The sequence below is a fragment of the Hydra vulgaris genome, chromosome 06 (assembly GCF_038396675.1).
Source record: "Hydra vulgaris chromosome 06, alternate assembly HydraT2T_AEP".
Lineage (NCBI taxonomy): Eukaryota > Metazoa > Cnidaria > Hydrozoa > Anthoathecata > Hydridae > Hydra > Hydra vulgaris.
This window is the reverse complement of record NC_088925.1, coordinates 13726935-13787882: the sequence shown is the minus strand read 5'-3', so window position 1 is coordinate 13787882 and position 60948 is coordinate 13726935. Positions and strand designations below refer to the sequence as shown.

General features: G+C 26.7%; 2 protein-coding genes and 1 long non-coding RNA gene across 5 annotated transcripts; all 3 read right to left on the bottom strand.

Annotated features, from left to right (window-relative positions):
* Positions 1–7651: 7651 nt before the first annotated feature.
* Positions 7652–9395, bottom strand: LOC136081220 (52 kDa repressor of the inhibitor of the protein kinase-like). Its single transcript, XM_065798519.1, has 3 exons — positions 9054–9395; positions 7985–8738; positions 7652–7842 (listed from the first exon to the last, which is right to left on the bottom strand). Exons 1-3 carry the CDS (start codon positions 9393–9395, stop codon positions 7652–7654), a joined length of 1287 nt encoding a protein of 428 aa, XP_065654591.1.
* Positions 9396–21436: 12041 nt separating this feature from the next.
* LOC100206138 (guanine nucleotide-binding protein G(I)/G(S)/G(T) subunit beta-1) lies at positions 21437–39449 on the bottom strand. The gene is made up of 10 exons (XM_065799274.1): positions 39103–39449; positions 30881–30919; positions 30506–30612; positions 29316–29379; positions 26748–26910; positions 26590–26656; positions 26325–26457; positions 23616–23687; positions 22559–22636; positions 21437–22381 (listed from the first exon to the last, which is right to left on the bottom strand). Exons 1-10 carry the CDS (start codon positions 39163–39165, stop codon positions 22136–22138), a joined length of 1032 nt encoding a protein of 343 aa, XP_065655346.1. The 5' UTR covers positions 39166–39449; the 3' UTR covers positions 21437–22135.
* Positions 39450–51571: 12122 nt separating this feature from the next.
* Positions 51572–58289, bottom strand: LOC136081656 (uncharacterized). 3 transcript variants are annotated; one of them, XR_010638989.1, is made up of 5 exons: positions 55641–58289; positions 54570–54700; positions 53969–54026; positions 51858–51912; positions 51572–51703 (listed from the first exon to the last, which is right to left on the bottom strand). It is a non-coding gene; the product is annotated as an uncharacterized LOC136081656 (long non-coding RNA). The 3 variants fall into 3 exon arrangements; XR_010638990.1 differs by lacking the exon at positions 55641–58289 and having other exon boundaries at positions 54548–55634; XR_010638988.1 differs by lacking the exon at positions 55641–58289 and having other exon boundaries at positions 54570–55634.
* Positions 58290–60948: the final 2659 nt, after the last annotated feature.

Sequence of the window (60948 nt, the reverse complement as noted above, 5' to 3'; positions counted from 1 at the left end):
ATGCCGTTAGATTATTATCTAATGTTGATCATTTTACACACTCTAAAGAATTATTTATAAAGCTGAATATAATCAATGTCTACCAACTAAACATTTATCATCTTTTAATTTTTATGTTCAAAGTTAATACAAAAGTAATACTTCACCAGATACTCAAACAACACTTAACATTGATAGCAAAGTTACTTAACCAGATACTCAAACAACACTTAAGGTGAATTTCCACTCATTCATTTTTTCACGGAAACAAAAAAGGAAAGGGAAAAATAATCACGTGGGTATGCGTAGTATAACTTTTAATTTGTCCGAAGAAAAACTACGCATGCTCACGTGATTATTTTTCCCCTCCCTATCCCGTTCCCGTAGAAAAATGGATGAGTGGAAACTCGCCTTTATACTCAGCCCAAAAGTATGGAATAAAACTTTATGTAATAAACTTTATGCAATAAACTTAAAAGTCTTTAAACTCTCAACGAATTCAAAGTAAAATTGAAGCAAATGCTTTCGATTAGTGACGGAGCGCGTGACTTTTTCTGAAATTATCTGGGTGGTACAGATAAGCTTTTTCAATTTATTTTAAAGTTTACTTTTGTCAACCTAGTGTCGCTTTCATTTATTCCTATGTACTATTTTTATATCGTGAGATTCAGGTCTTTGTTGATTTTGCTTTTGACTTAGTAATTTTAATTAGTATTTAATCTTACTAACATGTTTTTTAATTTTTATTTTAAAGAGTTTAACCGACATTTTATTTTTATCTTATTTTTTATGTAACTTTTTATTTTATTTTTTCACAAGAAAAGTTATAACGGATAAATTTTATAGCAAGTTGTATGTTGTGCAAATTTAATTTAATTTTTATATATTTATTTATAGAAGTTATAGAAGTAAGAGAAATGACGTTGTAACTCATAAGAGTTGAAACTAAAATTACGTAGAATTTCAGTCCATAACAGCCAAAAAGAGGTTAAAATTTAAAGTATTTATCAATATGGTTCTTAAATTGATTACGTTTGTTGACTTGATGATTTCTTGTGTTATTACATTCCAGTCATTTACAACTCTATTAAGTGAAAAGATTTTTGTCTGATTGTGTTAAACTTATAGTTATTTTGTTTTTATTGACTTCTTATTTTTTCTATGAATTCTTATTTTTCTTAGTTTTTATTGACTTCTTATTCATTTTTAATTTATGACCTCTTGCTTTACCATTAGTATTAAAATATTCAATTCGATTATGCAAATTTAGTTCGTCAATTCGTTTTACTAATTTGAACGTTTGGATTAAATTAGCCTTTTTCTGTTTTTTAATAAAGGCAATTTTAATTTCAAATTTTTTTCTTCATGACCCTAATTAACTAGAAATGATATTTTGGTCGCTCTATTTTGAACTTTTTCAAGTCTATTAATTTCTCTTTTCCAATGGGGGTTCCAAATAAAAAGAAAATAAAAGAAAAAGAAAAAAAGAAAACAAAAGTTATATGATAAATACTTTTAAAAAATAACTATTAAAAACGAAATGACATATAAAAACTACAAAAATATATTCGAAAAAACTAAAAGAAACTCTAAAAAGCTTTATTGTGCAAAGCTATTAGACAAAGCAAGCGGAAACACCAAGAAAAATTGGAATGTAGTTAAAGAAGTAATTGGCAAAAATGATTATGAGAGAAACACTCTGCCAAAAAATAGCAATTGATGAAAAAAATATTAATGATAAATCAATTAAAGCTGAACATTTTTTTTTATTAAAAAAATAAACAGTTTTTTATTAATGCAAATTTGGCATCAAAAATTCCTCTGAATTCAACTTCATTTGAGTCTTATTGAAAAAACTACGATAAAGTTATGGATGAACCTAATCTTAAATTAATTGAATTGCGAACCGCCTTTTATAATCTTAAAACTAACAAAAGTGTTGGGTTTAATAAAATTAACGTTAACGTTGTAAAATCTGTTTATGATATAATCGAACCTTCTTTGATTTACATCTTTAAAATTTTTTTTAAAACAGGTATTGTCCCGGAAAAATTAAAAATGCACGAATCACACCGGTTTTTAAGACTGCGATGACTCTATAAGTTCTAATTATAGACCTATATCAATATTACCGTATTTCTCAAAATTGCTTGAAAGAATAATGTACAACAGGTAGTGATCGACCGAAATTGGAATTTTGCCGAAATTTCGGTTCATTTCGGTTGCGGCATTTCTCAACCGAAACCGAAATTTCGGCAAAACTTTTACCGAAATTCAAATCGAAATTTCTGCACAACCAAAATTTTTTAAAAGTAAGAAATAACGTGTTTAAACAATGCTCTTTTGATATTTGTTTTATTAAGAGTTGATTTGTTGTTATAAATGAAATGATGTAAATTAATAATTAAGAATATAATGTAAAATGTTAACTTGTAATTAATTAAAAAAATAATTTTTGAAATGTCAACAAAATTTTATTAAAACAAATTAAATTTTTTATAAAAACGCTACAATGTTTTCAACAAAATTTGTTACAGAAAAAAAAACGTTTACATTTTATATGAACGCCGTTCATAGAATAAATTATAGAATTAGATTAAAAGCGTTTATAATCATAAAATATGCATAACTTTATATATTAAAAAAATAAATATATTAGATAGGTATATTAATATATTTAATAAATATATTAATATAGAATATATATAAAAAATTAATTAAAAATCTGTCAACAAAGTTAATTATTATTTTAATAATTAAATTGTAATTAATTATTATTATAATAATGCTTTTTGAATTACGGTTTTTGGTTTGAAGTTGAACCGAAATTTCAGTTCAACTTCAAACCGAAATTTCGGTTTGAACCGAAACTTAAAAACTACCGAAACCGAAATTTCGGTTTCGGTTAAAAGCAAAATTTCGGCCGAAACCGAAACCGATTTAATTATTTATCATTTATTATTTATCAGAAAACGATGAATTATTTATCAGAAAACGATGTTGTATTCAAAATAATTTGATTTCAAAAAAAAATGTTCCACTGAATATGCAGTGGTTGAAATAATCAATCAAATAACAAACGCATTATGTACTAAGTACTTTACATTAGGAGTTTTCATTGATCTGTCAAAGGTTTTTGATACTGTAAACCATAACATACTAATAAATAAACTTGAATATTATGGAGCAAAAAATAATGACTTACTCTGGAAAGCAATTTATCCAATAGACCAAAAACAAACAACTCCATACGCTGAAACTTGTAGTGTCCCCAAGGTCTCTATTTTAGGACCCTTATTTAGCAACAGACTTCTTAAATTGTATTCTTTTTGCAGATGACTCCAATCTTTTTTATTCATACAGAGACATTAAAACACTTTTTGAAACAGCTAACGAAGAGTTGGGTAAGGTTAATGAATGGTTTATAAGTAATAAACTGTCTCTAAATGTGGATAAAACCAAATTTATTTTATTTCATAAAGTAAATAAATTAAAAAATATTCCCATTGAACTGCCAAATTTAATAATCAATAACACTAACATTAAAAGAGAAACTTCAGTAAACTTTTTGGGCGTATCATTAGATGAACATTTACGTTGGAGAGATCATATAAAAAGCATTGAGAAAAAAATATCAAAAAATATTGCCATGATATATAGGGCTAAACCATTTCTAAATAATAAATCTTTAAATTTTTTTTCATTTTTTGTTATTTGATTTATTGTAATATTGCATGGATAAGTACAAATCATACAAAATTAAAAAAATTCTACAGTAAACAAAAACATGCGTGCAGAATATTATTTGGAGCTGATAAAATTGTACCATGCGAGCCTCTTCTGCGTTTACTAGGTGCAACAAACGTTTATAAAATCAACTTACACCAAGTTTTAATGTTCATGTATAAAATAAAGATGGGACTATCTCCTAAAATATTTCAGTACTATTTTGAAAAAGTAGTGCATAAATACCCGACAAAATTTTCAGATAATAACTACATTGTCGCTAAATATAATTCGAAACAAATTACATATTCTATTCAATAACGTGCACCTAATTTGTGGAAAAAGTTTCCTAATATTGCAAATACAAAAAAAAGTTAGTATACAACAGTTTAAAAATGAATTGAAACATGTGTTATTACTTATGGATTTTAACATATCCGATTTTAAATGCTTCTTTTAAACTAAAATTCAATAATATAAAATATGTCTCAGAATTCACCAACTTTTTTTTTTCATTAATTCAGTTATGGTGTTTCCTCTAATCTTAAAAGTTATTATCAAAATCTAATCTGATGTCTTGAATATTTTTCTTTTTTTTTAACTATCAATGAATTGTTATTTATTTTACTTTTTTTTTAAATATACATAAATATTACGGTTTTTGTAAATTAAGTACTCTTTTATTTTTAATTTTTCGTTCTTTATTTGAATATTACTTTATTACAAATTGTTGTATATTTCATTTTCAGATTTTTCAATAATTACTTTGTATAATATATATAGTATATAGTATGGCTTTTGTAAATACGTGCTCTTTAATTAATTAATTAATTTTTTTTTTTTTTTTCGATTTTTCTTGTTTACTTGATTATTATTAACATGAATATTGTTATTGAAGAATTTCTTAAACTAATTGTTATTTATTTTTACATTTATAGTTTTCAACAAATAATTCGTAAAGTATAAATATAATATACGGTTATTGTAAATACGTGCGATTTAGGCTCGGTGATAAGACAAAATAATGTCTTCTACTTGCCCCCCCCCCCCCCCAGTGTTTTTATTTATAAGCTTTTAAATTTTAAAAGTTATTAAACGGTGAAACAAACAAACAAACAAATAACTGCTCCATGCTCTAGATGGGGACGAACTTATGATTTTTATAATAAGCTAATAATACTTTCATCTATAAATTCAAATGCATGTTTAATTCTTCCTATTTGTTTATTTGCTTTATTTATCGCATAACATATCTGGTGACTCTAATCAAAATCATTCGAGATAAAAATACAAAGATCTTTTTCAACTTTTACTTCCTCCTGTATAACTGCATCAACTTTATATTTATATTTAGGGTTGTTATTTCCGAACTGCATTACTTTACATTTGTACGAGTTAAACTTTATTTGCCAGTCCTCTGTACATTCTTTTAAAATATTGAAATCGTTTTGTAACCTTATGTTATCTGATGTTATTTGTTTCTAATCCCGAGCCAATCAAGTATTACTAATAACCTTAACAATGAATCAGTCTAATGCTTTTGCAAAATCTAATAATAACACGCCTACATCGTATCCATCTGCAAGTACTTTAGTGATATAATCAATTGATTCAAACAAATTGGTAGTGCAATTTTTTTTATTAACAAAGCCATGTTCTTGTTTTATTACCAAATTATGCACTACTAAATGTTTCGTTATCTCATCACGTATAATACACTCCATTAATTTGCATACAACCGAAGTTAGTGAAATTGGACGATAATTAGATCAAGTTTGCTTCCCTTTTTACTTAGGGGTATAATGTGTGCTTTCCAAAGGTCCGGAACAAGACTTGATTAATAAAACTTGTTAAATAATATTGATAATGGCTTGCAAAGTGGTTTAAAACATATTTTGAGAACTTTCGAGTGAACTTTGTCTACTCCTAAAGTTTTTTGTTCATCAAGTTTGTCGATATGAAATTTAATAATTGCTTTTGTAAAGCTTGGATTTATGCATTCAAAATTAAGCTTATCACTAAGTTTTGGGATGGTAGTCGAATTTTCCTCCGTGAAAGTTGAAAGGAAATACTTGTTCAATGTACTCGCTATTATTATTAGCACCGTCTGTAGTGGTTTGCTTAACTGCCATCGGTGTGCAATCGGTCCAATGTAATGCAATTATTGATTCCTTTGTAGAAGTTTTGCTGTTATTATATGCATATACCGATTTAGGATTTAGTTTAGAATTCAGTGCTAACTTTCTTTCGAAATCCCGGATTTTTCACTTTTTTTTTAATTTCCAAATTCAAATGTTTGTATGCTGTGACCAACACATAATTGCTAAACTTTGTATTGTTGCGCATAAATATTAGTTGCGCATTCTTTTACATATGCGTTTTAGTTCTATGTTCATCCAAAGAGAATCTTTTATTCTCTTTTTGCTACTTATTTTCAACCTAGGAATAAACATATCGCATCCAAAATTATAAATTGATAACCAAATGTTGCAAGAATCATTGCGTTCAAATTCAGAAATTTATCAGACCAACTAACTTCGTTAAAATAATCATTTAATTTTTTGTAATCTCCTTTTAGTTTACTCATTAGTGCTTCATTATCATTCTTATTTTCAGAATACGAATAGTTGAATTTGAATAAGTGGTGACTGTGTTCAATGTATTATCAAATCTAATACATTACTAGTCAAACCGATTTTTACTTGGAATGTTGGATAAGTAACACTTTGAAACAAAAAACAATCACTTAGACAATCTATAAACTCTTTTGCTTGAATATCCTGATCATATTGAAGTAAATTATAACTTTCATACCAACTTATTGACGGATAATTAAAATCTCCACAAAACAGTATACCAAAGCATTTATTTTTTTGATACAGATTGCTTATTTGTTTAATTGAGCGGATTATAGCTAAATTTTCCATTTTACTTCATGAACCTGGACGATAGATGAGGCACACCGGAAAAGCCTAAGGGCAGGTGTGGCAAACCAAAACACAAGGGCACTTGCCAAAATATCAACACAATGTTTTACTATATATAATATCTAATATAAATAAACCTTTTAATTAACCCTACTGTTCTCCGAAAAATACACAAAAAACGTCACTTTGTCTACTATTTTTACTATTACGAATCGTGTGTACAGTGCAATTAACACTAAAGGTTACAACATGCTATTAAACAGTTTACTAAATAAATCAACTGTTTCTTAGCTATTTTCTAGATGTCAATAGTACATTTCATCTTGTGCGATTCTTAGCTTTACAAGGTGTTAGAACGTTTCAAGTGTATTTGCCGAAATAATACATTCTACTGCCAGTCATTTCAACGAACTGTTTGGCAATTTTTTTAATGTTAATTTTGTCGATTTGTTTTTTGTGTATCTGAGCAAATATGTTGTTCAGGTAATTGCCTCCAGTTTGTGACCAAACCCATGTTTTTACTCTCCTTATTACACTAAAGCTTCTTTCATATGATGATGTCGATAGAGGCATGGTGCAGTAAAGCTTTATTAGTTTGTGTGTTAATTTATTGGCGAGTTTTGCAGCTGGCATGGCATCAAAAATACTGCAATTGTTGCCACTCTGAAAACACTCTGTATTTTGATTGATGCAATAGTATTGTACAGGTTAATAATTGTTGGTAGCCCCTTCAACTCAACTTTTAGTTTCAAGAAGTCAACATCATAAAAAATGGTATTCCAAATAAAAACGCTGGGGAATCTTGTTTATTCACCGATGAAATTAAAACTTCTTCTTTATTTTTTACAGCTGTTAATCCATCCTGTTCAAATCTCTCACTCAAACTGTTCTGAATAGTATCAATTGCTTCTAAATAAGATTTCCTTTGTTTTAGCTCTGATTTTACAGGACCAGTCATTGCTCCGCGAATGTAAGCTTTTCAGTAATTACTGAATCCCGTAATGTTTAGGTTCTACTCTTTATCTCTGCGTAATTTCGGTTTCAGACTCATTGTCTTGCTTGTTTCCAAGTATTTTTTTTGTTGCCTTTAAAATTCTATTAAATTCCTTATCTGATCTAAGTTCTGCAAATCTCTGAGACGCATTACGATTGCAGAATACTGCGACATCACTTGTCAGATTAATTTCTTGTAATTGCTTCGATAGATTCTCTAGAATAGCAAAAAATTAAAAAATGCTTTTTAGTTCAAAAAGTGTTTTTACTGATTAAAGCTTGGTAATAAACCTTTAATTTGTGCTCTTGTTTCTGCAGCAATAGTTAATTGTCACTCTAAAGACTGTTCAATATTGTACGGAGTTCTGCAATCTTCTCCAACACCACTTGTACTGCTTTTGTTCGTGTTGTCCAGCTAGTCATTGGTATAGACTTCAGTCGTAATACTCTATATTCATCTGATTCAGTCTCATGCAATATATACTTTTTTATATATTGCATGAGACTGGATTTGTTCGAAAAAGGCAACACGCTTTGGATATGCTCAAAAGAATCTGACAGTAGTGATGATATTGCATATGTATCCTTAACAATCAGCTCGCTGCAGTGTGCCATGCAATGAAAATATTGTGCTTGTTGTCCAAGAATATTTTTCAGATTTGCTGCCAAGCATTTTATAACTAATACTCTATCAAGGCTAATTCCGGCAACTTTTGTATATTCCAAGTTGCACCTCAAAAGGATATTTTCAATATATGCCACCAAGGCATCTGAAGAAAGACCGTTTACGCATTCATATACTCCAATAAAATCTTCATTCACTTCATAGTTGTCACTGGAAGTTCTTATATTAAACGATATCTGTTCCTTCTTAGCAATATCTGAGGATTCATCTACAAGTAACGAATAGAAATGTTTATCTTTGATCAGTTCAACAATATGTCTTCGTGCTTCTAAGGGGAGAAGTTGTTCTAGCTTTTGCAAGATGTCATGAGGTAAAACATAATGGTTTTCAATCATTAACATTTCTAATGCCTTGTCATCTTTATTCTTATCGAAATTAAACTGGTAAATGTTAAATTCTTCATCATTATCACCTCTTATGGCTACACCCTGTTAAAAGCAATGTTTTTAATGTTCCGAAATAAGCTAGCAAGGCTTTTCTTCAAACTGCTTGCTTCTCCATGTACATTTAATCAATTTGAGCATTAGTTGTTGTAAATTTTATACTTTCTTTCTCAATCTTTAGAGTTCTTGTAGCCTTATGAACACTGGAGTCCTCGTGATCTTTTAGTGCTTCTGCAGATTTGCTCCATGTTCTAAATCCTTTCCCGACTCCATGCTTGAACACTCCGCTAGAACATGAATCATATTTTGTACAGGTTTCACAAAAGACAGCTTTCAGTGATCGATCATAAAATAACAAACTATACTCATTAAACCAAGCCTTAATACAAGTTCTTCCATTTCTGTCACTGTTTTTTTATCAATTTCACTGAAATCCTCCACTTTTCTAACAAGATTTTCCGTTAGAATTTCACTATCTTTTGCATCGGACTTCTGTTTTTCTGTATTGTCTTTTCTTTGTCTGCCTATTCCAACTTTATCCTGATTCTGTAGTTCACCGTGAGAGTTCTCTGGCTCCACCAATTCAGTTGTTGTTTTTTTCAATAAAGTAGTAACTTCGATCTGATAAGGTGATGCTGCTGCTTTTGATAATTCCTTAGTTTTTTTTTTTGAAGTCTTTCGGCCTTCGGCATGACTGTTCATTGGTTAAAACCGTTAAGATTAAGTTAAGATTACGATTAATAAAGTACTAAGAGATATAAACTTGTACGCAAATAATCGTCGAAAATAATCACCACTCGAACTAATCATCGAAAATAAAAATACTAACTGAAAAAACTATTGCTATATTTGTTTTATAACTGTATATTTTCTTTACAATGTGTTCCTTTTTTTTTCTCTTTTTCTCGAAAATAAAAATAATTCAAAAAACTATTTTGCATCTACTAAAAAACATTTGAAATATATATATAAAGAGTTAAAGCAAAAATAACAAAATTTTAATAACAAAAAGTTGTAATGTCGATAACAAGAAGAATAAAATTTGATATAACATACTTTATTTAATTTCAAATTGATTTTTGGAAACATATTAGTTCTAGATGTGATTGCAATTTACAAATAATTCTTTAACATCGGTTTATTTATCTGAGTTGTTTCTGAGTTGCGCCACTGATGCTTATTGATTCTTTTTTATCTCTTCAATAAAATATTTTTTAAAGTTTCGTTTAAATTAATTTTTAACTGTTTTCTCTTTAAAAACTTTTAAAAAAATATTAATCTATTACCACCTATGCCACCTCTTATCAGTTCTAATTGGTAGACATTGATAATAAAATATTGATAATGAAATGTTAAAATATGTTTAACTTTTGCGAAATCAGCTTCATCCTTTTCTATTTCAGTTCCGGTTGATTCAGAAACACCAGAAATAATAATATTCTTTTTCTTTTTTTTCTTGAGTTCTTCTTCAACAAAAATTGCATTTATGATACTTATTTGCTGAAGCATTAGCTTACTTCTTAGACCAGCAGTTACAACATTACTCCATGTTTTATGATTAGAGTTTTTTTCATTTTTTAAATTATTAATTTCTTCACTTTGTTTTCGTACAATCTTTTTCAAATTTTCAACTTTGATTTGTAATTCTAACAAAACTTCTTCCGAAATTGCTGTTGTTAATTTTCCATTTTTACCTGGAAGTTTTTGTGTTCGTCATTGTTTAATCTGAAAATGTGTATGTAGAACCGCTAATTCGATTATGATAATTGTATTTTAGTACGGTCTCGTTATCTTTCAAGTTTTTTTTTTAAGTTTTCTTTTTAAAATGTTTATTACTAGTTATTTTAATAAATTTTTTGTTTTTAATGTTAATTATTTTCCGGTTTACGTTCTTAAATTTCGATGATTGGTTGGGAATTGATAATAACGTAGGCTATACGGTAGTGAACGGAAACTTTCGGCTTCGGCCGAAATCGAAACCGAAATTTCTGCTTCAACAATTTTTTTACTTTTCCTGTTTCGGCCGAAATTTCGGTTCAAACCCCAACCGAAATGAACCGAAACTTTTATAAGATTTTTTTTAAGTTTTAATATAAGTGGGGTCATGACGGTTTCCTAATTGTAATCGTTTGTTAGTAAATCAATTTTTAATTATAACAATTGTAAAAATTTTAATTGAAATCACGTTACATAATAGTTTTAAGTTACTATTCTCAAATCATTCTTAAAATGAATTAACATTTAAGTAAAGCAACCCAAAGCAATAGTTTCATCAAAAGTTTTTCAGTGCTAAATTTTACAACGGAATATAATCGATAAAAAACTGGTTTATGGAATCATTTTACCGTGACAGTTAGTGATTTCAAATACGGAACTTGCAATTTGAAAATATCTCATGGATCGTGCAGTCCAAAACTTCAATCACCTAGTGGACTTTTATCACATTTAAGAAGTGGTTTACTCTAAAAAATCTCTTAACTGAAAAAGCAATACAACTACCGGCAGTCCTATAAATCTCAAAAATTGATTCACACTTTAAAGAAGGTCTGAAGTTTCTTGTGCGACCGTGGCGCAGTGGTTAGAGCGCTTGACTTGGAAGCAGGAGATCCAGGCTCAAAACGAGCTTAGGATACATTTTTGCGTCACGGTAATGAAGGAGGCGTAAACTTCCTGGTTAAATGCACTTTCGCGGTGCTCTGTTATAAGACCTATAGGTCTTCTATATTTCTGTATTTCGTCGAGAAAATACTTCAGTTATTACCTTTAATTATTGAAATGTCTTGACATATTATAGTTTTTATCAAACTATGTTACATGGTGATTGCTTAGATATATGTAAAATAGTTTTTTTTTGATTTAATTTGGTGATCATAAAAGGTTCAGGGATTTTAAACATTCATTTTCAAATTTCGGCCGAAATTTCGGTTTCGGTTTCGGCTACGGCTTAACTGAACCGAAATTTCGGTACTTTCGGTTTCGGCTCAAATTTCGGTTTCGGTCGATCACTACTATACGGTCTATTGCGGAGTAATTTTAAAATATGTTTACAAATAAACTTATTAACACAAATACTATGAAAAGTTTAGATAAGCTTTTTTTCGTATTTATCACTATATCATTGTGTTCATCACTTTTTTTCTACGGACCTGTTATTTAAACTTTTTTTAAACAAATATGATAAATATTGTTTGCTATATTTAAAAATGGATCAATTAAATAAGTGTTTAAAGTTTTTGATATTTTCAGTCTTAAAATCAATTTTTTTTTTCTTTTTCTCCTTTATTCTCTTGTAACTTTTTGTTTTATCTTTTCAAAAAGAAAGTTTTATTTTGTGTATGTTGGTAAAAATATATATGCTGTACGTAATTATTTATCTTTTTCCTAAATCAATTCTTGGGGCACGGTAATAAGATAAATTGTCTTTTTCTTGCCCCGACCATCTGTATTTATATTAAAATATTACTTATATCTAAATATATAAATACAAGTAATATTTATTAAGTCCATTAAAGAAGTTTTCATGTAATTATATTTTATTAAACTCTTTAAGGATGTTCCCAAAAAAAAATTACTATTCGGACAGAATAGATGTCAATGAATCAAATTTTAAAAACAACTGCTCTGGCTCTGATTGGATGAAATTCTTTATTGTTTTGCTTACAAAGTAAAACCAGCAAGAGCTGAAACTGATAGAGAGTAAGTTTTCTCATATTACAATGAGTTATCTGTTACTATACAAAACATTCCTAATGTTGATTACTATAAATGTGAACAATAACTCAGGCTCTAAAACAGTAACTTGTAAAGTCTTAAACGTGTAGCAAGAAAAATTTAGCATTCCAAACGAGCTGTTTGTATTATGTACTGCAGGAGTGCGCCTGATCAGTTTCTTTCCCTTGTGGTAGTTTATAAAGCTGCAAACTGCTACACAGAGTTAGCATTAATATCCATTTTAAGTTCCCAAAATATTTAATATGAGGTTTTTAAAGAAGGTTGAAGGATTCAAAAATCTGTTTAAATATCCAGATTTATCGTTGTTGCTGTTTAAATATCTAAATTCAGAAATTAATACCTTTCTTATTTTTATTGCAACATTTTCAACCACCGAAGAAAGATAATATAGTTTGCAAATGTAGCAAATATTGATACAATCCATAATCCATTAAGTGTGTATCAGATATGGTAAACAGATATCAAAAACATTCAGTAAATAATTAAACTTAGAGGATTTGGTTTAGAAATATTACCATCTAGTCTTTCAAACATTTTTTCATAACTAACACTATGCAGCAGTTAAGATATAATGCATAGTATAACTTAAGTACTCGTCAAGTTTTGACACTATTTGTTAGGTTATTTTTACTTTGTAACGTCTTTCACAAAATGTGATTTTTTAGTTTTTTTATATCTTTTTTTGTTTTTTAAATCTAGGTAAACAAATAAAAGAAATTACTAGTAGTGTTAGTATTACAACTAGCTTAATAGGCTAAAGACCCACTGGCTATTGTAGCTAGCGTCATATTGTAATAAAAACGCTGTCTAAAAAATTTTGATGTGTAGCCATCGGCTAAAGATTTGTAGATATTTTCTAGCTAACTACAAAGCTACGATATGTAGCTAGCGACACATTGCTACAAAATCGCATTGTTTAAAGTTCAATTATTGTCATAATTATAATAGACTCTACACTAAAAATCGAATTTTTAAAGATGTTAAAGATATTAGAAAAATTCAAATAAGAAAAAACATCGCTATAAAGTTAGTTAATTTTTTTGTCCATTCTGAGGATATATTTGAAAACCCAATTTGTGTTTAGCCATTATAAAACTATTAGGTTATCAACGAAGAGGTGAGATTGATAACGTTGCGCATAGATGAAAAATATATAGCAGGACAAAAAAATTCAGTGAAAAAATTTTCAAATACCTAAAAGACTACTAGTTAGCTCTTTTTAGTTTTACGGTACCTATGAAGGTGGCATTTAATAGTACTAGCCCAAAAAATGTTAAAAATTGAAAAATAGAATTATTGTAGTTCAAAAATGTATACTTTTACTACGTTTATGAATAATTTAGTGATATAAAATGTTAATTTATAAATACAATCTCAAAAGGAAGACGTTAGCAATTGCTTAGCAACAAGAAACAATGCTTACTTTTGAGCTAATTTTTTATAAATTCCATGTAACACTTGCTAATTATGATTTTTTATTTAAACCTTCTTTGCTTTATATCAACTTTGCAAATAAGTAAACTCCATTGTTGGTGTTAAAAACGAAATAGATCGTTAGGAAGTAGAGAATTTTATTAGTGTTTTTGTGATATTTTATTGAACCGTTTAATTAATTTTTCATATTTAAATGTTATATTCTTAGAAAAAAAATAAAAATAAAATAACAAGAGATTAAAAAGAAAGTATTTTCATACAAGCGAACATCAAAATTCAGAGTAAAAAAAATTTCCTTTAAAAGTGCATCTAAATCAGACATTTTTAGTTCAAGTACTAAAAAGTTACACATAGAAATCAAATATATTTAAATCAAAAACAGTTCAAATGAAAACAAAATTACATATAAGGACTTCAATTTTTTATATTCATGCATTTTGGGGTTATGAAAGATTTATTTGAGGAGTTCTTGCGTTGTTCTGACTGTAACTCACCTGTTAAGCTTACATACAGTATTGGACAAAACATTTGCAACCAACATCGAACAATGCTAAAAAGTGTTCCTAATTTTACATGTCTTAAAAACGAAACTAACTATACTACCACAACAAACAGTTCAGGAGTCTTGAGTCATAGCATGCCATGACATGAGCAATCAGCTGACAGTTGACAGCACACAGGCAGAATTTCGTTGACAAGTGCCATTTTGCAGCGGACAAAACAAGTGCAACTTTTTTGGTTTGTTTCATTTTCTTAAGTCTGGCCCGTGTCAATGTCACGGAAGTTTTTTAATAATTAAAGGAAGTATCCAGAAGTTTCCAGAAGCATGCAGAAGCTTTCAGAAGTTTCCAAAAGAAGCATCTGGAAGCATCCAGTAGCATCCAGAAATATCCAAAAACATTCAGAAGCATCCAGAAACATCCAGAAGCTTCCACAAGCATCGAAAAGAAGCATCTAGAATCTTCCAGAACAGGTTCACACAGGTTCATTTTACTATATAAGAGACATGTAAATCGACATGTAGTTCAGTCAGTATATGGAAGTCAATCAGTCAGTATTATCAAGACAGTTTATCGAAGTGAGTTTTATCAAAGTGTTGAAGAACATCAATACAAGAAGTGAAATACAAAAAGTGTTTCATTACATCAATGCAGTCCACATCCAACCAAGACGTTGTGTTCTATAGAGCATTATTGTATCATCACAAGGTAAATGTAACACGGTAAGCCTTGAGAAGCGTGATTATTTATTTTTATCATTTTTATGGTTTCAAGTGCAAAAATGGCTCCCGACAGTCTTGGATTGGAACTAAGAAAGAAAATTATTGGCGATTACGTAAGTGGAATGTCACAAAAAAGTATTTGTGATAAATATCGCGTGAAAAAATGAACCGTATCAAGACTATGTTCAAAATATCGTTCTACGGGGAAGTTGGCAGCAGATAACAAGGGCGGAAGACCGCGTTCCACCACTTCTTGAGAGGATTCTATGATCGTCAGATCCGTCAAGAAAGATCCCTGGATATCATCAGTCGAGATACAAAAGCAATTAGAGCTGTATCGGACCGAACAATCAGACGACGTGCTGTTGAAGCCGGATTGTTTTCTCGACGCCCTGCAAAGAAACCGCTGATTTCACTAAAAAACCAGAAGAAAAGACTCCTGTTTACCTCATCTCATATTGACTGGAACTGTCGAGTTCAGTGATGAATCGAACATCATAGTCTAGGTCCAATACATCGAAACGATGGAATAACGGACCGTTTCATGTATAAAAATATCCTGAAAGATGTTATGTTACCTCATGCTGAATGGAATATGACAATAAAATGGGTTTTTCAGCAAGACAACGATCCGAAACACACTGCAAAAGTAGTCAAACAGTGGTTTCAAGACAACCATCTATCGGTGATGGATTGGCCGCCTCAATCTCCGGATTTCAACCCTATCGAGAACCTGTGGGAGATCGTCAACCGCAGAATTAATCGTGAAGGTGTTCGTAATAAGATCAACTGATAAACTGTTTGAACAAATCCAAAAGGCCTGGGTAGCGATTCCACAAAATTTCATTGATCACCTGATCGAATCTATGCCTCGAAGATGCAAGGCTGTGATCGACAACAAAGGATTCGCCACGAAATATTGATAGTGAAATACAGCTTGGTCAACATTTTGTCGAGTTGCACTTGTTTTGTCCAGAAGGAAATCAACTTTTTTTAAATACTTTTGATTAATTTATTAATTTTCGTGTACAAATAATGAACTTTGTAATGAATAAAACTTGAAGAACTTTGTCTCTAAACAGTTACATAGTTATTTTTCTAAATTGAAAAAATGCAGCACTTTTATATAAAGAAACTAAATTAGCATTATTTGGTTGCACTCGTTTTGTCCGATACTGTATGTTGGAAATGAACACCATGGATTTTCACTTAAGTTATGTATAGAATGTAGTTTTTATTCAGCATTCAAGTTTTCTTATACCTCTCCTCAATTTATACCTCCTCAAAATTGTAAGCTTGTAAAACAGTTAACACATGAAATTAACTATTGCACAGCTTTGTCATATAAGTGAGATTGGTAAAGGTAATGCAGATATTCAAACATTTATAATCATGATGAATATGCCATTTACTATAGCCGTTACTTTGTATAAAAATTTTATTAAAGGGATAGAATTACTGGAGAACACACCTATAAAAATAAATTGAATTTGCCTGGTTCTATCAAAAATTATTGGATCCAATATTCATGGAACTCAGTTCTGAGGAACTTTTATCAATATGTTTACACAACCATACACAAAATCCTAATATGTCCTTTAATCAATAGCTTGGGGAAAATGTTCGAAAGCACATTTTGTTACAAAAATTATTTTAGAATTAGCTATTTTCTTAGTAGTTATTTCATTTAATGGGGATTACACTTCACATAAACGAGCATTTCAACGTGTTTGATTTTGTCGGGGAAAATATTTTCTTCTTGGGAAAAGTACAAAAATTGCATCAGTCATATAGAAAAAAAGAAAAAGAAGTAACAAAACTGAGAAGGAATAAGCTGAGAGGTATAAGAAAAGGATTTTGTAAGGATGACTCGTATGTATTTAGAAAATTTTGAAGATATTTATTGTTCATATTTGTTTTAATTTGTTTTTTTGTCTTTTCTCTGTGAACGTTTTTTTTAACTTTGAACAAGAATATCTTTTTATCTACTAGAGGATTTCGGCTAAAATTTTCACCAATTATTATCTTATAATTGTGAAGCGATTTGATCGAAACGAGATTTTCATAGTTTGCTGTTGTTGAGATATTGATGTTGGAAGCACACAATTTTTACATAAAAACTAAAAACTTTAATTTAAAATGCCGCCATTTTAATACTATAAATGTTATGATGGTGATACTGGTCAAATCCCTTAATCAACATATTGTTAACCTTGGTGCAAAATTCTAGACTCAAATTCTGACTAGTTAAATTCTGACCATAAACTACATAACGCAAACTTTCGCAATAAGCAAAACTAAAAAGATCAACAGTTTTCTCTCGCAGAGTCTCAATTTAAATAAAAAATCAAAATCGCCGCGTTAAAGAACTTAAGGTGGCTACCCACTATTAAAATCTGAAAAAATAAAATAAAAGTGAAATTTTTTTTTCTTATTTGTGGAAGGTTTAACCTTTATAAACAATAAATAACGTACAACAATGGTATAAAAGTTTTATAACTTACCCTAATTTTGTTTTTTAAAAAGGGGCAAACTTCTAAAATTTTAAAAGATTCCATAGCAACGGCCTTAGCGACAGTTGAAACCTTTTTTCTCCATAACTATTGAACAGTTTTTCTCACAAATTTTACTGCATCTTAACCAGGTTGTTATCTACATTGTTAATTTAATTCCGAGCTAAATGTCATTTGCCAAAAGTACTAAAATCATACCACATATTTGTCTGAGTAATATTTGTTTTTAAAAATATCTTGTTGAGTTCACCAGTGTTATTAAGAATTTATGTTGATAATATTATTATAATATGGGATCTAAAAACAGATATGAGAAGGTAAGAGCAAAAAAAAGACGTTTTTACGAAAGAAAATCTGTTGAGGTTGACATAACTCCAGATGAAACACCAACAGTTGTATTAAATAAAGTAACTGTAAGTCCTGTTATCGACAGTTCACATGCATCAACTTCGTTTAACAAAATTGATTTATCTTTTTTAAAAGTAACAAATAACATTCAAAAGGAAGCTAGTAATGATGATTGTAACTTGTTTGTTAATTCAGACTTGCTAATTAATTTACTTAGTTTGATTGGTCGGTGCCCAAACTACACAGCTGAAATCAAAGTTTTTCACGACATGGAAAATAAAAAAGGATTTGCTCACAGTTTCCTTCTCTCTTGCAATGAATGTGATTGGAGTATAAACTTTTTAACTTCTAAACCAATCATAGAGGATCATGGAAAAAATGGTCAAAAATCTTACGAAGTAAACTACAGATTAATAATGGCTTTTCGTGAGATAGGTTGTAGTTTTACTGCAATGAAAAGATTTTGCTCTTTTATGAATATGCCACCACCCATGAATTCAAAACCATTTGAGACTGCAAACAAGAACTTGCATGATTCACATGTTGATGTAGCAGAGAAATCAATGAGAAATGCTGCATTTGAAATCAGACAAAATGTACTCAATGATAACTACCATGAAGATACAGTTGTTAATGTATCTGCAAGTACAGATGGATCACGGCAACGTCGTGGATACACATCTTTAAATGGTGTAGTCACCCAAATATCTAATGGAAAGTGTGTTGACATTGAAGTTCTTTCAAAAATCTGTAGGTCTTGCAGTTTATGGGAAAAGAAACGAGGGTCAGGTGACTACAATTTGCGGAAATTCGGACACAACTGCAAAATCAACCATGTGGGCAGCTCTGGTGCAATGGAAGTAGAAGGTGCAATAAAGATCTTTAGTCTTTCAGTAAATAATCGAAAACTTCGATACACTACCTACATTGGTGATGGAGATACCAAGTCATACCAAAGTGTTGTTACATCAAATCCTTATCCAGGCTTTTAAATTAGAAAAGCAGAATGTGTAGGGCATGTGCAAAAACGATGTGGTGCACGGCTAAGAACTTTGCGAATAAACTATCGTGGTAAACTGTTAACAGATGGTAAACCTTTGGCAGGTAAAGGACGCCTTACCGACAAAGTAATTAATAGACTACAGAATTATTATGGCTTAGCAATACGCCAAAATACAGATAATCTTTACAAAATGAAAAAAGCAATTGGTGCTATCATTTTTCATTGCTGTGAAAATGATGACTCAAACAAACGTCATGAACTTTGTCCAAAAGGAGCCAAATCTTGGTGCAAATATAACTCAGACCTAGCTACAGGCAAAAACACTTATAAGTCTAACATAACTATTCCTCAAGCAGTTGCAAATATCCTTAAACCAATCTTTTCATATCAGGATCTTGCAAACAAAAAGCTCCTGGAAAAATATTTGCATGGTAAAACACAAAATGCAAATGAATCTCTAAATGGTATGATATGGACCAAATGTTCAAAAAGAGTTCTCACAGGAAAAGATTCATTAGAGATGGCTGCAGCATCTGTTGTTATTTGCTTTAATGAAGGTTCCCAGGGACTACTCCCTATATTTTTAAAGATCGGTATTGTACCTGGAAAGTATACTTTAAAAGGACTGCAAAATATTGATGTTAAACGCGTTAGAGAGATGAACAAAAAGTCAGCAGAGCCAGCCAAAAAACGAAGAAGAAAGCTAAGATCAATTAAAAAAGGTTACAGTGATAAAACAAATGAAAATGAGGATGAATTTTATGCCTCTGGTTCTTTTACTTAAATTGTATGCTATTTTTTGACTTTCATGCTATTTTTTGATTTAAAAATTTTCTATCTTCTAGCAAAGATATCTTTAGTTTGGTTTAATATTTTTCTTTGAAATTTTTTACAGAGATAAAACGTAGTTAGGTGAATGTGCTGAGTTAAAAAATATTTACACTATGGTATCCTATTCAAATAAAAATTTGGGTAACTTGGGCTATTTTGGTATTTAATTTAAGCATTACACTAAATTGCAAATTCCAGAGCATTAAAAAAAATATATAATTTTTTTTTTGACTCAGCACATAGTTCATACAATAAACAATTTTTTTGAAAAGTTTGACTTAATTTGAAAAATTTGGCAGTTAGTTATCCTTGTTGAAAAATATGCTGTTTATAAGTTAACTATGCACATAATTAATGACGTAATGTTGAAAATATGAAAAATTTGTATTTTTTAATCTGTTTTGATTCCAATGCTACTAAAATGTTTAAGTATAAGATAAAAAAGCGATTCTATCAATATTTTTTTTAAATAGTGGGTAGCCACCTTAATATCTCCAACTTCTTTATTTCGCATAGCGTAATTTATAGACGATCCATTACGCGACAAAATATACTTCGATAGATTTTATCTATGGTTTTGTTCCTATTAATAATAAATTAAAAAAATCATTTCATAAATTGATACAGCGACAGGTTTCTTTGAATGTTTTGCCTTGAAACGTTCGCATCTTCGCTACTCCAAAAAGTAGCTTGGAAAAACAAATCTATTGAACGACTAACGTGCATTAATTCACCTAACAATGAAAATTACTTTGCAAATTTGTTCAAAAAAAAAATACGGTGAAATATTTTATGTTAATTGACTATAATTTTAACAATGATATAACTGTCCAACTTCGATCCGAAAATTGAAGCCGCATTTTGCCCTTTTAACAAAAACGGCGGGATTAAACTTGTAAACAAATATTTTAAACTTTTATTTTCTTAAATACCTTTTATGTAAAAGTGTTAAGCAGAACACTTGTAAAATAATAATTTGATTCTATAATTTATTTTCCATTAAAAAGAGATTAAAGTTTTGAGTAGAAAAGTAAAACGACAGACGCTTTTGAAGCATTTTAATGAATTAAAATACTTCTTAATAAACGTAAGCTAATAATAAAAAAACTTTTATAAGTGTTTTACAGTTAAAACTTATTTTTGAATTATCTTTAATTTATTGGGAACTTTTGACTTGTATTTTAAAATTTTATTCCACACTTCAGTTTTTGTCCTTTTTACAAATGGCGGACTATTGTTTTGAACAAAAAAAAAGCGGCATCATTTTTTGTCCAATAAAATACCGCAAGTTGGACATCTTGTTTACATAATATACGATTGAGTTTTAAAAAGTTTTTTTTTTTTTTAAATATTTGAAATTGGAAGCGATAAATGAATCGTTATTGTAAATTCTGAATTTGAAGAGTTAATTAAAAAGTTTTCGATTCACTTTCTTCATTTCAGTAAATCGACTCGAATTTACGTTCACGCAAATATCGCATTTTAATCTTCTAAATAATCGAATCTTCAAGGGTATAAATTTATCTTAGATAATAGATTCTAGGTAAAACAATTAAAAAAAAAAAATTACGAACAAAAATTAAACAGAAAAAAAAAATACTTCTACTACTATAGAAAAAACAAAACAAACCCGAAGATTAAGAGAAAAAAAATAGATCAATGCTAAGTATTGAATATTTTATTTAAATCAATAAACCCAATTAAATGAGTGGATATGCGAGTTTAAAAAAACATTTAAGTAAAAACAAGAAAAATCTATCAGAAAAAACCATATAGAAAATCATGGCAATAATAGTAAATAAAAATACTTATTAGAAACAACTTTTCATTCACAATATCCCAATCGAGGCTTACACTGGAGTGAGATATAATAAATGAAAAATAATCTTCTTTTCTCCATAAATTATTCTATATCGACTAAAAAATAATTAAACCCAGACGAAATACATCAAATCTACTATAACTTGCAACAACTGACATCTAGGTCGGAAAAGCAGATTTTTCTTTCGCTTAACACTTAAAGTTTAAGAATCTCACAAATCCATTTAAAGTGCGCAATAAGAAATTTATTTTTAAGAAAAACTGTAAATTTAAAAAAAAGTAAAAACTGAATAGATAAGTATATGAAATAAAAACAGTATTAAGACTAATTGAGACATCTGTAACCTAATAAATGAGATCAAGTTGACGTTCCTTCCAATGTTTATTTATCAACTCACATTCGCTGTTGTTGTGCTGTTCTCAAAGCCATGTTATTCTGCACACAAAACACCTGCACTGTCTTTAATAATGGAAATTATCAGTGTAAACAGTAGGTTATGTACATAGTGATTGTAGAAGAAAGAATTGGAAAATTGTTCTAATTCCAAATACGCAAAAAGCTATCCCAGCTACCAGTGGCTACAGCCATTCCATCATCGGTCACTCCTAAACAACTTACACGATTATCATGACCTGCTAAAACACCAGCACGTTCGCCTTTTAAAGTATCCCAAACATTACAGTTAAAATCATCATAGCCAGCAAGTAACAGGCGTCCACTTTTAGAAAAAGCCACAGAAGTAATTCCGCAAATAATATTATCATGCGAGTAGCACATTAATTCCTAAAAAAAAATAATCAAAGCGGTTAATAAAGATTAATTTAACTCATAAAAACTCTAACATTTGAGATTAATTAATGATTAAATCTGAACGAGTTTTATTTGAATTTATTTATGCGCTAAAAAAATGTAAGAAAAAAAATTATAAATTAATTAATTAATAAAAATACATTAACAAACCTGATCTGATCGGATATCAAAAAGTCTGCATGTAGCGTCATCAGAACCAGTTCCAAAGGCAAACCCACTCGGAAAATACTAAAAGTAAAAAAAAAAAAAAAAAGATATAGAAAAATTTGTATCAAATAGAGTAAGGTTCTGTTGGTCTAGAAGGTATTGTGGATCAAATTGATAGTAGTTCTCCTAAAATTAGTTTTATTATTTAGTACTTCAAACGCTTAAATTTAACCATCTAATATAAATTTTAAATACCAACTTACTAGGTCAATAAAAACGTATTTTTTTAACCAAAACAGTAAACACTTAAAAATAAAATATTATTTTTACAATTTCAAGAAAAAGTTCACTCTAATGAAACGAACAAAAAAAAAAAAAAGTTTGTATGAATATTAAATTCTTAGATCCAGGTAGTCATAAGCCCCCCCCCCCCAAAAAAAATTAATCTAGTTTTACTTGATAAATTTTTATCACGGTTTATTGAATGTATTCAATAAACCGTGATAAAAATTTATCAAGTAAAACATATTAGAAACAAAACTGAGGATATACAAGAACAATTACTTTTGTTTGCAATTATTTGATTCTAAGACTGACAGATTATTTGCTCAGCTTTTCCCAATACGAATTTTGTTTAAAAAAAGTAAAGACTAAATATTCCTATGCATTAAAATCCACTGTCCACAAATCCACTAAATTACTTTAGGACTATTGCTTTATTTCGTAATAAAATTAATATTACGCTTTGAATGCAATTGTAAAAAAATAATTATGCTTTTTAAATAACAGTTTAAATTAAAAAAACAATTGAGATTTTCAAATAAATAAATGCAAAAAAATTCAACAAGATTCTATAGAAAACTGAAGGAATAAAATGTTTAAATTTTTTTCACTTAATTTCTATAGAATATTTAATCATTAAAATTTTTTGAATGTTTAATTTTTAGTAATTATTCTAAGCAATCTTTCAATTTTCTAAGTATTCTTTCAACTAAAAATAGACTCCACCCAAAACATACTAGCTTAAGAATAAATGCATTAAACATGAAATTTTACGTACACAAACTGCATTTATATCAGATTCATGACCAGTAAATGTTTGACGACACATTCCATCACGTATATCCCATACCTAAAAAACAATCGACAATATAAACATTTAAACCATCACATAACCAAAGGACCATTTTACAATAATTTATCTAGTTAGTAAAGATTTAAACTTTATAAAAGTATTTGCATTAATATATAATCTTATTAATTAAAAATGAATAAAGTATAACTATATTTGTTTGAGCAGTGTGGAAGATAACGGCCAGTCAATGACTGCCTGAAATGATTAAAATTGCTATTTTGACCTCCCAAAATGAAAAAATCAGAATTTTTAAAAACAAGGTTGTATAAATAATCATGATATAATTCAGAAATTGCATATACTAAATAATATTTTAAAAAAGCGTTTAAAAAAGATATATTGTTTACGACATGCTACTTTAATTTGTTTAGTTGACAAATGATGTAAACTATATCTAATTTTTTTTTTTTTTGCTGTACTTCTTTTGATTACTTACATTTTGCTGGTGGCTAGAAACATTTTTTCATGAATAATTGAAGTTCTTGTTTTATTATTATTTTAATAAAAATATTTAATATATTATTTTTATAATAATATAAAAATATATAATAATTACTGATCTACTTAAGAACATTTTTTCATTTAACTGCAGTTCTTCACTTTTTGTTTTTTCTTTAATTCATATTACCTTTTCAAAGTTTTTGCTGCAAATGTAATAAATGATTTATAGATAAATTTAAATTTCCTATAATAGGATTCTTAAATAAAAGATATTTTGTAAAATCTCTTATCATGTAGCGTTTCATAAACGATTATATAACGAATTAGTACTAAGTATCAAGTTTAAATTAATAACTTTATTAATAAATAATTAACATTAGCAGTCTTTACAATGATTTTAATAAACAGAGATAAAAAGTTATTTTATATTTCTGCTCATTAAAATTTTTGTATTTAACTTAGAACTATTTCTTTACCAACAGTACTTTATTTCAGTTTAATTTTTTTTCATTCCATCTTTTCATATATTTTATTTTCATTTATTTGTTGCTTTTTCTTGCCAATGCGAAGTCATTGCAATGAATTTTGTTGAAATAAATTTAAAATTATAAATTGCACGTTTGCACATTTTTTTTCTTTCTAATATAGAATTCTAAATAATATTATCTTAATGAAATAATAAAACCATAATAAAATTTACTTAATGGAGACAAATAAAGAGACAAACAACGTTTTCATTTTTCAGTAGCATTTCATAAAACAATTTCTTTTAGTATTAAGTATTCAGTTTAAATTTTTAAATATTTTATATAATTTGTTCTGGTATTTAAAAAAAATTGAATATTAAATTATTTGGATATTAGCAAACTCATTTTTTAATTGAATGAAAATCTGTGCGCACAAGAGTTATTTTAAACTATTAACATTTGCAGGTAATTTGAACGTTAGTTACCTGCAAGTTTAAATTTTAAAAATACAGTTTTATTTAGAACTATTACTTTTAAAAGAATACAAGTTCGTTAATTTTCAAACATTAGGTTATTTTCGTGTGTTTAAGTTACAGTCTTAAAGAACTATTATATATGTCAAAAAGTTATCGGTTGTCCAAATTTTTTTCACTTTATATAGATTACTCAATGATTAAAATTTTTTGAAAGTTAATTTCTAGCAATTACTCTTAGAACTATTACCAAGATGAAAATTTAAACAAAGGTTTTATTACATGAAGCAAAAAAGATGAAAACCAGATGAAGACCGCAAAGAACAGTTTTATAAAACGAAAAATATTCTATTACTCTCTCTCAATCTTCAATCAAATTTAATTTAGTTGAACGTTTTTAACATTATGTTTCTAATGTTTTTTATTTGGTTAATTTTGTTTGACAAAGTTAAAATAAAAACTTATTTTACTAAAAACAAAAGATATTTATTGTTATTAATGATTATCAATGATTAATGATTTAACTGCCCATTCATAAAAATTAAAATGCGACTGTAAGATTTAAAAAATGATACCTTAACATTTGGAATTGAAAGAAAATCTAATTTAAAAACACATTTTAATTTAAGAAGATACATGCTTTGAAATGCAGCAAACTTTTTTGTGACTGAACTGTTTAAAAAAACAGTACAATCACACTTCAAAATATTAAATTGTGTGTTAGATTCTTTTTATTAAAGTTAAGTAAAATTATATGACACACCTTAGTGTACTCATTATTAAACAAAGTGTATACTTCTTAAAATGCTTTTTAAAGTTTTCTTATAAGTAATCACAAGGAATAAAATTCTTTATAGATCAAAACACGGTTTTATTAATAAACACACTTTTGTAAGTATCAAAATGTCTGGTTGTCCTGCTGGGCTACTGACAGGCATTTTTAAATAAAATTTCATTCCCCCTTAGAAATAGTCGAGTCGTCTGGCGCCATCGGACGACGATGAGGGTACACCTCTGATTGACTGTCAATTACATGTGTTAGCCGGTCGAATTAAATACTCATTCCTTATTTTCCACGCTGTTTAGGTATGTTATATCTATATATTATATCTAAATATAATCATAAATTAATTATTATAATTATTAAGACATCTCACTAACACACAAAGATATATATATATATGTATGTATGCATGCATGCATGTATGTATATGTATATATAAACACACACACATAAGATAAGCAGTAAAGACCTTTGCAGAGGCATCACATGCTCCTGATACAAATGTTCGCCCGCCATCATTGCAAAGAGATAGACTCATAACATCGCCAGTATGACCAATAAATGATGTTAGTTGTTGTCCAGTTTCAATGTCCCACAAACAACTAAAACATTGATAACAAATATGTATTTAAAAGTTTGTACTCATTTTTATCCATATCTTTTCTCCTTTTTAAACAACTTAATTTACTTTAAAAAATAATATAACAAAATAAAATTTTATAGGCTATAACTACCAAGTTGTATCTCCAGAACTGGTTAAAATTTGAGTATCATCTAAAAATCTGCAACAAGATAAATAACCTAAAGAAAAAAACAAACCATTGAAAACTTGACATATGGCATTTCTATGAAGTATATAATTATCTAAATAAAATATCAGCAAAATACTAACCTGTGTGACCAGGTAACTCTCGACTTACTCTGACATTTCCTTCTCTAGTTTTTAAACTATATATTGAACATATATTGTCAAGGCCACCACAAGCAACATAATTTCCAGACTGAGCATATGCACATGTCATAACCCAACTGGATCGAAGCGGAATAGCATGTACCTAAATTAAAATATACAACATAAAAATTGAAAATTAAAAAAATTAAATAGAAGCACTTTAAACTTTTACAAATAAAGAAACTAAAAATGAAATACTTAAATAAAAAAAGTTAAACAAAATACAAGGATAAACAATTAACTAAGACAACTAAAAAATTGTATCGACAAAACTTGTTAAAACAAATATTTTAGCTATATTCAAATTTTTATAAAAAGAGCTTAGTAAAATTAATAAACTTATTTTTAAGATAAGATATAGTTAATTTTTTTAAAAAAGCTTGTACTGTCCAGATACAACTGTCACAACCACTATATTGATACCGCTGATAATATATTACTAAAACATGATATACTAATACTATAACAATTAGATATTAATACCGAAAAAATATTTAATATTAATATCACAAAAAATATATATTTATGCTAAGTAGCAACAATTTATAATAAAAGTGTATTTTCATAGTCAATTGAACAATATAATTTATAACAATATAATATTTAATAGATTTGATAAAACTATTTTTATAAAATCTATTAAGGTAATAGTATCAACAAATTTCAGAAAATTTAACACTACGCTAGATTAACTGAATAGCTAAAACACAATAGCTTGATTCTTAAAAAGTTGTTGTCTCTTTAAAACCTCAAGCAGGGGTTTTAATGGAATAAACTTTAGGAGTTTAATTCATTTAAAAAATCTTTAGATAAAACTAGAAGAATAAACCAAACAGCACATTGTAATGTTAAAAAAGAAAATTATGTAATTATTATGTAAATATAACATAACAAACAGTGAAAATTATAAAAAAGTTGTAGAAAAAAATTATTTTTAAGGCATAAACATTAGCATTTCCAAACACGTGGATTTATAAAAATTCTGATTTACCATTAAATACATCTTAATGTTTCATTTAATACTCAAACTTTAATAACTTTTTATTTTTTATAAAATCCAGAAAATATACATTTTTTTCTGGATTTTTAGTGATAATTTCATAATGGCTTGTTTTTAAAAGTTTATGCTTTATAACCATTTCTAAATTTTTAATAACAGTTTTGTAATTTTGCCGAGTTTAATTTTATTTTAATCAAAACATGGTATAATAATTATTTTAATTATTTTTTTGTGTTTATAATCCTTGATGAACTTTTTGTTTAAACAAACAAAAAACTTTGCATGAAAATTAGGAGTTTCATGTAATAATACTCTTAACCAAGGCAGTCCTAAATTTGTTTTGATTTTTTGTATGAAATTTTTACAATATAATAACTCCAGTTAATTAGCCTGATCCTATAACAGAGTTCACTGTTTTTATTAATTAAAAATTTGAAAACCAAAAATATTTCCAGATTATATTTCAAATTAATATAAATAATATTGCTTTTCTGTTCATTTTTATATTTGTTTGGACTAGCCTAAATTTGCAATGATAAAAAACTAATTTTCCTTGATCCTACTCAAGCCTTCTCAGAAAATGCATGTGGCCAACGCCTTATATGACCATACATACATTTTTTCCCAAACAACCTAACCATGGTTTTTTGCATATATTGATAATTTACATGTTTTTTATATTAACTTTGTGTTTATTTTTTCTTATATTAATTTTGTGTTTATTTTTTCTGGTTTGTTTTTATTCATTTATTCATTTGTTAAGATTTTTATTTTTCAAACTTAATATTTTTTCAGTTTTTTTTTCTCTTTCCAGTTTATAGTTAGTTTATTTTTAGTTTACATTTGTTTATTAAGTGAATTTTTTAAATGCGCTAACTTAAAACATGCAAGGAGCCATGGCCAAGTTGTCAAAATAAAATATTATATGCGTAGTCATATGTGTGCGACTGCACGTGCTTCCTGAGAAGGCTTACTAATGTGCAAACCTTTTCAGTTAAAAAAATTTAAGGAGCTACATCTTTTGTGTTAAATAAAAGATTATTTGGTACAAAGGAATCTGAGTAAACAGTCAAGTTAACAGTGAAACATTTAGAATACTAAGCTTTTGTCTGTGCTAATTCAAAAAGCAATGGAATAATAAAAAAAGTTTTACAACTGCTTATAAAACATATTTTAATACTTTGTATAGCAATATTCAAAATTTATATTTATTTTTAACATAATGCAAGTTATAGTGTTTATTTATTATAGTTTCAAACACTTTTTTTTAAATTTGTAAACCTGTTTTTCACTTGGCATTTGTTTCATGATTTACTGGGTGGCACAAAAAAGTTCAAATAGTTTAATGGTTGCTTTTATGCCTATAGATATAGATAACTTAGATACATACATTTCATTTAAATTATTTATAGCTTTATTTTATGTTTGTATATAAAATAGACAGAAAAGTAAAAAAAAAACAAAAAAAAAATTTGTATATAAAATAAACTGTATATTAAATAACAAACCTTATTTGTTGTATACGAATCCCAAACAATTAGCTTCCCATCTTGTGAAGCACTTACTAAACTCCTAAGAAAAATTAAGATAATCTTGTAAAATACAATGCAGGTTTTTGTAAAACATTTGTCTTAGTGCAATGCATATTATGTCATAAAATTAACATCGCCCACTTCCATATCTTTGAATTGACTTTAAAAAAATATATGGTAATGACACAACGGTTATTTTTTAATACTTTAAAAATATTCAATTCTTTAGTAATACTAAGAGTAATAGATTAATTTAGTAATGATCAACATCAAATCTGAAAAAGCATTTGACTTTATTAAATGAAGTTAAACGTCTTGACTCTCTCGATCTTTACCTAACAAATGATATTCTTGAATTGAATTGCAACCAAAACTAAGCATTGTGAGTGACCAGCTAGAAGACAGATTTTTTAAAACAACCAAAATGATGGGAAGCAGTGGAAGTTTAAAACAGTACACGTTTTTTGAGTCAACAAGCAAGAACATTTTTAAAATCTAGTTTATATTTTAGGGTGTCCGAGTTTCTAATATTATCAAAATATAAGTTCTTCAAAAGTGTATTATGTTGGGTCTCAAATATAGCGAAATTATATGAAAATTTTAAAAATTATAAATATATATTAAAAAAATAAATACATCAGATTTAATAAAATAAAAAAATGAAAAGTTAAAGTTTTTTTTCATCATTTTTATTTTGAAGAATTTTTTTTTGATATCTTGTTAAATGTTTAACTCGTTAAATGTTCAAGGGTCTTGAGGGAGCCCTAAAAATAGTTTTACTTAAAAAATTTTTAAATCCAATGTTTTTATCATATAGAACACATTAAGGGGGTGGCAGCATATATGAAACAAAAATGTTGGGACACCCTACTATACACGCACAAATAGTTAACATTATTTAAACTCTTGCCTAGACACACATTAAATTGTTGGGAAAAGCTAGTTCAAACCTTTATATTAAAAAAAAGAATCTCCAACAAAAAAGCAGTTTCAACCAAACTTTTGGAATAAAAAAAAAAAAAAAAAAAAAAGCCAATATAAAATCAGTTCTGACACAAGCTATACTTTATTAAACACAATTCTAACTCTAGTCAAAATTAAATTTTATTATTAGATTTAAATTAAAATTTATTATTAGATAACATACTACAACTTCTAAATATAACCTTGAATCACATGCCCAATGCATTGCATAAATTTTTGCAAGATGACCACGCAGAGTTCTTCTAGTTCGCATTTGTATTCTGCTTATTTGATCTACATTTTGAGCAACCTGAAACAAAATATAATAATAAATTACCGATATTTTATAAATTGTTAATTAAAACTTGGAAAATTTAATATAGGCTATATAAAAAACTTTCAAAAATTGTAAATTCTACTTATTTTTGAGTAAGAGTTTTAATTAAAAAATATTTTTAAAATAAATTATGATAAAATTTGTAACATTCAAAGTTTATAAAATAAACTATAAAAGTTAAAAAAATAAAATCAACAATAAAAATTATCAAACTGTTTAGATAAGAAACTTTAATTTTTACCGATAAAAAATTTGTATCTTGAGCAACTTTGCGTGCATCCTGAAAAAAAAATTATAATTTAAAGGGATTCCCAAGTGCTGAGACAAGTTATGTTTATTTTGTAAACAAACATTAGGAAATAAGTTTTTAGTTTACTAAAATTACCAAAATAATTTATTTATTGAGATATTAACAAAAAACATTTGTTGATATGCCATTATACTTCTTGTTGAGAGGTTAATATTAACTCCATAAACCTGGATAGTTTTTTCTGTTAAATTCTGTTAAATTATCTGGTTTAAATAATAATTGTACTTACGTAGTACTGTAGTGATTTAGTAAGAAATAGTGAAACGTATTTTCACTATTTCTTACTAAATCCAAATTTAAAAAAAGAAAAAGAAAGTATTTTCTGTAGTAATATTTAATTAGCAGAACTTGTTTTAAACAAACACCATAATTTTTAAATTTACTTATATTTATAGCACTAATACCAGTTTAATTTTTAAAATAAAAATAAATATAAGTTAGACTTTTAAAGATTTACTTATTGATCATGTTATTTTTATTGGGTTATTACATTATTATTAGATACATATTACATTATTGACGTCATTTATTAACTACAAAAGCGCATGAATCAGACCATATTTAAAAAAAAAATAATCAAAGAATCAGAACTTACCTTTGAGAGAGAGAGAAGAAAAAGGCATTATAGTTTTTCTCTAATCTCTTGATAAGCAACTTGAAAAATATTCTTTAAAACACAACTACAACTTTATAAATATAATTTATCAGTATAGTTACTTTTAAATATTTTTAAAAAAAAAGAAGAAAAATTGACCAAAAGCTAATTAACTTTTACCAGTTATAGACTTAAAACGTTATAGACTTAAAAAGCTTAAAGTTATATGAAAATATGCAAATGAGCAAATGAATTCCTACTTTTATTATTTAAACAAACTGTATAACTTGTACAAAATACATAAGTAATGTTGTATAACTTATGTGCAAAGTACATAAGTTATACAACAATATATAACAAAGAGATGTAATTTTTTATAACTTTAATTACATATATATATATATATATATATATATATATATATATATATATATATATATATATATATATATATATATATATATATACTTGAAATTATAATTTTTGTTTTATTTATTATTATTAAATTTATTTATTAAAAAAAATCAACAGCAATATTAATATATAAAAGCAAGCCTAAGTTAATTTTAAAAAAACCTAAATTAAAAAAAAAAAGATTAATCTATAAATTAAATGATAAGACATAAAAATATGAAAATACTCAATTGATAACAACAGCGAGCAACAATAAAAATAATGAGCAATAATAGCACAAATAATAACAAACTTTACGTCAGCGAAAAGGAAAAACACAAAGACTACAAAATAAAAAGACAAAAACTTCGACATAAAAAAAAAAAAAAATCAATCAAAAAAAAAATCAATCAAAAAAAAATCAATGTTAATTTTGGCAAAAAAGAAACCTGTAGAAAAATTAGCAATTTAATTTTACCTTTAACTAGTTCTTTTTATTATTATTTCGGACATTTCAATATTTAGTACCAGAAAACAAAATTGTTTATAGTTAATGACAATTTTCTTATATTAAATGGAACATTAAAAAAAAAAAGAAAAAAAAAAGAAATATATATACTGAAAACTTTTATTGCAATGAAAAAAAATCTAATTAAATTTCTATTTAATAACAAAAAAAAATTCAATAATAATATTTTATTTTATTTATTGTTATGATTGATTTTTTCACTTGAAAAACGCTAATACTTTAAGCTGGAAGCAAAGATCATAATAATATAATTTAATTTTGATAAAAAAAATATGATTTAAAACTAATTCAACAAAAACATATAACTTTATTCTGATAAAAAAATATATATATAATTTAATTTATATATATATAAATTAAATTATATATATTAATATATATATATTAATTCTGATTAAAGGGATCCCTAAGTGCCAAGACAAGTTGTGTTCATTTTAAAGAGAATGATAAAAAAATGTTTGGGCAGAATTTTTTTAAGTAAAACAAAATAATAAATATATACCAACAAAAACAAACTTTGTTGTTTTACTCGAAGCTTGCTGTCTCTATGTTAGCCAATCTCTCAAAGTCTTTAAAATATACACCGCAATCTACAGACTTTTTAATTTATTAAAGCACGTTTAACTCCAAAGAGTTTTAGTAAATGAGGTCATTGTTGAATTTTTTTCCTTTTGAATCAATATTATTTGTTTTTGTTTTATTAGTTTTTAAAAATAAGCGTTTATTATCAATCTAATGACTTTCCTATAAATTTTATAAGAAGCTAAACGAAAGAATGTTTTTTTTATAGAGTGCGCAAGAACCAAACAAATTTAAGATTTTTATGTTAAAATATAATAAATATTCAAAAAAGTCGTTGATCACCTTATTATATACTCTGTATCTTTTTTTTTTATATAAACAATGTGAACTTTTCTTCTAAGCCGTTTATCACTATGACGTTTTTATTCTCCTATCAAAATGACATTTTACAAATTCTTAAATTTTTAATTAATAAAGAACTTTGGTAAACGACATCATTTATTCGAGATATTTGCTGAATTCTTAAATTTTTAGTTAGAAAATATTTATAGATTTTACACTTAACAAATTTACAGACAGCTTTTTATTAATTAAAGCAATAATTAATTTTTTATGGCAATAATTCAAGACATATGGCGATTAAAATTATGAATGTGTCACAGTGCGTGTTAAAAAACATTGTATTTAATACTGCCCAATTTATCTTGTATTTGGCAAGTATTTTATATTAACTTGTTTCTTAAAATTACAAATCAAAAAACTGCCAAAAATTGACAATAAAAGGGTTTTTCATTAAACGATTTAAATTTTAAAATTTACTCAATAATGCTACACTTTTTTGCAATTTTGACCAATAATTGTTCAATTTTAATAATAAAATAAGCAATACAAGTTTTACAGAATAAATTTCATTAAATACATTCTTGCATGATTAAATAAGAATTTTGAGAATACTTGCACCCGATGAAAAATTTAGCAAATAAATGCTGATAATTAAACTTTCAAAAGGTTAACTCTTTTGCTACCAGCCATTTTAACAAAAATCTTTACGCTGCAATGGCACATTTTTTTTGAATAAAGTTTGGAAGGCATAACATTGACAACTAATTAAAATTCGAATAGTAAATCTCTTTAAAAGCATAACAAACTATATACCAATAGAAAGATAAACAAATGAACTTTTTAATTTAATAAGTTTTTAACATGCATCATTAAACAACAAGAAATGCAAAATGCTTAAAACCATTGTTTTATAAATAGTGATTAAAACATTAAGTCCAAAACAAAACTCATTTAACGTATAAAAAGAATGTTTTTCAAGAAGAAAAAAAGACATTTTAATTACTTAGCTAAATACTTATACACTTCTACAAGTTAAATTTTACAGTGTTAACGCTGCTTTATTTTACAGTTAATTGTAAAATTTTTTACAATTAACTGTAAAATATAGCTTTATCTTTTTTTTTTATCATTCTCTTTAAAATGAACACAACTTGTCACGGTACTTTGGGATCTCTTTAAAGAAATATATATTTACGTTTATTAAAATTAAAGTTAATGTTTGGATTTAACATAACTGCCAAATTTATTTAAAAATATTACTAAATAATGTTCAATATTTAAGATTTATTTTGTTTTTAAAAAAAAATTAGCTCAATTTATCACAGTTGTTTTTTCAGTTTTCCTTCCTAAACATTTTTTAACTAAAAAAAAAAACTTTATATAAACGTGTTCTGAGGTGGCATTAAAAATTCATACTAAGTTAAACTTTTTTTATAATGCAAGTTAGAGTGCGGCAATTATTTTTTAATAAATTTTTATACAATTATATAACTTTAATAAATGGTGTTTGGAAAAATAATCTTTGCTTTCACAACATCAATTAAAAAATGATAAACTTTTATTAAATAAAGTAGTTAAATTAACAAAAAAAATTTATTTGTTACATGTTGATTTTTTAAAATTAAAAAATCATTTTTAGTCGCTATTTTATAAATTATTTACCAAATAATCATTTTTAAAAATTTAACACATTTTAATTCATTTATACAAATGTTGAGAAAAAAAAGAAACTTGTTTATATCAAACATTTTTTAAAAAGTAATATTAAATTTAATTACTTGATATTAAAAAAAAAAAAAAAACATTTCCAAACAGCAATAATACAAAACGAGTTAAATAATATTTAACTTATTTTGCAGTAGTTAATATTACTGCAGCAATTTAAAAAAGTTAATGTCTTTAAAAAATAAAGAGAATTTTATGACGTCAAATTCATATTAGGCTAATGTATTAAGCATTTTTTATTTAAAACAAGGCCTTATATATATATATATATATATATATATATATATATATATATATATATATATATATATATATATATATATATATATATATATGTATGTATATATATATATATATATATACACACACACACACACATATATAGATAGTATTTACAGATGTGGTAAAAGACTTATTATAGGTTTTTAAAATGAATAAGAATATTATATTTGTCTTTATTGTTTATAAAATGTACAGCTTTTAATTTTCTATCTTTCTATTTTTTTCCTTCCTTAAGAAACTCTTTCACAACTATAGTAAAAACAATATACAATTTAAAAACTTTTATAATTATAGTAACTTACGAGTCATTATTAAAGTGCAAAGATTTTTTTCAAAATTATTTAATTTTTAAATGTTAACATTAATTAAAATAAAAATATATTGAAATTGTTTTCTTGTATTAAAATAAATGGTTCTTATGCATTATTTGGTTTAACAGAAAATATAAACAGAATATTTTAATTAGGAAATAAAGTGAAGAAAAAATAATAAATTTTAATTCAAATAAGAATTACGTATATACATAACTTTTTTTTTTTTTTGATAAATAATGAAAGCTGAATAACCCACTTTCATGCATTATTGATGCCGAAAAATAATTAATATATTTATTATTCTTATTCAGAAAAAAACTCAAGTTTATTTATGTCACACTTAATTGCAATTTGTAACTACAATTAAATATGAATTGAACTATGAATTAATACCATCAGTTTGCAATGTGTAATTCTTTCATTCATTTAATTTTTTAAATACTTTGTTTATAGTTAAATAAAAAAGAATAAGCTAATAAGAAGTTTAATAGTCTTTTGTTCTTATCAAGAGATAAATTTTAATTTTTTTCATAAATTTTATAAACTTTTTAAAGTAATAAAAAATAACTTAAAAATAATAACAAGTGTATAAATTAATCAAATAATTAACAAAACTTAAGTTATATAACCTATTTGAATTCCTATTTTTATTTTTGAAACTTATTGCTACATTTATGGTTGTCTTTAAATAAAAAGCCTCTAATTGTATCCAAGCTTACTAAGTAGATAAAAGTGAGCAGAAATACTACTATACTTTTTTTACATATTATTTAAATTGTTTTGCAGTTATTTTAATTCAACTGAAATTTACACTAAAATATCAATTTTTATCGCAAAATCTTAACACAACATTGTAAAACTACTTTATTGTTTCATTTTAGAAACATATTCTCTTCATAAATTTATAAAATATTAACCTAAATAACAAAACAACACTAAGATTTATGTTTGTTCTTTGTTAAAAGATTATTTTACAGACATGTTAAAATAAATTTACTGCATAACTAGCGAAACTATGGTCAAACCAAATCTATGTTGTATGCCTTGTCAAACCAAACCAAATCTATTCTTGCATGCATTTCAGGAAAAGCTAATTTTAAGTTTCAGTTTTTGTTATTATAGAAGTTTTTATTAAAGTCTGATAAAAATAATATTTTTTAGGATCAAAGTGCTTGAAAATCTTTTAAAACTTTTTAAAGTTTTTTAGCAACTGTAGTGTCTTTTAACAGATATTTAGATAAAGGGAATATTTCAATGATTAGAAAATCAATTTTCTTTTTACAGTTTTTTGTTAAAAATCAATTTTTGTAACTTAAATATTATAACCTCTTTCAAGTTTTATGAGGTAAGGAAAAGGTAATGTTTTGAATATTATATACATAGTTTTTTGTCGTTGTTGTTGTTAATAAAACTAAAAAAATAAGAGAATGAAAAATCAAACTTAAAATCCTCTGGATAAGAGAGTAAAGATATTTTGAAAGCTTATTCATAAACATGGCAACTGCCACAAATAGATTTTTGAAGAAGACTTTATTGTTAAATATTTTTAAATATTAAGTATTAAAAAAAACATGTGCTATTGTTTTAAAACAAAAGTTTTTAAATAATTGAAGTGATATGATAATGGCAAGTTATATCTTAAAAACATAAAAAAAAAATAATAATAAAAATTCACTCTTGTTCATTTGCTTTGATAATCAAATTTCTTAAATCATATAAAAATTAGATAGAAAAAAAAGCTCTAACAATCAAATATTTTGTTTTTTAAATTTCAGAATTTTATTTGTAACATTTATGGTGTGGTATCATACAGTTACCAATAAACCTATTTTTAATTTTATTTTATGTTTTAAAACATAAATAAACAAATCAAAATAAGCACACTGCTTTTTTTTTAATGAATTGAAGCTAAAAGACAGCTTGATTATTTTCATTAAAATTAAAAAAATATATTGAAAAAAATTAGTTAATAAATTTTTTTTTATACAAAATTTTATTTTAAACAATATATAAACTAAAACATTTTTTTATGAGACTTTTTAACAGTCTTAGGTTAAGAGAATTAGGTTATTCATTGTGCTATCACACGTTTTTGTTGAAAAACAACAACAACAACAACAAAAATATAGCAATGATAGATATTAATTAAATATGTTTCACTTGTATCAGAGTTGAGTTTCTAAAATTAACTTGAGCCACTATCAAAAATTTGCGTAAACTTTTAACAATTGTGTAAAGTTTAGATAAGGAACTTATTACCTGATTGTATAAATACTTTATGTTAGTCCTATATCATTTGTTATTCACTAGGATAGTTAATGCATTATATGAAAAATATATGAAGTTTTTTTTATGAGCAAAAATTATTTATATATTTAAGATAATAAATTTAAATAAATGTATAAATCTTTTAGAAAATGGATAAATCTTAGATTAAAAAAAAATTAAAATAAACTTTTCTGGAAAGCTATATAAATGTTTTGTTCTACATAACTTTCTGAAAAATTTACTTTTATAACTATATCACCAAGCTATTGTAATAAACAGAAGCTTGTTAATAAGGATTTAAAAAGTACTTTAACTTCATTAAAGTTTTTAGAGTTTAATTAAGTCAAATCATTGTTGAAAATTCTTAAGCATGGAAGCACAAAAAAGGAAAAAAATAATTTTAATTATGTTTTGCACTGTGCTCTTATACAAATAACATCAACATCCTGAGACAACAAGGCAACTCTATTATTATACTTATTCTAACTAAATTGGGATTACACAAGTTTAGATTAACAGTACAAGATATTATTCTTGTTTCATTATAATTTATAAGTCTCATTATAATTTAAGTTTCATTATAATTTAAGTTTCATTATAATTTAAAGCTATTTTATTAACCATAATTTGCATAGCACAAATATACTATAATACACAATTATAATACACAAAACCCCTTCACAATTTAATACTCCTAAAATAGATAGTTATTCTTTCTTCTATTAGCATGGTAATTGTGTTAAGCACACACACAGACACACAAAAACACTTACACACTAAATTTTATATAAAAACCATTATTTATAAAACATATATATTTTTGTAATGTTAAATTTTATGACTTTATTATTAATGTTTTTTTTACAAATTTGTTTGGATAATTTAAAAAATTTTATTAAATCTTGTGTAACAGAATTTAGCGTAAAATATGCGATTAATTAAAAAAAGGTGAAAAAAAAAGAAAAAGTCCGCCATTTTGGACGCCGAATAAAGAAACAGCTGCTCAGACATAAAAATATCACGTGAAAAAGGCCAATCAAAAGACCAACATTTCATAATATTAAAGAACAATTGGTTTTATAAAACAGCTTAAATATCACGTGACAATTTCAGAATGCGCATCTACACTGCAAACCTATGTTCAAGAAACATGAGAAAAGTAAATTAAATAAGAATAACATACTCTGATTTGATTCTTTAAATTTTCTGCTTCTTGTCGAAGACTGTCTATTTCTGAACCACTCATAATTCAATAAATATTCGATTGCTTTTATATATTATCTATAAAAAATATTACAAACATGATACACATTAGTGAATAACATAACTGTCTCTTCTCTCGTCTATAATACATAACCAGTACTTTAAAATCTCAAATTTAAACAAATGTAATATAATATTTCAAAATTTAGTAATTTTACAGATTATATTCTGACTAATATAGATGTTATAAAAACTAAATTTCATAAAGAATTTCTTCTCGTGTTAAATTGACCGCACTCCTCTAATGTTAAATCAAGATGGCCGCCAGACATTGGGAGTGTCATAAATTAAAATCGAAACATTTAAAGAACTAACCAATCGCGTTACGAGATTATGAAGTGAATTGCTAATAAAACTACAGACCAGATAATCATTAAAAATTAATACAAAAGTTTGAAAACCTTTGATGTAACAGACCACTTTTAAAACTTTATTTTATTGAATTATCTTTACATTAAATTGGAACATTTATTTAGATAAAAAAAAAGAAAAAAATGAAACGCATGAAAACAAAAAAAGTAGTTATTGAGCTGTATTAGAGATGGCTGACTTTCCATTATATTAAAGCGACTATATAAATTGTTTATCATTGTCGGTTTACTTCGCAATTTAAAAGATTTTGGGTTGAATAATAAAATTGAAAAGTAGACTATAGAGTTAACTAGAGGCGGCAAACATACTCTAAATATTAAGAAACATATTTGTTGGTTGAATTAGCGATGAACAATAGTAATAAAACTATTTTTACCTTGTTTTTTGGGGTTTTGTGATTTAAAATTTATATTTTTATAATTTTAGTTTTTTAATTGAATTCGTTATCAATGTATAACAACTAGCATTATAAATCAAATACTCTAGACGCAGCACCAAATTTCAATGAAACAATTTTCAATACTCTAATGTTTTGTGGTATTATGATACACTTTTTTAAAGTAACCACTGTACTTAAATTAAATTTATTGTGAAATTTTAACTCTTAGTTAATGCCTTCATTACTAATTTTAATTTTCAAGTTGAAATAAATTAAAGAAAAATTAAATTATAGGTAATAAAAATATAAGTGACCAGATGTTAAGATGTTTGAAACATTATGAGCCAATTTTATATCGCTTTTTTACATTACTGCATTTTACTTGCACCCGTTAATTATACATTATATATGTTGTTATACTATAGTATTATACTAAAGCACAACATATTCCTTTAAAATTATATTTGTATGGTTATTAATACACTCTACAATATATTAAGATATATATTATACTCTGCAATATTTTTCAAAGCAGTACGATATTTTAAAATATCACAACATCTCTAACAAAAGTTTTAATTTCGATATGTTTTTCGTTTTTTACAAGTTTTTACAAGTTAAAAAACAAAATTAATTTAAAACAAAGTTAATTTAAAAATGAAGCAATAAATTTATGTAAAGTGATTGTTATTATTGATTAAAACGTTGAACTTTAATTCCAGTCTTTAGCCTAAAATATTTAAACAAAAAATGTTGAAACCGTCTTACATAGTATCTATAATAATCTTGTTTTGAGTAATACCTTTAAGGAAGTAATTTAAATAAGCTATAGCAAACTCGTTTTTTTTTAAGTTTATAAATGAAAAGAATATAAATATTAATGATAACAATAACAAAGCGTTGAATACGAACTAACGCACGACAATTTTATATCGTGCAGTGTATTTTGCATGATTTAAATACAATTATTTACTTGAAGGAACAGCTTTGTTTGCTCGATTAGATTTTGTGGACGAATAAATTTTGTGGACGAGGATATAAGATTTTGAAAAATAATTTTTTTTTATATTAAGCGTTTTTTATTGATTGATAAAAAAATATAGATAAAAAATTACTTCTTTTTTCAAAGGGTTTCAAAAATTTGGCCAAGGTTATCAACAAAGTAATGCTTGATATTAAAATGTTTTTAAACAGTTTTTAGGTAAGCAACAAAAATGCTCCTGTTTTAAAACGATGACGGGTATCGAGAGCTTTTTAGTGTGTATCATAGATAGCTTTTAAACAAGCAAACTTTAAAGTTGCATATACACATGTTTATGTCAAATAAAGATCCTTCATAAAATATGACAATTATCAAAGCCTCAATAAAAAAAACTTATAAATTTATCCCCTACTTATCCCACGTTTGAGGACAGCGAGCGATAACAAATAAAGGTTGTTTTTTTTTTTCTTAAACTAAATTTATATTCGGTTCCAGATTTTTAATATTTTACTTGATTTTTAAGATTTCTAGGATAATATTATGTGTGAGTGTATATAATACATTTTATGTGAGAGTATATAATATATCTTGTGTGAGAGTATATAATATATTATTTAAAAACATCAGAAAAAAAGTTTCTCTCGATTCTAACAATTTATAATTTAGTAAATATTTGCTGGATTATCATCCAGTATCACCAGCTGCATGTTAAATAAAATGTTACCGCTCTTTAAATGTCTTACCTGTTCCTCCGCCCAACAATTGCTTACAAGTGGCCAACGAAGCCGTTCAGTCAGACTCGGGAAAGATACTTTATACAGAATATAAATGGTAAAGCTGTTTAGTGATAGTCGAGAAGCATATATATCCAGAAGAGTGATGAGAACTATTCCTACCATTCTTCTCATGTTAAGGAGAGAAAGAGAAAACATAACATATGCTTTTAAACTATATTACCACAGCCGTCCTGATAGGGCGGCTAAGCTAGTCACTAGTATGCATTATTGGGTCGCAGAAATAAATAAATGATTATACTGGTGGCTAGTAAACTACAACCTTTTTCATAGTATACTACTATGACAAGATAAACATTAGGTGATCTCGCCAGGTGTGGTTGCGACACTTGGAACCTAATTACCACAATGCTTACTCATGCACACGTTCGTTCCACAGTGCACACTTGATCAGGGCTAGCTGACTATATGCTGTATGCAAAGTGTTGTGTTTTGTAATAAAGTATGTTTTTTATGACATCCTTTACGAGTCTTTTTTTTGTTGACCATTCTTATTAAATACGTCCTTGGAGTTTTTTTTGATTTATCTAAGGCGTTTGACACAATCTTCACAATCACGCTATCTTAATTAGGAAAATGGAAAAAAATGGGATAAAAGGTGTTGCACTAAACTCGTTCAAAAGTTTTTTACTAGACTGAAAACAATCCGTTATTGCTCATGAAAAGAAATTTTCAAAATTACTCAAAATAAAACGTGGTGTCCCCCAAGGTTCCATTCTTGCGCCTCTTTTATTTTTAATATACACAAACGATCTTCCTAAAGCCTCAAGTAAATTGGATATCACAATGTTCGCAGACGACACCAATTTATTTTATGCATCCTCATCAATTACAGAACTTTATGAAACTACAAATACTGAACTTGAAAAAATAAACAGTTGGTTAAAATCTAACAAATTATCGCTAAACACAGAAAAAACCAAATACATTCTTTTTCATTCTAACCTTAAAAAAATACCACCTGATTTACCTTCGCTAAACATAGATACTAAAGAAATAAAGAGAACCTAAGCAACTAAATTTCTAGAGATACTTATTGATGAGAACATCTCATAGAAATCACATATAGATATATTAAATACCAAAATAACATAAAATATTGGTATCCTCTACAAAGCTAGTTCTATACTGTCTCCTGATAATTTAAAGACTTTTCATTTATACAAAGCTACTACATTTACGCTAATGTTGAATGGGCGAGTACTCATAAATTCAAACTAACCACACTATATCGAAAACAAAAACATCCTGCAAGAATAGTTTTTAATAAGGATAGACTCTCGCATGCTGAGCCACTTTTAAAAAATTTGGAAGCATTAAATGTATATCAAATCAATATATTCCAAAATTTGTTATTTATGCTCAAATATAAACTTGGACTTGTTCCTTCTTACTTTTCAAAGAATTTCTTCCAAAATAGCAAAAATAGATGCCATACCAGAGGAACGGGAAAATTCAACGTACCTTTTAAAAAAACTAATCTCTCGCGCTTTTCCATTTCGTACCGTGATCCTTGTCTATAAAACAAATTAATATCCAAAAATACTCAACTGGAAAAATCGAATAACTTAAATACTCTGAAAACGTTATTAAAAGATCTCATTTTAAACACTAACAACTTTATGAATTTTTATTATCCCCAAAGCATTTAAAACTATGTATAAAACTAACTTTGTTTCGAAACCAATGTTAAACTCTAATAACTCTAAAAACTCTAAATAAATCAAAAACAGCAGCAATAAAAAAATACAAAAACAAATAATAGGCTTTTTTATCAGCACTTGAACGACTATATATTACCTATTTAGCAAATCATGTACATACTTATATTCATGTGTATTGAAATAAAATTAAAAAAATGAAAAACTTCTTTTTGTCTGCATTCTTTGTTTTTTTCATTTTAGATTTTTATTTTCATTCTGCCGAAAACTGATAATATTTTTTTTAATATAAACTTATTTTAAATTGAAGTATCCAAAAATATTAGTAATGCATAGCGGTTTCTTGATGACAAGACCGTCGGTCTTCTGCAAGTTTTCCGCGTTCTTTGAAGTAATTTCTAATACTTTACAGTTTTATATTATATATTTTTTGCATAACGTAACTGATTTTTTTTTTTTAATTTTACTTACTCTGTAAAAATTCTAGTATATATTACGAATTAGTAAAGATTAAAGAACAAAAAAATTTAAAAATTAAAAAAAAAAAATTACTTTTATAATACCCGTTTTAGAGACATTGTAGCGCACAATCAAGATCAAGGATATACACTACATTCATATAAGCGCTGCTACATTTGAGAGTATCAGTGTTAAGAGGTTTTCCGTTTTTCCTCCCTTCCGATCCTCCTCCCCTTACATTAAGATTTTCAATACTTGTTTTATTTAGTTTTTAGTTAGCATACTTAGTTTTTTTAAACTCATTTACAATGCACACAAGGCATTTGTTCCATGCACAGATGCGCAGACAGATAATAGATAGCTCACTATACTTTTAACTTTTATGAGATGGTATATCAAGCTTTCTATTATATACTTCTAGTAGATTATACATGAATTTGTCTTCTTTCTGTAAAATGTTTATAATGGAAAAGAGTAAACTTTTATTTAAATAGCCGAAGTAAAAAGCAGATTAATAAATTTTAAATTCGCCGGAATCGCTGGAATTTCAAGTTATTTTTGAATGACTCTGATGTGTCTGAATTAAAGAACCATAAGTTTATTGTTCTAATCTTCGACCATATAAACTGATAGACACGCCGTAAGTTAAATATTTTGAAGCCAACATCTTTTAGCGCGTGACGTTACGTTTGGGCAAAACGAAACGCGATACAAACGAAATAAAGCTTTAGAGTAGTTCCACGTCAAAACAACCAATTTTTTTTTAAAATGCAACCCTATGTCCTTGGATTTTCTTTATATGTTTCCCATAGTTAGTACATTATAAAATAAGATAAATCCCAAAATTTCAAGGTCTAACTCCCAACGGTTCGTGAGTAATGGTTGTTTTAATTTTGGCTACTATTATTGTTTGGTCATTTTCCGCCATTTTTAAATTTACATTTTTCCTTATAAAACCAAGTCTTTAAACATGTGAATTCTAAAAATAAGTGACTTAGTTAATCTCAAGATGAGGAATTTGAATATATAAATAAAAAACTCATTTTATAATTAAAAAGTACTTAAATATCAATTATAAATGTTAAAACAATGGACACCTGCCCCAGTAAAATTTATAGGTGTGCGGTAAATTTTTTAAGCTTAAAATTTCAAATTAGATCATTGTATGTTTGAAGAACATTGTGTAAAAAAATCATTTCTGCCAAATACATAGTTTTGTAAATATTTTACTTTTGTACTGTAAATGTATATATATTGCCATGTTAATTTGGGAAAAATGATAACTCCTATCTAAATCGAAGTGTTTCTTAAGTTATGAAAGTTTTTTTAATGTATTTTTTTTATTTCCTTTTTGTTTCCTTGTTTCTTTGCCTTTCCAAATTATCAAAGTTTAATTGCTGAATTCAGACATATTCATCTAATTTAAGTGTTGCAACTAATCCTACATAAATAATGAAATAAGTACTTGTGCATTTTTAAATTTGCTAGTATAACATTTTTTAATTCATTATCAAAATGATTTCATTTGATATTGGTAAAGTTTTGAAGTCAGAATGCCATAAAACCTCATATTCTAGAAATAAAGAGATTTTTTTACTACATGACCTAGACACTGATATTCGTCAAATATTTATCTGTTAAAGTATGCAACACGTATCTTAAATATTCTTTTTTTTTTTTAGGTAAATTTACAATATCTTTAATGTTGGCTAGACACTTTTAGTCATTAGGATTAAGAATTTTACCTGGGTGGAAGTTATGTGCTAGCTGTAAGTCAAAGGCAGTTTTATCAGTAGAACACCCGCGTGAAAATGAAGTAGATGTAATATTGACAGAAGAAGATGAACCATTTACTCATATTGATTTATCCTTGGAAGTTTTAAGAGAATCTCCTATTAATTTACATTCTGTTGCTTAATATCAACGTGTTGCATCTGCAATGAAAAAGTATAAAAAATCAATAAAAAAAATTGGTGAAGATTTAGCAGCCCATTATGGAATAAGTAATTCGCATTTTATAGATAATTCTACTGCGTCTTATTCGAAAACAGAATAAATTAAAAATTCTCACTTTAACTCCTGAATCTTGGTCTAGAGACTATGCTTCTAACTACTTTGAAGTTAGTGTGAATGCTATTCGAACAGCACGTTGTATGAAACAGGAAAATGGCATACTTTTACTCCAATTGGACAAAATTGGAAAAAGTGTTCCACTTAATGTTGTCTCCATTGTTCAAAGTTTTTATGAAGATGATGAATACTCACAAACAATGTCTGATAAAACAGATTATGTTAGTGTTGAAAAAGGAAAAAATAACAGAATACAAGTACAAAAACGATTGCTATAGTGTAACCTGAAAGAATTGTACAGCCAATTTAAAGTTATAAATCTAGGGATTAATCTTGGAATTTCTAAATTTTGCAGTCTGCGTCCTAAGTGGTGTGTAAGTGTTGGAGCCTCAGGTGCTCACTCAGTGTGTGTATGTGTTTATCATCAAAATGCAGTTCTTCTTTTATATGCAATGAAATGGGATAAAATTTATAAACATTTAATGAAAAAGGTTTGTTTTCAGTTATAAGTGTGTTTAATGTACGTTATAAGTTAGGAAATCTAAAAAAAGATATCAGTTTATACGGAAATTAAATTTGATACTACTTATACTTTTAATTATTATTATCATGATTTTAGTAATTATTATAATTATTTAATGATTATAATAGAAAATTTAATAGTAAATTATAATAAATAAACTTGTTTTTTAGGTGGTTTGTGACATTTCAAAAAATGAGTGTATGGTTCATAGATACTTCAGTTGCCCAGGAACTGATGTCTTTGCGCTATTTCTTCTTGAAGAGCTTGAAGAACTTGATTTTGATGACGAGTTAAGTTTTAATCAATGGCAAGATGATGGATGTGGAGGACAGTATAAAAATTATAAAAATTTTCTAAATTTATGCCATCACTCAGAAGATTTTTTATTGGAAGCTGAAAGGATATTTTTTGCAACCAGTCACGGAAAATCTTCTTGCGATGCAATAGGCGGTACAGTAAAACGAACAATAGCAAGAGAAAGTTTGCAACGTCCAATCAAATACTAACAAACGATGCAATGTTTGAATTTTGCACTCAAAAAATGCTCACAATAAAGTTCTTTAAAATTGATAAAGAAACTATGGTTAATGTTAGAGCTACGCAAAATAAACGATTTTAGAAGGAAAAAACAGTACCAGGAACTCGAGGATTTCACCATTGCATACCAGTTTCAAAAACATCTATGTTATTTAAAAAAACTAGTAACAATATAAATCAAGTTACCAAAATTTAAGTTTAATACATTTTGAGCTAATGCAGAAGTACGAATATTACACATATACATATGACTCGTTTTGGTGGATTGCAGTAGTAGAAGAAAAAGATGAAGAATATAATAATATAAAAATAAAGTTTATGCATCCACACGGTCCATCTGAAAAGTTTTTCTGGCTGAAAAGGGATGATTATCGTTGGATACCAATCACCAATGAAATATCATTAATAAGTGCACCAACAATAATATCAGACAAATATGAACTTTCAAAAAAAAAGATTTTTACAAAATTAATAAGTTTATATTTGTAAATCGATAATTTTTTAATGGATATATTATCAAAAATTGTATATCAATTCAAGTATGCATCAATTTTATTTATTTTGAATACTACGATAAGCGAAATATACTATATTTGCTTTTTTTGTGATATTTTTCATTTAATTGTTAAACTATTGATTTGGTAGAAATGATTTTTTCACACAATGTTCTTCAAACATACAATGATCTAATTTGAAATCTTAAGCCTGAAAAGTTTACCGCACACATCTATAAATTTTACTGGGGCAGGTGTCCATTATTTTAACATTTATAATTGATATTTAGGTACTTTTTAATTATAAAATGAGTTTTTTATTTATATATTCAAATTCTTCACCTTGAGATTAACTAAGTCACTTATTTTTAGAATTCACATATTTAAAGACTTGGTTTTATAAAGAGAAATGTAAATTTAAAAATAGCGGAAAATGACCAAACAATAATAGTAGCCAAAATTAAAACAACCATTACTCACGAGCCGTTAGGAGTTAGACCTTGAAATTTTGGGATTTACCTTATTTTATAATGTGCTAACTATGGTAAAAATATAAAGAAAATCCAGGGACATAGGGTTGCATGGCCTGGTTGTTTTGACACGGAATTACTCTTTAAGAATAGAAAACTTAATGATAAATGTAAAATTTTTCAGTAAACCTTGTTATTACTATTATGATTTTTTTTTAAAATATTATTAAGTTTATTATTTGTATCAAATTTTAATGCATTCTTAGATTTCTTAGAATAAAAAATGTAACAGTTAATACAATTTTACATGCTTTATTATGCATTACATTAATATACAAAATAACTTTTTATAGATTTGAAAAAAAAATTTGTTTCGTTAATACACTTTGTATACGTTCATTATGTCGTAAATCGTTGATCGAGTCAGCTTTTTGGTGCAAACGTATTTTTAAATATTTAGCAATAATAATTTTATAATTTTTGCATCACTTTCATAAAAAAATTGTAGACAACGGTTGACAATGTTAGCTTTTTCACAACCACCTAAACCATCAATTAAAAAATATGCAACAGGAAGTTTCCAACGTCTATTTACACAGTTTATCATTAAAACTATCATTATCAATATCAGCACCAAAATCAATATGACCAGAAAATTTGTGGCCTGTCCATTTTTTTTCTAATGGCCATTACATCTAACATCAATGAATACACAACGCATTGACCAATTTTCTGAGTCTCCTTTACTTTGCTATGAAAAGTAACTAAAGCTTCTTTAGAAAATCCAGAGGAACAGTCAACACTTTGATACCATTTTTGTAAAGTTTGTGGATGAGGAAGTGCATTATTAAATGTTTTCCTAACATAACTACATGCTTTAGCAGATTAAAAATTCAATGTTTAAGCAAAGCTTCGTAATTCTAGTGGGTAATGCATTTAAACTTTTCCTTGTAAAATGCGACAAAATAACTGTTTTGTAGACTCAGACATAGTTCCCTGTAACAAAATAAATTAAATAAATTAATATATTATTAGTTACAATATTATATTTATACTTGATAACCCAATCAAGTAATATGGGGCATTATTGATTGGGGTATCAAGAAATAGATGATAGCATAGTAAAAAGCCAAAAAGATTTTATGTAAATGATACACAACAGCTCAAACACACACACACACACTTGTAAAAATAGTTGCAATTAAAAGAAGAATCATACAACAAATTATCACAATAGCATTACAATCATAACAACAATTATTACTGTTACGACAAATAACATAATTAACTCATCACTATTCCTACCGTAATTGTCATGAACTAAATTTTTCCCTAACTGTTATCTAATGAATAATGTAGTAAATTTTTAATCATAAAAACTTACTAAATTAAAACCATATTTCAACAGTAAGTTGACTAAAACAAAATAATCCCAAAGGTATAACTTAAATAAGTAACACATATTTAAACAATTAAATAGAAAAATAAAAAAGTCATATATATGTCAAACATATAAATATGTTTAACAACTACTCCTATTAAAAATAAATATCATACCATTAGTGTAGGTAATATTTCTTCAGAAATCATAGTTTGATTCATACTTTTTGATTTAAGATGTCAAAGGAATAAATGTAATTCTTTAATCCTTTTTATTAGATGATGCTTGGATAGCTGAAGCATTTTAGTTGTCTTTTGTTTAGCAATAAGTAATTACTTATAGTTTATTTTAAAAATTATTTACTAATTTCTGGTGTTATCATATCATATTCATCAAATACACCAACATACTGTTTACCATTGGTGTTAGGATTGATTTAACACTTTTCAACAATGTTCTTAAAAATATAAAGGTGTTATGTGTCACAAAAAGTAAACTCAAACATTTAAATCACTATATGCAATTGTAAAGTATGCCATTGTAAAGTATTTACATTAGACTTACTGTATTGAATCGGTGATATTATTTTTAACATTAATGATAAAATTATCAGCATTATGTTCCTAAAAACATTATATAAATGTTACAAAAAGTAAACTTAAATTTTTTAAATTAATTTACGTTATTGCAAAAAGATTAGTTACATCAGACTTACTGTATTGAATCATTTGTAGTAGTATTTGAAATAATACTTTGTCTATATTTTGGTGGTTTTCTAGGATAAATACTTTTTTTAAAAAGTGTTAGGAAATCAAATAATATTAGATTTCCTAACACTTTTTATTTTATATTTAAAATATAGAAGAAATTGCACCTTTTTTTAGTTTCTTTTGTGACCTGCAGACTTCCTGATATGAAAGAAGTCTATGGAGTAATTTGAAGGAAGTCTATGAAGTGTCACTCCATGACAAACCAGTGAAATGTTTACCGCAAAGTTTAGACTGTTTACTAGTAGTAAAACCATCCCTCCGCATAACTTGTATCCATTTACTCATTAATTCTAGATTTTTCGGAAAACTACCAACAAAAATAGGTATATTAAAGTAATATACCATTGATATACGAAATATAACGTAGAATCTTAGCAATGAAAAGAATGAAAATGAAAAGAAACCCTTTTAGTATATTTTTGAGTGCAATTTTATGCAGAACAAGATAAAACCATGATCTTTATATACCTATATTCTATTTCAAAATTAAAATTTAAACAAAATAATATACATTACAAATATTAAAACTTAAAAAGTGTTAAATACATCAAGCTATTTTCGTCCTAAATCTATGTTATAAATTGTTGAATGCCCAAACGTGATGTCACGAGCTAAAAGATGTTGGCTTCAAAATTTTGTGAATATTAACTTACGGTAAGGCGTGTCTATCAGTTTATATGGTCGAAGGTTCTAATGGATGGACGCCTATCTAATGAATTGATGTTTTGAACGACAACAATTTCTAAACGTAATAGTTGCCAATTCGAACACAAACTTGACAATAATAGCTAAGATGAGATAAAAATAATGCCAAGTAGAGATTCTTAACAACAATTTTATTGACATAATGACAAATCATTAAAAACTGTTACATTAAGTTAGTTTCTTACAAAGTTCATCGTTATAAAAAATTCTAAATATAAGCAGTCAATACTGCTTACCCAATAAGAAAAATGACGTTGGGACAACGTTATTCTAACGTCTTCCATATCGTTGAAGAGACGTTGGCATGATGTTATAAATGAAATAGCGGAAAAACGTCATTTTGCTAACATTATTGCAACGATGTAAAAATGACGTTGTAACAACGTTACATTTGAGCTAAATGACGTCGGAAAGGCGTTAGAACAACGTTAAATTTGAAGAAAAAAGACGTTATAAAGACGTTAGGAAACGTTATATTTTGACTGAAATGACGTTGAGCCAATGTCTTTTCTATCGTTGTTTAGACGTTGGAATTATGGCATAAATGAAACATAGGTCAACGTTATATTGACGACGTTGGCCAAACGGTTTAAGAAAAGAAAAACGTCCTCCAGCGTTGTTCTAACATTTTTGATGTTAATTCTACACTGCAAAAAACAATAAAGCACAATATTATATTGTATAACATCGCGCTGTGAAGTTCTTTTTTCCTTTTATTTATTAAGGTCATACACGATTATTATATTAGTCCGGACAAATAATTGAATACGGAAATTAAAAGACTAAAAAGAAATAAACATTGCAATACTTCTATTTCAATTTTTTAAATTATATACAATAACTTAGAGTGAAACTAGTTTGATTTTTACTTTCTTTGCAAATTTCAACAATATCTCAAATAACTCGCGTATTCTTTGTTTGACACTAAAAGAGGAAAATATATGAAGAAACATAAAGTTAAAAACAAATCCAATTAAAAGCATTTTTAAGAACGAAATAAAAAAAAAAACATTCAGAATAAACAAATAGAAATATCACAAAAACCAGAAATTGGACTAACTTTCTATTTGATGCTCACCTGAGTTTTTCTGCTTTCAAAAGATTATTGACTGCAAATCGTTTAGCAACACCATCTAAAATAGAAAAGGCAATCCCTCAATAAACAGTAAAACTAATGAAGCTGCCCCCCCCCCCTTAATATTTTTAATTGAATAAATAAACAAAATTTATTTAAAACACTATCATGACATAATAGAAAAAAGATATATACTTTTGGTTTTAACCTCAAAAGATATATCTTTGTGTTTGAGTTCAGATTTCTGTAAAGTTTTTTTTTACAGGGGTTATTTTTGCGAAGACAATATATTAGCTTATAATTTGAATTGCATGGTACAATAAAGAAACTGAAATAGTACATTTTCGCAAAGAGAAGAATCAAAAATCGTTTTAATAAATAGCTCTTTTTAACACCAGCAATTACATTGTTAGGGGTTTTTTCTTATAATCTGAACTACTTAAATTTTACTTAAACGCTTGACCATTTGAGCAAGTGGGATCTTCTTACCAACAACCAATAATTTCAGACTCAACAATTTTTAAATCAAAAAGCAGACATCAAGAAGCGGTCATTCAAAAAGTTATAACAAATGAATCAGGTTTTGCAAATTGTATGTTATGAATGTTGGACTATAATAATCCACAGCCTTAATAATCCAGCCATCCAAACTAATTTAATAGCATCAATACATAACCAATACATTGATGCTGTTAATTTGGTTTTTATCTTCAGTACATAGGGTGTGTAAAAGAAATTAACTGTACAGCCTTTTATCTTTTAAAACTCTACCAGTGATCTAGACTTTATGACAAAATCAGATGGCTTTTTACCGGATAAGTCATTTGACTTTTCAGAAATATGATTAATTTGAACATATGACAAATGACATATCTTTGGCTCCTTTTTTCAAAATACCAATAATCGACAGACAACCCCAAAACAAGCTAAGTGCATCTAAAAGTTAAAAAAAATTGGCCTGATTAAAAACAACTTTTTATATATTTAATATTTTGCTAGCGCTGAAGTATCGCATGTAAATTTTTAAAGATTATCATACTACAAAGAAAAGTCTTTGCAAACAAGACCATTTTCTGAAAGCATTTGGAACTTTCCAAAAGCCTCTTTGAGAAGATTCTCAAAGAATCTTGTTTCTTGTTACTTTTTTTTTGTTTGCTACAAAAAAAAGTAACAAGAAATAGAGGTTTAGAAATAAATAAGCAAAGTAAAGACTTGCTAGATTTAAAAAAGGACAGACCATATACATTTACTATTAAATATTTGTCATTGTTAATACCAATGATATATTATATACACTAGATATCTAATTTGCAGGATTTTATTGGATTAAACATGGTATTCACATAATTTGGTGTTTTTGGTAACATTTATTTCCTATGCCCATGTTGCTGCATTAAGACAAGCAAATCACTTAATGAAAAATGTTCAACTAAATGTTTAACTGGTCACTAAACAAGGTCAAGCATTAAAAATCAGGACAATTATCAGAGTGAAAAAAAAGGGTTTACTAAAATCAGCACTTTTTAAAGAGAGTTTAGTTAAAGATTACATAGAATCACTTTATAAAACATCAAAACTATTGGTATTGGCCAAAAGAAAATATCACCAATTAAACTTTAATAATTATCATTTTCTAATAAACTGAATTATAAAAGAATTAGAAAACTTTCACCATATATTTTATCATGATGTCATCATATATTTATACTTGCTTATCTGTAAGCACAAATATATACACTTGTATATATTTATAACAATTTATATATATATATATATATATATATATATATATATATATATATATAAATATATATATATATATATATATATATATATATATATATATATATATATATATATATATATATATATAAATTGAATAATAAATAAATATAAATATTTTTATAAATTGATATCATTTTTATAGACATTTGTATTATATTTGTATTATATTTTTATTGCGCTATACAAATACTCACTTGCAATATGTATACTCATTTAATGTAATATTAAAATAATAATTAACAAAATCTTTGCAGTTATTCATAATGTCTGTAATGTTCTAAATGTACATGTAACAAACAAAAATATAAATAAATAAATACAAAAATTACCTCTGAATTAACTCCTTAACATGTTTTGGTAACTTTCCACCAACATGTGAGAGTTGACCTAAGAAAGAAAAAAATATTTATAAGGTATATTGAAATGTTTTACACATAAGATCTTATTTACGTGTTTTTTTGTTTGTTTTTTGTTTTGTTTTTTATTGCATTCACCAAGGTGAAGGTTTAAAAAACCCAAGCTTATTTAATAAACAATAGAATTTTAAATTAGAAATTAAAATTTAATTAGAAATTTAATAGAATTGAATAAGTAGTTCTGATTGAATCATGGCAAACTCATAAATATAAAATCATTTTTATTCACTAAGTTTTGTAACAAAAATAAAATTTTAAAACATTTGAATTATTTAATAACAACTTTGTTACACTGCAACCAATCTAAAATGTTTAAAAATATTTATAGGCTGAATAAATAGGTTGACATAAGTTGTAACAGCAAATGATTGACATTAATTTTAATAAAATGATTGTAAATTATTTTCTGTTTTAAAAGCTGGGCAATTAAATATATTATCCAGGTTTTGTTCTCTAAATCATATTAAACATATTAAAACAAAATTCACAAACTTTTGTGCAAAACCTTTGATACCCATTCTTAGTGTAAACTCATTCAAATCGTCTATTGTTCAACAGTTGAGTTTAAGATTGAATGATGTGATGATGTATTTTTGAGTCAACTTGTTTTGATTTTAAACATCTTGCTAACTTTGTACTGGAACTCTGCACATAAAAGTTAAAGAAAAAATAATAGCATTCATTGAAAATATATTTTAACTTTGCATGTATTTTATCAAAATATACAATTAATTTGTTTTTCCACACAGTAGCCTTGTTCGTCAAGGTTTGTGTTTTGTAGTTATAGAGTTGAGAGAATAAGTAAATGATAGTACTACGATGATATATGTGTGTGTGTTTATGTATGTATGTATATTATTTTGGTATAACATACCACATTTAAAAACTATATCATATCACATTCAAAAACTATGCACAAATGTATTTTGACATGTATTTTATTAAAATATTTTCGTGTTTAGGAGTTATATAGTTTAGAGGGGGTTATAACCAAAAATTTTAAAAAAAGGAGTCTCCTCAACTGCAGTAGCCTTTATGGCCTTGAGGAGGTGAATTAACATTTAAAAAAAATTAAAAGTTATTTTTAATTGTAATTAATGAAGTCGAAATTGGCTCTTTGTGTCAACTATGAAATTAGGGAAATATGAGATTTTGATTCATTTCGAAAATTAAATACTGACTGAGTGTGTAATTGATTCAAATCAATATTTTGTTTAATATAACTAAGTTCTAGAGTAAAATTTAGATGTTCTGTTGCTGTTTTTGCAGGATATATTTTTCTATTCCTAAAAAAAATTTTAAATTTAGGTTTCAGAGGAAACACTTTGTACTGCCAAGTACTGAAAATAAGATATTGAAAATAATAACTAATAATTAACTAAATAAGTAAAAAACTGAAAAAACAAAATGAACACTTAATTATGTGGCAGTGGTATAATGGTAAAGCTGTTGCTTCATAAGTGAGAAGTTCTGAGTTCGATCCCTACCATGTCCCTGGTAGTAATACGGAGATGAATAACAATAAAAAAAAATATATATATATATAACCAAATACAAAAACAAAATAAAAAAATTAATTTTTTACCCTTTTTCGTGACTTGAGACTCAAATTTGTGAGAGTGAGTGTCAGTTATAATATTGTAGGAATAGCATGTCATAAAGTTTTTATCAGTAAATTTAATTTTAAGAATTTGAAATTTATACAAACCAACTTTTTTTTTTTAAACTGTTTATGTTTATATTGGTTAACTTTAAAAAAAAAAAATAATAATGAAAAATTTAAGATTAACTACATTATATAACTATGTATTGTATAAGAAAGCAAATTATTATCTTTACTTTAAGTAATACTTGATAAATGTTACTTTTTCTTAATAAATGTAATTACTAAATGCACTATTAAATTTATATATTAAAAAAAAAATACAAAAGAGATAACAATACGATTTCTATAACTTTAATCCTTATTTTCCAATAAGTTACAAAAAAATAAAATACTAATCTTTGAATAAAAAAATACTACTATACAAATTCATAAAAGAAACACATTACACAAGTTATAAGAAAGCTTAGTTCCACAAGAAATTAAAAATAACACAAATTTTCCATTCAAATAAATAAAAAGATATTATGCTTAAAACAGCTTAACCCTTTCGTGCCGAAGGGGCACATATGTGCGCCTATAATATACATATCAAAATACCTCTCTAAAAAATGTTGTTCAATTCTATTTAAACTATTTTATTTATTTTAACCTTTTGTGCTCATAAACATATAAATTAGGCTTAGGAGAGTAGGAACTATCAACTTACGGATTGTTTTTATGTTTAAAACACTGAAGATTATTGACAAAAATAAATGTAATCATTTTCTTATTGCAGATGGCTTTGAGAAGTAGAATTATAAATGATCCAAATGAAGCTCTTTGAATCCTTGATCAAATGGATGATGTTATCATATCAGAAATATGATATGATAATGTGATCCATTTATAATAATGTTATCATCAGAAATAATTTCATCATCATCATCTGAAGATTATTTTAGTTCAGAGATGATTCAACAGAAAAAACAGATGTGGACTTTGTTATTAATAACTCAGGAACTAATAATAACAAAGGACTCTATACAATAATATTTGCTGATAACAATGTTACTGTAAATAAGGAAAGAAAAATACGTATAAAACCAATTATTCCAACCATGAAATCAACATTCATCAAGACAAATAAAAAACTTCATACCACTAAGACTAAGAAATCTAATATTGTTAAAGACAACAGAGAATGGAAAAAAATTAAAATTACTAGGACTATTATTCCATTTATGGCAACACCAGGACCAACATTTAGAAAATCTGCAATACCAAAAAAAATTGATGTCACCATCAGAGAAAAATGTTAATTAATCATTTTCTAGTTATCTAAATAAGAAAGTAACCCATCAAATGAAACCTTAATAAATTTTGCACCTTTTTAAAAGCCTTCATATACTTTTAAAACAATTTGGCTAGCTAATTAAAAGGCTTAAAGAGCAAATATTTAAAATTGCCAAAGCTTATTTATAAATATGAAATAATGCAGACGTCAGTTTTTTTTTTTTTACTTTCTTATTTTAATTTTTGGATTCCAAATTTTGTCTGCTTTTCAATGATATATACTTTGTAGAACTTGCTTTGGAGGGAAACTAATATAGTCAAGTGTTAACGTGACATACTATTGCGTTTTTTACGTTGTCAAAATAAATTCCAGTACAAAAGAGGTAATTAAAAAAAATAGGTCATAAAAAATAAACTCTGTATTTTTATTGACATATAATTAAACTATTAAATAGGTAAATAGTGGGTATTTAAAAAACCTATCATTGCATTATTTATTTGTAAATAAAATATTAAGTGAAATATAACATATGTTAGAAATTGTTACTATATAAGTAATGTTAAATATACAAAGTATACAAAAAAAAAAAAAAATTTCAACAACTTTTGAAAATCAAATAAAGTTTTAGTAACTTTTATTTATCATTAAAATGATAAAAATTTGATATATAATTCGAATAGAATTTTATGTAGAATATAAAGAAATAGTGTAATAAATATTAGGGTAATTCCATGTAAAAGTGGGACAAAAAATTGAAATTTTTCAGTCACCCTCTCAGATTTCTTTCAAATTTGAACCAGTGGTACCTATCAATATAATAAAAAAAAAGTAAAGTTTGAGCTCCCAAATCCAAACGGTTCAAAAGTTATGACATTTTCAAATTCAGCCTAAAACGTTTTATTTTTTTCCACTTCCGCCATTATGAACTTTGTAGTAGTACTCCTAATTGAATAATTTAAGATCTAGTGGAAAAATGTGGCTAAAAATTGGTACCTGACCATTTTTGAGGGTGCTGAATTCAAAAATGTAGATAAAGTAGTAAAATTTAAATTTTTTGATAGTTATTTTTTTATTTTAAAATGGCCAGTCAAATTTTTTGTCCTGTAACCATGGGTTGCGTTTCATTAATTCCCGAAGTTGCCCAAGTCTCATGGATTCGATTTTTTTTTCAAATGAAGTGGGTGATCCTAGGCTATCTTTATAAAAAAGATGATTTTGGTTTCTTAAAGCAAAAATAAAGATATGTCATTTTGAAATTTAGAAAAAAAAATTCTTTATTCGGCCGCTATTCTCTATTATAGATTTTATAGCGATACTTTTTGTGTGAATAATTTAAGTTCTAGTAGAGATATATGACTGAAAATTGGTACCTGACCATTTTTAAAAGTGTGGAATACAAAGATGAAGAGAAATTAACCCAATTCCTAATATTTTAAAATAATTTTTGAATTTAAAAAGGTATAATTTTACTTAACCATAAAACGGGGTAACATTTTCACAAATTGACTCTCATGGGCTCATTGTGGTGTGTAAAAACAGTTTATTAAGGTTGATTTTGATATAGACATAAAATTTTGTGAAGTGAATTATCATAAAAAATAAAGTTTTGCAACGCCTGCTGTGATGTGTAAAAATAGGTTTGGGACGTCAGCTATGTGTCTAAATATAGTTTTGAAACGACAGTTAATAATAACAAATTTCAATAAAAAAAAATCATTTTAATTTTAGATTAAATAATTATTAAATCTTGTTTGGTAATTCAGTCATGGCAAACAGTCAAAAGTGCTCTATTGGAATCAACCTAGAAAGTGTATGTCATCTCACAACATATATATCGTTGGTTGGGATCCAACCTTTTGAAGATATTCTTGAATATGAAAGAGAAATATTAATGTGGAGGACTGGGCTCTCAATAATAAATATCAAACCAACAACTTGTCTCCATCATAAACATGTTTATTTGAAGCGTTATACAACTAAATTAACACGGTGCTGCAATCCATTTAATACTCATAACAAAACTATAAAAGGTATTTATAGTGTTCATGAATTTATAGTAACACTTTTAGTTTTGTTGAAATGTTTTGAAATACAATAATGAAATTCTTGGCAGCAAAACTCTATTTTAGCTATATTTAACCTTTTAGCCGACTTCTGAAAGTGCACAATTAAATGCCATACAGCTTTAAACTTTTGAAGGTTTTATTAAAATTTGTATACATATTAAAAGAGTTCATCTTTTTTTTTAGGTAGTCTTCAAGAAATCAACTTGGATAAGCAAAGTACCTATGCAGTAAAGGCAAATTCGTAGTTCCAGGTGAAAAACTTTGTCCACAATGCAGGCATAAATTGGCAATGAGTGAAGAATCAGAAGAGAACAAGTTGGAGATGAAATTAACTGAAGGTAATATGGAAAAAGAAATTATACTGGAATCAACAAGATCGTTGCTCAACAGTACTTTATGCGAACTTGAAGTGTCTCCTTTAAAAGTTCATTTACCCAAAACCTCTAACAAGCCTTCACTTGGAAATAGAAAGATAAAGAAAGTTGAAGAAGCAGTTATTAAGAAGCTTGCAACTGCTCTAGATATAACCGAATCCGAACTTGTTGCACCAAAAAACGAAGTTCTTAAGGAAATTCAAACCAAAGCTGGCGATCTAGACTTCCTTGTAGAATGCATGAAAGAAAAACTTAAGGTTCCTAACAGGAGACAGCAACTTCAAATTTTGACATTAACCCCAAAATCTTGGTCTGTCAGAAAAGCAGCAAATGAGTTTTCAGTTTCTAAACACAAAATTCAAAATGCAAAGTTTTTACGTGACCAAAAAGGCATCATAGCATACCCTGATGTGGTTGAACGGCATCGAATCAGTAAAGATATTATAGAACTTGTAAAGCTTTTTTACTGTGACGATGAGTACTCAAGGCAAATGCCAGGTAAAAAAGACTATGTAAGTGTTGGGGGAAAAAAATACATGTCAAAAAAATTGATTTTGTGTAACTTAAAGGAGCTCTAGGTGGCATATGAGACAAAGTACCCAGGCCATAAAATTGGATTTTCTAAATTTTGCAGTCTTCGGCCTAAATGGTGCATCCTTGCTGGTCCAAAAGGTACACATTCTGTTTGTGTGCGTGCAATACACCAAAATGTTAAATTAATGTTAAGTGCTACAGGCCTTGAAACATCTCACCATGAAATTATTGAAAAGATTGTCTGCAGCAGAAAATCTAAAGTTTGCATGATTCACCGATGCAATAGTTGTCCTGGCATACAAGCTGCCCAAAATTATTTCCAGCAGTATCTCACACAAAATGATGATCCAAAAGAGCAATATGACAGTGATGAAAATGAACAGTCAGTGGATTTCAAACAGTGGACAACGACAGATAGAACTGAATTATTAACAATAAAACTTCCATTAAATGAATTCATAGAGCTCCTGTGTGAAAAACTTGATAATATTACTTCTCATTCATTTATAGCAAAATCACAATCTAGCTATCTAAAGCATCTCAAAGAAATAATTAGTATTGATGAGGCTATTGTACTGACAGATTTTGCAGAGAATTACACGTTTGTAGTACGAGACGAGATTCAGAGTTACCATTGGAGCAAGAGTCAATGTTCCCTTCATCCAGTTGTCATCTACTACAATAAAGTGAAATTGGAAATATCTTCTTTTTGTGTAATTTCAGATGATTTAAATCATGATGTTGGATTTATCAATGAGGTTATGCATAAAACCATTAATCATATTAAAACCCATCTTTGTCCCACAGTTAAAAAAATTCATCATTTTTCTAATGGCTGTGCAGGGCAGTATAAAAACTGCAAACATTTTTACAATTTATGACACCACGCTCAAGTCCAACCACAGTCATATATTGTCTTCTCAAGCAATGTTTGAATACTGTCAAAAAGCAATCAGTGGGATTACGTTTGTGTATGTCTCTGCTGAAGAAATGGAGCTAGTAAGAAACAAACTTATTGATAGACTTTTAATAGCAACCAC

Excerpts from the sequence above, each read along its gene's own strand:
- LOC136081220 (XM_065798519.1), bottom strand. The coding sequence starts at position 9,395 with ATGAACAGTCATGCCGAAGGCCGAAAGACTTCAAAAAAAAAAACTAAG. Across the intron at positions 8,739-9,053 it reads GGCTTGGTTTAATGAGTATA|GGTGTAGCCATAAGAGGTGA; the intron begins GTTTGTTATTTT and ends TGCTTTTAACAG. Across the intron at positions 7,843-7,984 it reads GGAGAAGATTGCAGAACTCC|AGAATCTATCGAAGCAATTA; the intron begins GTACAATATTGA and ends TTGCTATTCTAG.
- LOC100206138 (XM_065799274.1), bottom strand. The coding sequence starts at position 39,165 with ATGAGTGGTTCAGAAATAGACAGTCTTCGACAAGAAGCAGAAAATTTA. Across the intron at positions 26,657-26,747 it reads AGAGTTACCTGGTCACACAG|GTTATTTATCTTGTTGCAGA; the intron begins GTTAGTATTTTG and ends TTTTTTCTTTAG. Across the intron at positions 26,458-26,589 it reads AGTTCTGGAGATACAACTTG|TTGTTTGTGGGACATTGAAA; the intron begins GTAGTTATAGCC and ends TCAATGTTTTAG.